Source organism: Cyprinus carpio, chromosome B20 (genome assembly GCF_018340385.1).
Source record: "Cyprinus carpio isolate SPL01 chromosome B20, ASM1834038v1, whole genome shotgun sequence".
Classification (NCBI taxonomy): domain Eukaryota; kingdom Metazoa; phylum Chordata; class Actinopteri; order Cypriniformes; family Cyprinidae; genus Cyprinus; species Cyprinus carpio.
Window position 1 is genome coordinate 20,377,971 of NC_056616.1, and position 72,089 is coordinate 20,450,059.

Consider the following 72,089-nt stretch of genomic DNA (forward strand, 5'->3'; position numbering starts at 1 on the left):
TATCAAAGTGTTAGTTTTGGTTTAAGGGTGCTGAATAAATACAGTTAAATAAATGTAAGATAAGTAATGAATGTTATTTGTATAATGTGTAATATTACAACAGGTGAGATACACAGGTGCAGATCGTGTGAAAATGAATAAGAAATTGTAGCTTAACCTTAAAATAAATTATTGAAAAACATTATCTGTTGAATCATTATTGTCAAATTTCTACAGCTATGAAAATGAATAAAATACGAAAGAATTTTAATTTTGAAGAGTTTTATTTAAAGTTTAAAAATACAGGTTATTGCAGCACAAAAAAAGAGATCAATTACTTTTTCTTTTAGCAGCACAACCTGAAATGCATCAAAAACAACACATAATCAAACACCACAAATTGGTCATTTCTAAAAGAATTTATAAGCACAGAGAATAAAAGAATGTTCCTGTCTTTTAGTTTTTCTTTTGGGCACAACATATTCCCTACTTTGACAAAGCGAATAAGTATATTCTGGAGCTGTAGACAAGAAGCTGTGTGATAAATTGTAAGGCGGCCTCATCACGCCTTTCGCTTAATGGAGAGAAGTTGGGATACCTATTATCTGACAACTTTTTTATACCCTTCCTAACTCATCAGAGAGACCTTTAGGCAGTCCACCTCACAATGGGCTTGTGTACTCAAGATCTGGCCGTATACAAGTAAAGTCAAGTATATTTGCATTAAAACACTGGATGGGAGATCCGCTCTCTGTAGTTGGATATGAGTACTACTATCAAATAAATGTAAAATAAAGAGGGCATTTAATTTTTGGTGAAGCTGTAAAACTATCATTGTTACTATTATTATTATTACTTTTTAAATAATCACCACAGAACAGTATGATAAAAGGCAAAGAAAAACATTTTTTCAGAAAACACATAATGCAATTTTTCCAGACCTATATTACTTACATAATTTTACTGTTGTAAATGAAAGTGTATGCAATCATGCCAACTGCGTCATTATATTAAAATGTATCCTTAATTAAATATTAGATCTGTAGATTGTAAGCCATTTTTATCAATATATCAGAACACAGAAACACTTTTTCCCAGAAATCAGTAACTGATAATGCAGTTTACATATACTAGCAATGTAGAAAACTTGTTTGGAAAAGGCTGTTTAACATTTAATAAAGTAGATTATAGTTAATGAAGTAGCTGATTATGCATTCACAAAAGTATCTGAGCCACTGGAGTTGTGTGAAGATGTAGCTGCTGAGAAAGCGCTGGCTTCAGATACGTTGTACACATCTGCAAATAGATATTCGTACATTATTTAAAATATTGTACTTTTATCAATAATGTTTATCTACTTAAGCTATTTTGACTAAATAGAAGTCTGTACACCAAAATATGTAAGCAATTCTATCCATTTTAATAGTAAGACTTACTTCTTCTCCGCATCCTTTGAAAGAAACCTGGTCCGCTTGAAGATGACGGTCCTGCACTAGTACTCTGTAATTTAAAATTTAAGATATCAGATGTAAACTGAGCACATCTATCATCTGGTAACATAACTGAAAGTGTAAAAGCCAAATGTAAGATCTCATGGATCATATGCATTGTTTTGCTCTCATTTACCCTGGTTCGGTTAGAGCTGGTAAGGTTCCTTAGTGACAGTCTTCCTGCCAGAGCCTCACGGATCTGCAACCATATATGACAAAATGAGTTAAAGCACTGAAGAAGTGCTGAATGACTCTAAATTCATTTTAATAAAATGATTCTGACAATGGTTTGTCAAAGAAATAAATCAGAGGACAAAAATTAATTCATACCTTGCTGTCTAAAAGCGTTCCAAACACCAAAATAAAGAATCCCTGCGCAAGTGATATACATACATGAGGAAATTGTTATGAGTAAAATACTAGTTGGTGTTCAATTTCATTTTAATAACAACAAAGGAAATAACTTATTGTGCATAATAATACGTTAAGAGGTTTTATAATGGATTGTTACAATGATATAATATAATAATTATTGCATTATTTACATTACAATTACTGCATTTAAATAAAGCACACAAAATATAAACTTCACATAAAGTCAAAATAAAAAGCGAAGTAGTAAGAAAAGAAAGTAGTACCTGCAGTGAATTGAGGAGTGCAAACACCACATGAATGCCCAATTCCTGTGACACCATGGTTCCAATTCCAAATCCCCATGTTAGACCAAAGATAGGAGTCAAAATGGCCACACATCTGGCAATGACCACCAGGGCATGTTTCTCATCTGGTTGAGTTGCGGCACCAACTCCTCTCCTCAACATCTTGTACAGAACCACGATCAAAACCACAAGGTTTATGGCTACAATAGTGAGAGCTGGAATCACAAATGCCAGCAGGGCCTTAGATTCTAACCAGTTCAGCCAGCATGCGTTTCTTTTAGAAATATAATTTTCAGGTCCAGCTGTTGATGCAACAGTGATGACCGCTATGAGCAAAGGTGCACCATAACCAACTATGAAGGCAATGGCCATCATTTTAGCCCTTGACATTTGAGACAAGACCATGACTGTACGGTAAAAGAGCAACAGTGCTGACATTAACATCCAGAAGAAAAGAGACAGGTAAAAGAAGTGCATGAAGAAAACTGCTGGACTGCAGCGACCCACTGAGGTTGGCTGCTCTTGTTCTGCGATTGCAGCTCCAATGATAAAACAGATGTTTGCTATCAGCAGAGACACAGCAATGTTGACTATGGAGACATGTCGCATGTAGGATGTGTCATTTCTTGTCGTTGACTTCCATACGATGGTCTCAATAATCAGGCATATAATCAAGCTGGCCATCGAAATAGCTACGCCAATGTAAGTTATATAGGCTAAGGCTATGTGATCAACGGAAAACGGTGACATTAGGATTGAAAAAGAGGTTGTGTGGTTGCATTCACATGTAATCTTGCCAGTTCCGTTCCCTTTACTTTTATAGGGCTTTGCTTTACATCCAGTGGAATCCCATGCGTCGAGATTAAAGCTCCAGAACACACACTGAGGATTTCCCAAAGACTGATTAGTAATGTCAAATGCAAAAGATATGTTGTTAATCGTTTTGTTGTCAACTTTTACTACAACCACATCTCCATTGATGCGCACATCTGATTTGATACTGCCGTTACTACTAGTATCTCGAGTAGGTAGGATACTGTCAAGAGTTGTGAAGACTATGACGGTTATAGGAGTGTTTACAGGAATCTCTGGTATCTGAATCTCAGTAGTTGAGTTTGGCAGGCTCGATATTCCACTATAAAAGGTGCTGTCTGTTACAGTTCTATTCAACTCAATAGATGTTGCATTAATCCTAAAATTGTCACTTGTGAGACGGCTACTTATATTCTCAATAGCACTCAGAAGTGCTGTGCTGGCGTTATCTGTCCTGCTGTCATTGTTCAAATTTATCCAGGTTTGAATGGTAGATGCTGAAACAAGGATATCCACTGTTTTAAGGAAATTCTGGAAATGACACAGAACATAATGTTTAGCAGAAACAATTTTTCATCAGATGTGAAAATGAAGATAATGTACAAATATTTTATCTTGATAAAGTTTTGATTAGCTACAATTTGACTGTGCATGTAGACACACACTGTAATGTACATACCTCCATCACCGGCTTATTGATGATAATGTTTTGTGAGACATCAGCAACTTTTACAAGAATTTCAATAATGGTTTGGACATTCGCAGAAGACTGTGTTATCGCTTGTGTATTATTCTCTGTAGCAGTACTAAGCTGAGCCACAAATACTGGTATGTCCTGCACCACCAAGACCTTAATTAAAAAGTAGAGAAGAAATGTGAAAATCAGAAATATTTTAAATGGATAGTTGATTATTTATTTTTATAAAAAGATAATGGTAATTACCGCAACATCCTTTTCAAGGTCTTTGATAACTTGAAGTACACAGTGTGACTCATCAGTCTCCCATTTACCTGAGATACATCTATATTTTATGGTGCCTTCCTTGCCTTTTTCACAGGGTCCTGTTAAAGTATCACCTTCTTTCCCATCTCCAAGTGTTCCATCTTTACAGCTAAACACTAGAGTAAATATTTGATTGAGTTTCAGAAAAATAGAAAAACTATTTCTTCTCTTTTAGACAGCCAAAAACAGAAAAAACACATGGCTACATCAAAGGATAAAAAAATGTAAAAAAGATTTACCTTCGTTGACTTTATTAACAATAACATTTTTACTGCTGTAGGTGAAACCTTGAAGCACCGGGTTCGTGAGCTGACATCTAAAGGTTTTACTCCCACAATCTCCACTTTTGATTTTATGTCTTAATGTGATGCATTTATCCTCTGATTGCATGAAACAAGTAAATACAAATAATTAAAAACATATTATAACATGGTGAACTGAACAAAGCAATTCACTGCAATTGAAAACTCCAGTCAGTAACTTTTGTAGGAATATATTGCCAGTCAGTATGTACAACCTGAAATCACTTCATCCTCAGAGGTTGTCTGGGTCCACACCACACCGTATGTTTCTTCGCAGCATTTCAGTGAAACAGTCTGGGCAACACACTGAAACGTTCTTACATTTTCACCCACTATGATATTGGGAAGTGATTCAATAACTATATCTTGCCATTGAATGTAAGGTATTGTCCTGTCTATGATACATGCGTATCGACCTGCAAATAAAAAAAAGCATACACAAGTTTATTTATGCATTTATTATTTTCTAAAGCAATAAAATAGACTGGTTTACATAACTGTATTTATTCAGTAAACTTCCTTAAATACGCTAGTTGAAAGCAATGTATACATACGCAGTCATGCTATGGCATAATACTAGCGGAACATACTAAAAGAAGAAATTGTACTGGCCAGGCCACACTTTTCCATAAAAACAAAGTGATTGTCATCCAAAATGTCACAAAAAAGACTATTAAAGTTTAATAAAAGTAGTCCCTATGACTTGTGTACTATATTCTAAAATATCCACCCTCTGCTGATCTCATTTTATTGAACACCTTTGGTCTGCAATTTTGGTCTGCTCAGCACACAGAGCTTAATTTATTTGATGGAACAAACTTTCCTGATACCTTTTGTCTTCTTATTTTAATCACATGACATGGCACATGCTAAATTCAAAAATAATACAATATATAAGAAAATATATAATTCTATATAATAAATTATACAAAATAAATATAAATACATATAATATTATTCTAAATTATATAAGAAAATAATATTTTAACACAATCTTTTAAAATATAAGCTTTTATAAAACATCACAAAAGCTAATTGTTCACATACTTTCTACTCAGTAGATATGACCAAATCAACTAAACCTTTATTTTTTCTGTAATTTGAGTTTTGGGTTCTATTCAGCGTATAAATCACTTGGATGAAAGTGCTGTCTTGCTTCTGACTCATATTTAATATAAAATATAATTTTGAATAATATTTTTATATAATTTAAAATTATATTTTAAATAATTTTATATTTTAATTATATTTTAATTTTATATTTTAATTTTAAAATGTATATATTATATTAGAATATATTAGAATAACATGTTAAATCGACAGCCCTAATAATATAATATAATATTATATATATATATAAAATATTATATTATTAGGGCTGTCGATTTAACATGTTATTCTAATTAATTAGTTATGGAAAAAATAACAATAAAAAATTTTACGCAATTAATGCATTGATTTAATACAACGATTCAATAAGTAAGAACTTAATATTGTGATATATTATAGACTCAATATTGTCTGTTTTTGCTAAGTTCTGCCTATGCAAATTTTACCTATCTATCTATCTATCTATCTATCTATCTATCTATCTATCTATCTATCTATCTATCTATCTATCTATCTATCTATCTATCTATCTATCTATCTATCTATCTATCTATCTATCTATCTATCTATCTATCCATCCACTTATCTATCTATCTATCTATCTATCTATCTATCTATCTATCTATCTAGTATTTTCTATATGAAGCTAGCATCAGGGCAGAATACATCAATGTGCAATACAAGACCTAAGCCATTTTTAACGGAGTACAAATCTAAGAAATTGCATGTGTATCAGTATATTAGGTCTGTGAAACAATGTCTCTTCATTTACAATTATGTGACTTGGACCACAAAACCAGTCTTAAGTTGCTGGGGTATATTTGTAGCACTGGCAAAAATACATTGTATGGATCAAAATTACTGATTTTTATTTTATGCCAAAAATCATTAGGATAATAAGTAAAGATCATGTTCCATGAAGATATTTTGTAACATTCCTACTGTAAATATATAAAAACTTCATTTTTGATTAGAATATGCATTGCTAAGAACTTCATTTGGACAACTTAGACAATTTTCTCAATATTTAGATTTTTTTGCATCCTCAGATTCCAGATTTTCAAATAGAATGGCGATTTTTCTCAATAATGTGATTTTTATTTTTTTTACCCTGATTCCAGACTTATTTATTTAACCTTATGACAGGTTTTGTGGACCAGGGTCACATATAAAAAAAAAAAAAAAAAAAAAAAAAAAAAAAAAAAAAAACATAAAAAAAGGAATAAAAAAAAGGAATAATAAACTAACCAACATTACTCATTGTAATCAAACAGATTTAATCAAATATGGATGAAGTAATGCTAATTATGCATACAATACACAGTGAATATGAATAGGGTAGACATTTTCATAAATTAAATTAAAATTTATGCATTTAGCAGTCACTTTTATCCAAAGCGACTTACAGTGCATTCAGGCTATCAATTTTTGCCCATCATGTGTTCCCGGGGAATCGAACCCCCAACCTTGCGCTTGTTATAGCTTTGCATATTTACCAAATAGCTTTAATCTTGACCTTACAAGGACAGTCAACATGTAAGATGTCACTGATAGGACAAAGATATTTTTGGCTCACCTTTGTCACGCTCATTGACGTTGTTCACAGTGAGAGTGCTACTGTCATCTGAAATGACGTATTTAACTTTGTTTAGTGTAGGATCTTGGTCATTCACTGTCCATCTCATTGTACCCACAACAGACTCTGGGCGTATGCATTTCAGCACCATATTTTGCTCTGGATACCAACTTTTTGCAGTGGACAAGGTCTTTGGTTCTGAAAGTAAAGTCCAAAAACCTTATTGTACCTTGTTTATATTTAGCATGGGTTTGCTGGTGCTGTCAACATTTTACAAGTAATACAAACCAGTATTTTGTAAGCAACAGACTGTAATCAATCAATCAAAAAAAAAAAAAAAAATATATATATATAAAAATATAAATAAAATTAAGAACAAATGTTTTTAAGATTAGATACTGACTACCCTTACCACTTTGAGCAAATGCATTCTGAGCTACAGTGATTCCTTGATCTTTGAGAGCGCTGATGACCTGTGTGTTTGCTTCTGCAAATCCAGGGCTGTTGGGGCTGCTGGCTGTTGACTCAAATCGATAGTCTGCTATAATGCTACCAGGCCTACAGAGCAACACACAAACAACAACAATGAGAGCACACTGTTTGAACACAAGTAGAAAACCAAAATGGACCTTTGGAGTAAATGTTTAGATTGTAGACCTTACCTGAACCCAGTGACTTTTACTGAACCTTTTTTGTAGGCAGGCACATTTTTGTAACTTTCTTCAATCTGTACCGAGTAACAAATGTACATTAGGAAGTTTACCTTACTTTACCAAAATGTCATTTTCAAGACTCTTTAGCAAGAACCAGAGATATATACAGTATATGACACTTGAGCATTCAGAAATTGATCTTTCTCTGGGATGCTTTACTGTCATTAAACAGACTTTTTCTATATTGACACTTAACTATTTATCTAATGGGATTTAGAGTAACAATAAGTCAGATATCCTCAGGAAAGGCTCTGTTCTGCTGGCCAACACTTGGTACACTTTTATTAACAAGAAACAGAAGAAATCTTCAGTAAAATAAACATATTTGCCAAAAAATAAAAATAATATATGAAACTACTTACTGCTGACTCAATTTTGCTGGCATAGAATTTGAACTTCTCATTATCTGGGTTGTTGAGGCTGGTGTCAAAAACGTCATCTATTTTCATTGACATTTGAAGAACTGTAAATATCCCCCCAAAAAAACAAACAAACAAAAAAAAAAAACATTTATTCATCGGCTTAATTTTTTCATTTTTCTGCCATATTTATGGGCAACAAGTGGTGCAAAGTAGATACGAAAAAAGTTTCTTTGCATCTATGTTTGTACTTTTGAATTTACTGCCATTATTTTGCCCTGCTTACATTCATAAATATGTTGGGTGTATGGAAAAGTCATAAGACTGTAACAGCTTTATAGAACAATTAATAATAATACAGTATAATAATAATAATAATTCAATATCAAATATTTAAGACTTGCTGTACATACTTGCTGCCACTGTTGCCAGTTTATAATATTACAGCAAAATAAAATAAATGAATAAATTATAAATCTTGTATTACTTCTTATTTATGACTTTTATAACAGATGAAATTATAAGTGTGTTAATAGAGCTGACTGAACAGAAACATTTTACAGTATATACTGGATGTAGTTTGCAGAAAATTACTTTAAAAAAACACTGTTTGAAGCTAAAGTCTTAAATTAGTACTTCATTACCGTAGATGGAACTGATATCAGAATTTATCATTCTAAGAACTGTATAAAGGTTATACTGTATATGTATCAAATGCATCAAATACATTTTCTGGTATATCAGGTTTTTTAACAGTACATACATTTTGGTGTAGGTGTTGTTACAACTGCCGCTGGTGGTACTGCAGAAATAAAGAACCAAATTAACCTTTATAATTGTAAAATGTAATATTTATAATTGTATAAACAAATAAATGCAATTTATTTATTCAAAAGATAACATGACCAAACAAATTATATAAATTACTTAATTTAAGCAGTGAAAGGTGGATTAGGTAATTAATTTTTTTTTTTTACTTAGAAGATATGTTACGGTTCTTTGGAGATATAATATTCCAGCAAGTCTGCTTGATCAGTTGCCAAATTATTCAGGAAAATACAATTTTCTTATCAAAGTGATAAAATGTTGTGTTGCAAAAATGAGTACACACTCCTTTAAGTTACTAAATAAAACTAAATAAAAATTTCTGGTGTAAGGTTAAGGCAAGTTTTGATCAACAGGTAAGCATGTTGAACCAAAACTGTTAAAGTAAAGTAATTTCTTTACAATTAAAAGTGTTTTATAGCCCACTGAATCATACTCAGACTTAATGCTGACAACAATAAACTTGAGAGAGAACTGTCAGGAGATTTATTTCTTAGCATAAAAGAGGAAAATGGAACAAGAGAAATACCAAATTATTATTTTAGGTGTGAAAATATAGCAAAAGTAACAAACACATTAATTAAAAAAAATGGACTTGTGAAAAGGCCCCTGAAATAATTAGGTCTTCACTTTAAAGGGATAGTTCACACAAAAATGAAAATTAGTCCATGTTTTACTTAACGTCAAGGCATCCTAGCTGTATATAACTTTCTTCTTCAGACTTATCCAATCAGAGTTATATTAAAAATGAACCTTGCTCTTCCAAGCTTTTTAATGGCATGGGCGGGTGTTTTTGTTCAATAATCCAAAAGAAGTCAAATAAAGCGCATCCATCCATATTAAAATGTTCCTCACACAGCTCCAGGGGGTTAATAAAGGCCTCCTGTTTTTTAATATAACTCAGATTGGATTCATCAGAAAGAAGAAAGTCATATACATCTAGGATGCCTTGACGGTGAGTAAAACATGGACTAATTTTCATTTTTGGGTGAACTAACTACTGAACTAGCTGAGCAACAGTCCCCATTAAAGACCAGGGCATTTAAGGAGGTCATCCTCCAGAAGTTAAACAGGACAGATGTGACAAATTGTCGAAGTTCTTGTACACTGAGTGCCAAGAAAGTTCAGAGCAGTGTACTTATAGTTATGGAGGACATATTAAGTACTAGAATATTACACTTTGTTTAATTAAATCTAGGGTGTACTCATTTCTGCAATCCTTCATTTAAACAAAATTGGCTAAAGTACTTGTTTTACAGATATTAATGGCATATATTTCTCTGTTTTTATTAAGAATATATTTAATAAATTTCAATTTTGCCATTTATTCTATGAATTACATTAGCAACCATTAAGAAAATACATCTTTGATATTTAATCCGAGGGGGTGTACTCATTTTTCTGTATTGTCCTCCTAAATAAATACATTTTGTGGTTTATCATTTTTTTAACAGTACATACCTGTTATGACTGTAACTGTTTTTGTTGTTGGTATAATCATAGTTGTATTGGTTGATGTAGCTATTGTAGTAGTAGTAGTGGTTGTTGTAGATGTTGTAGTAGGTGCTGCAGTTGTAGTGTTTGTTGTAGTTGTTGTATTAGGTGCTGCAGTTGTAGTGGTTGTAGATGTTGTATTAGGTGCTGCAGTTGTAGTGGTTGTTGTAGATGTTGTAGTAGGTGTTGCAGTTGTAGTGTTTGTTGTAGTTGTTGTATTAGGTGCTGCAGTTGTAGTGGTTGTTGTAGATGTTGTAGTAGGTGTTGGTGTTGCTGGTGGCAATGGAAACAAAACTGATCAAATCAATCAAAACAAAAAAGAAAAGAATATGGTTCCATATGAACACTTAACATTAGTGTCACAATGGCTTTTAAATGTAATCAAGACTTGAGTTTGTTGCAGTGCATTCATCCAAACATGAGCAATTGTAACTTCCAATTTCATTTGTGCAGGTAGAATTTGGACCACATACAGATGGACTGAACAGATATTCACCTAGCAGAAAACCCAAATGATTAAAAAAATCATTATTTTAAAAACCATTTTGATGTATGCAAACACCAAAAATTAAAAAGACTTCTGATATCTCTCAACATTATTCTATACAAGGAACAGGTAGAAAAGTCAGCAGTGTCTTGGTTGTATCTAGTATTTTATTTTTATTTTATTTATTTTTTTTCTGAACATGGGAACAATAAATCCAAATAATGTCTGCATTTATATAAATTCTTGAAATGTATGATGTTAACTATTAAATTTATCTTAAATAAATAAATGTTATTACATATTACATAATGTTACACAAGTTAATACTGAATTAAGTATTTCTCTGACTGGCATATGTGATTTGAAAAACGTACACAGCAGAGTAGGGAGCTCTATCATTTAAGTATGCTAAACACAATATGAAAAAAAAAAACCATCAGAAATGTTTGCATTTGTGTAATTTCTTCAATTGCAACCAGAAAATTTATTTTTAAAATAACACTGTTTGCAGCTAAATTCTGTGTTAAATTAGTAATTCACTTCATTACTGTACATGGGACTGATATTAAAATTTACAATTCTAATAATTGTAAAAAGGCTATATTATAAGTTTACTGTCATCAAATAAATTTTGTGGTATACAATATCAGTTGTTTTTTAACAGAACATACCTGTTGTTGTTGTTGTTGTTGTTGTTGTTGTAAGTGTAGATGTAGGAGTAGGTACAGTAGTTATTGGTGGTACTGCAGAAAAAAATAAAAAAGTAAACTTTTATAATTTTTAAAAATTATATTTAAATTTATATCTTTAAAAGATGACACTAACACTAAAAAAAAAAGATTTTTGCAGATGGTGGTATTGCAGAAAAAAATAAAGACAAAAGAATATAGAAATAACCAAATAAACCTGTATAATTTCAAAATGTAACAGTTATAACTATAAAACACAATTTATTTCTAAAAAGATGACACCAACAATCAAACTTTAAAAATTACTTAATATCAGCAGTTAAAGTAAACTGCTACCTATATTTTGTCCCTACAAGCTCTGAAGCAACCTTAGTGTTTATGTAATGTGACATGATGATTTATTTTATGTGATGCAAAACATAACAAGTTGATGTTTGGGCAAAGCCAGAGTTCCAGGTAAGTATGTCTGAAGCTTGTGTTATTAATTTGATTAAACTGCAAAATCAATGCAAATATGGTCAAAAAGGAGGATGTAACCAACCCTGTTTTTAATGGTTACTGGTCATTAGTAATTGTTTATTTGGCTCTACATAAAAAAAGCTTTTTTGTGATAAAATGCATACACTTAAATTTAAAACGATTAATGGAAAAATACAGAAATCTGAAAATAATGTGCATCTTTAAGAATCAAATCTTAATAGACTTAATACTAACATTTACATCTTTGAGCAACACTTCAGATTTTGTTTTGAAATACACATATATTGGTAATGTTACCGCTGACACTGAATTAACCAAAAGCAAAAACAAACCTCTCACGCTACCATTTTTTGTCATGACTTGGTCCTATAAGCATTAGCTGTAACTCATTCTTTGTCATTTTTACAATTGAGTGCTTCATTTACAAAAACGAAATCCACAATCACATGAATACACAGTAAACAAATCTGAATAAAGAATGTACCTGTGCATGTGTTATTTATGCTGATGGTGAGACTTGGGTTCGTTGCAGTGAATCCATCCAGACATGAGCAATTGTAACTTCCCTTTTCATTTGTGCAGTTGGCATTTGGACCACATACAGATGAACTAAACTGACATTCATTTATATCTGTAGGTAAAAATCACAACACTTTTACAATAAGCAATGGTTAAATTTAATGGAATTATAACAGTAGGGCTCTGTCCCGCAAACTGATGCAGAGTCAAAAAATGTATGAATATCTATTATAAAATAATTGAATGGTTACAGCTGACAGAAGATTAAGGCAATACAAACAATGGCGATAAAACAGTAAGAGCTTCAGAGCTTCAGCTGTCAATCATACCTGTGCATGTGTTATTGATGCTGATGGGGAGACTTGGGTTCGTTGCAGTGAATCCATCCAGACATGAGCAATTGTAACTTCCCTTTTCATTTGTGCAGTTGGCATTTGGACCACATACAGATGGACTGAACTGACATTCATTTATATCTGTAGGTAAAATCACAACACTTTTACAATAAGCAATGGTTAAATTTAATGGAATTATAACAGTAGGGCTCTGTCCCGCAAACTGATGGAGAGCAAAAAAATATATGAATATCTATTATAAAATAATTGAATGGTTACAGTTGACAGAAGATTAAGGCAATACAAACAATGGCGATAAAACAGTAAGAGCTTCAGCTGTCAATCATACCTGTGCATGTGTTATTGATGCTGATGGTGAGACTTGAGTTCGTCGCAGTGAATCCATTCAAACATGAGCAATTGTAACTTCCCTTTTCATTTGTGCAGTTGGCATTTGGACCACATACAGATGGACTGAACTGACATTCATTTATATCTGTAGGTAAAATCACAACACTTTTACAATAAGCAATGGTTAAATTTAATGGAATTATAACAGTAGGGCTCTGTCCCGCAAACTGATGGAGAGTCAAAAAATGTATGAATATCTATTATAAAATAACTGAATGGTTACAGCTGACAGAAGATTAAGGCAATACAAACAATGGCGATAAAACAGTCAGAGCTTCAGAGCTTCAGCTGTCAATCATACCTGTGCATGTGTTATTGATGCTGATGGGGAGACTTGGGTTCGTTGCAGTGAATCCATCCAGACATGAGCAATTGTAACTTCCCTTTTCATTTGTGCAGTTGGCATTTGGACCACATACAGATGAACTAAACTGACATTCATTTATATCTGTAGGTAAAATCACAACACTTTTACAATAAGCAATGGTTAAATTTAATGGAATTATAACAGTAGGGCTCTGTCCCGCAAACTGTAGAGAGCAAAAAAATATATGAATATCTATTATAAAATAATTGAATGGTTACAGTTGACAGAAGATTAAGGCAATACAAACAATGGCGATAAAACAGTAAGCGCTTCAGAGCTTCAGCTGTCAATCATACCTGTGCATGTGTTATTGATGCTGATGGGGAGACTTGGGTTCGTTGCAGTGAATCCATCCAGACATGAGCAATTGTAACTTCCCTTTTCATTTGTGCAATTGGCATTTGGACCACATACAGATGAACTAAACTGACATTCATTTATATCTGTAGGTAAAATCACAAAACTTTTACAATAAGCAATGGTTAAATTTAATGGAATTATAACAGTAGGGCTCTGTCCCGCAAACTGATGGAGAGCAAAAAAATATATGAATATCTATTATAAAATAATTGAATGGTTACAGTTGACAGAAGATTAAGGCAATACAAACAATGGCGATAAAACAGTAAGAGCTTCAGCTGTCAATCATACCTGTGCATGTGTTATTGATGCTGATGGTGAGACTTGAGTTCGTTGCAGTGAATCCATTCAAACATGAGCAATTGTAACTTCCCTTTTCATTTGTGCAGTTGGCATTTGGACCACATACAGATGGACTGAACTGACATTCATTTATATCTGTAGGTAAAATCACAACACTTTTACAATAAGCAATGGTTAAATTTAATGGAATTATAACAGTAGGGCTCTGTCCCGCAAACTGATGCAGAGTCAAAAAATTGTATGAATATCTATTATAAAATAATTGAATGGTTACAGCTGACAGAAGATTAAGGCAATACAAACAATGGCGATAAAACAGTAAGAGCTTCAGAGCTTCAGCTGTCAATCATACCTGTGCATGTGTTATTGATGCTGATGGTGAGACTTGAGTTCGTCGCAGTGAATCCATTCAAACATGAGCAATTGTAACTTCCCTTTTCATTTGTGCAGTTGGCATTTGGACCACATACAGATGAACTAAACTGACATTCATTTATATCTGTAGGTAAAATCACAAACACTTTTACAATAAGCAATGGTTAAATTTAATGGAATTATAACAGTAGGGCTCTGTCCCGCAAACTGATGGACAGCAAAAAAATATATGAATATCTATTATAAAATAATTGAATGGTTACAGTTGACAGAAGATTAAGGCAATACAAACAATGGCGATAAAACAGTAAGAGCTTCAGAGCTTCAGCTGTCAATCATACCTGTGCATGTGTTATTGCTGTTTATAGGGAGGTTTGGATCTGTTACGTTATATCCACTCTTGCACGAGCAATTGTGACTCCCAACAGTGTTGTTGCAGATTGAGTTTAAGCCACAGACATTTGATATCTCAAAACATTCATCCACGTCTATATTAAAAGTTACAGGAAAAATAACAGTTTGTGTCACTCATATGTGAAGGTCAACTGAATCTGACATCTTTCAACAGAATGCTTCATTTACAAAAATGAAATGCAAAAGAAAAATCACATCAATATGTGACGACTATATTAAAAGGAAGTTACAGGGAAATAACAGTTTGCGTCACTCATACATACAGTATTTAAAAAGGTCAAATAATTCTTTACATCTTTACAATAGAATGCTTAATTTATATATATATTATATATTTCTATATATATATAAACTATAGCTAATTATTTTAAGTAAACACATATCTAAATATGGAATGTACCTCTACATGTGTTATTGATGCCGATGATGAGACTTGAGTTTGATGCAGTGAATCCATCCAGACATGAGCAATTATAACTTCCCTTTTCATTTGAGCAGTTGGCATTTGGACCACATACAGATGGACTGAACATACATTCATTAATATCTATTGAAAAGGGATCAATTAAAAAAAAAATTTAATGCAATTAAAATTATAACAGCAAAGGATGCTTCCATTGTAACTGTAACATTGAGAATTTGGCCCACTCATTGATGGTGAATAAAGACACTCATGAACATTTTAAATAAAATAATTGATAAAATAACAGGTTACAGTTTAAGGAAGATTTAGGCAGTACAAATAATAACACTGTTTATTGCTTCAGCTGTCAATCCTACCTTTGCATGTGTTATTGCAGTTTATAGGGAGGAATTAATTTTATGCCTCTCATTTTCTTTGTCATGTATTTGTACTATGAGCATTAGCTGTCATTCTTACCTTTGCATGTGTTATTGCTGTTTATTGGGAGGTTTGGATCTGTTACATTATATCCACTCATGCACGAGCAATTGTGACTCCCAACAGTGTTGTTGCAGATTGAGTTTGGACCACAGACGTCTGGTATCTCAAAACATTCATCCACATCTATATTAAAAGTAAGTTACAGGAAAAATAACAGTTTGTGTCACTCATATATGAAGATCAACTCATTCTTTGACATATTTATAATAGAATGCTTTATTCACAAAATGAAATGCAAAGTAAAAATCACAACAATAAAGTCTAGCTAATTATTCATGGTTAAAGTACACACAAATCTAAATATAAAATGTACCTCTACATGTGTTTTTGATGCTGATGGGGAGACTTAAATTTGTTGGAGTGAATCCATCCAGACATGAGCAATTGTAACTTCCCTTTTCATTTGTGCAGTTAGCATTTGGACCACATACAGATGGACTGAACTGACATTCATTTATATCTGTAGGGAAGAACACAATATTTTTACAAAAGGCAATTTAAAAACAGTTTAATTTCATGGAATTATAACAATAGGACTCTGACCCACAGACTGATGGTGATTCAAAACATTTATGAATATCTATTATAAAAGAATTGATAGTGAACAGTTACAGTTGACAGAAGATTAAGGCAACACAAACAAAGACAGTAAAACAGTAAGAGCTTCAGCTGTCAGTCCTACCGTTGAATGTGTTGTTGCTGTTTCTAGGTAGGAATTAATTTTATGCCTCTCATTCCTCATTTTCTTTGTCATGTATTTGTACTATGAGCATTAGCTGTCAGTCTTACCTTTGCATGTGTTGTTGCTGTTTATAGGGAGGTTTGGGTCTGTTACATTATATCCACTCATGCACGAGCAATTGTGACTCCCAACAGTGTTGTTGCAGATTGAGTTTGGACCACAGATGCCTGATATCTCAACACATTCATTCACATCTATATTAAAAAGAAGTTACATGAAAATAACAGTTTGGGTCACTCATACATACAGTATTTAAAAAGGTCAAATAATTCTTTAACATCTTTACAATAGAATGCTTCATTTACAAAAATAAAATACAAAGTAAAAATCAATTAGATAAACTATAGCTAATTATTTTAAGTAAACACATATCTAAACATGGAATGTACCTCTACATGTGTTACTGATGCTGATGATGAGACTTGAGTTTGTTGCAGTGAATCCATCCAGACATGAGCAATTGTAACTTCCCTTTTCATTTGAGCAGTTGGCATTTGGACCACATACAGATGGACTGAACAGACATTCATTTATATCTATTGAAAAGGGATCAATTAAAAACAAATATTTAATGCAATTAAAATTATAACAGCACAGGATGCTTCCGTTGTAATTGTAACATTGAGAATTTGGCCCACTCACTGATGGTGAATCAAGACACTCATGAACATTTGAAATAAAATAATTGATAAAATGACAGGTTACAGTTGAAGGATGTTTTAGGCAGTACAAACAATAACAAACTGTTTTTGTTTCAGCTTTCAATCCTACCTGTGCATGTGTTATTTCTGTTTATTGGGAGGTTTGGATCTGTTACATTATATCCACTCATGCACGAGCAATTGTGACTCCCAACAGTGTTGTTGCAGATTGAGTTTGGACCACAGACGTCTGATATCTCAACACATTCATCCACATCTATATTAAAAGGAAGTTATAAGGAAAAGAACAGTTTGTGTCACTCATACATTTGTGAAGGTCAAGGCCTCTCATTTTCTTTGTCATGTATTTGTACTATGAGCATTAGCTGTCAGTCTTACCTTTGCATGTGTTATTGTTGTTTATAGGGAGGTTTGGGTCTGTTACATTATATCCACTCTTGCACAAGCAATTGTGACTCCCAACAGTGTTGTTGCAGATTGAGTTTGGACCACAGATGTTTGATATCTTAACACATTCATCCACATCTATATTAAAAGGAAGTTACAGGGAAATAACAGTTTGGGTCACTCATACATACAGTATTTAAAAAGGTCAAATCATTCTTTAACATCTTTACAATAGAATGCTTTATTTACAAAAATCAATTAGATAAACTATAGCTAATTATTTAAAGTAAACACATATCTAAATATGGAATGTACCTCTACATGTGTTACTGATGCTGATGGGGAGACTTGAATTTGTTGCAGTGAATCCATCCAGACATGAGCAATTGTAACTTCCCTTTTCATTTGTGCAGTTGGCATTTGGACCACATACAGATGGACTGAACAGACATTCATTTATATCTATTGGAAAGCAATCAATTAAAAAATAATTAAAATTATAACAGCACAGGATGCTTCCGTTGTAATTGTAACATTGAGAGTTTGGCCCACACACTGATGGTGAAACTGTTCATTGCTTTAGCTGTCAATCATACCTTTGCATGTGTTATTGCTGTTTATAGGGAGGTTTGGGTCTGTTACATTATATCCACTCTTGCACGAGCAATTGTGACTCCCAACAGTGTTGTTGCAGACTGAGTTTGGACCACAGACGTCTGGTATCTCAAAACATTCATCCACATCTACATAAAAAAAACAAAAAAAAAAACACATTTAGTCAATTGTGGCAGTATGATTGTCAACATATTCTTTCTGTGGCTATCCTTACAATCTAACACTTTAACTACAAATTTATAAACACGCACACACATGTCTTTTTCTGTGAATTGTAGGGACTTTTTTTCATAGTCTTCTATTACTTTTATACTGATGAAATTATATTTTTTATCCCCTAACCCAACCATAACCCTAAACCTACCCCTTACAGAAAACCAGTTTGCATTGTTACACACATCATTTAGTATTGTTAATAATTTTTCCCCTGGTGGGGACCACAGGCCGGTCCCCACAATGTCAAAAACTTCAGATTTGACTATCCTTGTGGGGACATTTGATCCACAATGTAGTAAACAAGTACACACACACACACACAGAGAGAGAGAGAGAGAAACTGTATGAATCTGTGTATCGTTACAATACCAATCTTCAAGACACAACAGAATGTTGCAATGCAACAAAAGTCACATCTGGGATAGATAGATTTCAGCATGACTGAACACTGTACTGACCAATAAGAAGCCAAGACAAGAACCACCCATGTAAAAAATAATATACACAGATCTGAAAACACAATGTACCTGTGCATGTGTTATTGATGCTGATGATGAGACTTGAGTTTGTTGCAGTGAATCCATCCAGACATGAGCAATTGTAACTTCCTTTTTCATTTGTGCAGTTGGCATTTGGACCACATACAGATGGACTGAACAGACATTCATTTATATCTACAAAAAATAAATATATAAAAAAAATGATTACTTACACTTATAAAAACAAGAAATCTCTCTATACAAGGAGTACACAAATTAGGTTAAAATGTCAGCATTTCCAATAAGAATAATAATAATCTGGATCCTAAAATGTTATATTCTGAATGAGAATCTTCAAAAATTAGCAAAATAATGATGAAAGAAATACATTTGTAAATTATGCAATAACCAAAAGTTGAAAATGACTTTCAAACTGTGATGTAGAACATCATATAAACAAAAACTGACCAGTGCATGGGTTGCCTTTACTAATAGCTGTATTTCCATCACTGACATTATATCCATCCCAACAAAAGCATGAGAAGCTTCCGTTGTAATTGTAACAGAGAGAGTTTGGCCCACATACTGATTCTGAGTCAAGACATTCATGAATATCTGAAATAAAATTCAATTTGATAAACTGAAAAGTAATAGTTGAAGGGAGATTCATGCAGAACAAACAGTAACAAACTGTTCATTGTTTCAGCTGTCACTCGTACCTTTGCATGGGTTATTGCTGTTTATAGGGAGGTTTGGGTCTGTTACATTATATCCATTCATGCACGAGCAATTGTGACTCCCAACAGTGTTGTTGCAGATTGAGTTTGGACCACAGACATCTGATAACTCAACACATTCATCCACGTCTATATTAAAAGACGTTACAGGGAAAAGAACAGGGTCACACATTCATATGAGAAGGTCAACACATACTTTGAGTATTCCTATAATCTAATTTTCCATTTACAATATTATGTCCAAAGTAGGAAAAGAAACACTGAAGCTTCATAATGTTGGCGTTAAAAACATATTTGCTATTTAGTTTATTAAAACTGATTGGACTAATGTTGTGTAAAAACATCGTTTTTTATTTATTTAGCTGATTATACCTCTACAAGAGTTATTGATGCTGATGATGAGACTTGAGTTTGTTGCAGTGAATCCATCCAGACATGAGCAATTGTAACTTCCTATTTCATTCGTGCAGTTGGCATTTGGACCACATACAGATGAACTGACCAGACATTCATTTATATCTATGAAAAAAATACTAAAGTGATCATTTAGTAATCAACAGTTTTCATTAACACAAACACCTAAATACATGAAAGACATTTGTTATCTCATGGCAGTCAGCTGTCTATAAAAAGGAATATAAATAGAATGTTTTTAAAACACAATTTCTCATCTTTTTGAGCAGTTTCCAATAAATAGTACCTGAAAATTATGACTGAGAACATTACGCAGAGCAAACTTACCAGTGCATGGATTACTTTTGGAAACATCTTTATTTACATTTGAGACGTTATATCCTTCCCAACAAAAGCATGAGAAGCTTCCATTGTAATTGTAACAGTAAGAGTTCAGTCCACACACTGATACTGAGTCAAGACATTCATAAATATCTGAAATAAAATAATTGATAAAGGGACAGGTTACAGTTGAGAGAAAATGAAGGCAGTATAAACAGTTACTGTTCAAAACCTTAGCTGTCACTCGTACCTTTGCATGTGTTGTTGTTGTTTATTGGGAGGTTTGGGTCTGTTACATTATATCCACTCATGCACGAGCAATTGTGACTCCCAACAGTGTTGTTGCAGATTGAGTTTGGACCACAGACGTCTGGTATCTCAACACATTCGTCCACATCTTATGAGGAAAAGAACAGTTTGGGTGATTCATACATATGTAAATAAATGCGAATAATTAAAATATTAATGCTTGATTTACAAAAATGACAACCCAAAAAAAAAATTACAGGATAAACTCTAGGTTATTATTCATGGTTAGAGTAAACACAAATCTAAATATAAAATGTACCTCTACATGTGTTATTGATACTGATGGACAGACTTGAGTTTGTTGCAGTGAATCCATCCAAGCATGAGCAATTGTAACTTCCCTTTTCATTTGAGCAGTTGGCATTTGGACCACATACAGACGGACTGAGAAGACATTCATCTATATCTAGAGGGGAAAAACAAATGTATTAATATAATACATATAAATGCCTGAAATCATGAAAGCCATCTGGTATCTCAAAACATTCATCTACATCTATACATTAAGAACTAGGAACATACAATATTAACATTTTTAAACACAAACAACCAGAAAACTGATATTATGAAACTTTTTTTTTTTTCAAAGAAAAAAAAAGTGTACAAAAATGTATTGTAGGTCTGCGTACACAAGTGCACTCAGTGACTCACTTCCAATGCCATCTGTTGGTTTTTGATGAAACAGGACTGAAATTGTAATTATAATACATGCACTGAGCCAAAACAAAACAAAATCACCAACCAAGTAATGGGGAAATGTGGGGAACTCTTGAGATCTCTAAGATCTTATCATATTTTTACTGTTGTTTTGGGGGGAAAAGAAACACACTAAAAAAAAGGAATAACAAAAATATGCATCTCATGACTTTTTTGTCATGATTTTGTACTATAAATATTAGCTGTCAATCATACCTTCACAAGTGTTACTGCTGTTTATTGGGAGGTTTGGGTCTGTTACATTATATCCACTCATGCACGAGCAATTGTGACTCCCAACAGTGTTGTTGCAGATTGAGTTTGGACCACAGACATCTGATATCTCAACACATTCATCCACATCTATATTACAGAAAAACAGAAACTTTGGGTGAAACATACAATACATATCTAAAAGTTCAACCTATTCTCTGAGCTGCTATGTTTATCTTACACCACATCTACAAAACTATATAAAAAAAACCTGAACTACTGAAACTTTATGATTTTGTATAACTGTACAATTAAATTTTCTGATTTTGAAATTTAGAGTTTAAATGCACACACTGTTTTATGGAACACAATTATTTGTACCTATGAAAACCTTACAAAGAAATGTCTCGGTTACGTATCCTTCGTTCTCTGAAGGAGGGAACAAAGCTGTCATGTCGGTGACTGACGAATTGGAATTTTGTGCAACTAAACGAGCCAATGCACATTGGCATGCGATGATTGCATCCAGCTGCTACTGATCACAGCGTGAGTTTAAAAAGGCAGCAGGTGCAACACATACCATGTTTTTGCTGTGGAGCTGAGCTGAATTAAGAGTTTAACTCACACAGACAGTGAATTAAGATACTCATGGGTATCTCAAATAATATAATTGATCAAGTGAAAAGTTACAGTAGAAAGAGAATTCTGACAGTACCAACCATAGATATATAGACCTAGATGCCTCTTTAATGACTGTTTCTATGGGCCACTGTACGTAAGCCATCTGCTATTTTTGAAACGGTCTGCGAACCTTTGAGTGCGCTGACTGTGTGTGTCTACAACAGCAAGTTATATGCTTGTATATCTTTGAATACTCATTGATTATTATGGTAAATGCAGTCAAGTTGACCGTTCCAAAATGGCGGATGCAGCAACGTATCTGGAGTGGTCTAATAGGAAATCTTTACATATCTATGGTACCAACAGTAACAAAATGTTCAGGGCATCAGCTGTCAATCATACCTTCACATGTGTTATTGCTGTTTATAGGGAGGTTTGGGTCTGTTACATTATATCCACTCATGCACGAGCAATTGTGACTCCCAACAGTGTTGTTGCAGATTGAGTTTGGACCACAGATGTCTGATATCTCAACACATTCATCCACGTCTATATTAAAAGGAAGTTAGAGGTAAAAGAGGAGTTTGGGTCACTCATACATATGTGAAGGTCAACTCAATCTTTGACATCTTTACAACAGAATGGTTCATTTACAATAATCAAATCCAAAGTATAAACTCTAGCTAAATTATTCAAGGTAAGAGTAATTGAATATAGAATGTACCTCTACATGTGTTAATGATGCTGATGGGGAGACTTAAATTTGTCTTAGTGAATCCATCCAGACATGAGCAACTGTAACTTCCAATTTCATTTGTGCAATTGGATTCTGGACCACATACTGATGAACTGAACAGACATTCATTTATATCTAGAGGGAAAAAAATATTTTAATGTATACATACAAATTGAATCACCTAAAACATTAAAAGACATCTGGTATCTTTTTTATTCATCTACATCTATAGAAAATGAATAAGAACTGAGAAAGTAAAATATCAACAATAAAACGTGTTAATCAACAAAATAGTTTTATATATGTCTAAAATCTTTTAAAAGAAAATAACCTAGCATTAAACAAGTATTTTAGAGGATATACATAAAACACTTGCATAGCTTCTCCATGATTTCTTCTACTGAGATGAAAAATAATTCATGATGAGCCTCTTATTAATCCTTTGTCAATCATACCTGTGCATGTGTTATTGCTGTTAATAGGGAGGTTTGGGTCTGTTACATTATATCCACTCTTGCACGAACAATTGTGACTCCCAACAGTGTTGTTGCAGATTGAGTTTGGACCACAGACATCTGATATCTCAACACATTCATCCACATCTGCATTAAAGAAAACAATCATATATCTAGATACATATCTGGAGGTCATATCATTCTTTGAGCAAAATTGTTGCCTTGATAATGACTAACTTCCTGTATGGTGTTTTCACCAGCAAATTTCTTACAATTATTCTGGAGAATGGTGCTAACACTGAAATCTAGTGAGCGAGTTTATAGAGTTTGTTTCAAGATGTTGAAAGCCAGTTTTTTTTTTAAGATTACACAAACTTTTAGATAGTGTAGTTTGAAAACTATTCAGATCCACTGAAACTGGCAGAAAGGACTAAGGTTAACCTTGGAAAATTTATGATCATAGTATTCTAAAAAAAAATTCACGAGTTACTACGATTCTTGTCAATTTATATAAAACATGAATAATCACTAAATGATTATTCAAGGTAAGAATAAACAAATATAAATATAAAATATTCATCTAAATGTGTTATTGATGCTGATGGTAATGTATACATACAAATATAAACCCATAAAAACCATAAAAGACATCTGGTACCTTTTTTTATTAATCTACATCTATAGATAGAGAATAATGACTGACAAAGTAATAACATTTTTAAACACTAAAGAAAAATAAGATTTTGAAACAATTTGATTGAAGAAAAACTTAAATATAAACATGAAAGACTTCTAGTATCTATTTTCATTTATCTATATAATCTACAAGGACAGTAAGAACTGAGAATGTACAATATCAACATTTTTAAAAACAGAGGAAAAACTAAGATTTAAAAGAAAATGTCCTAAAAAAAAAGCAGTGTATCATACCTTCACATGTGTTATTGGTGTTTATGGGGAGGTTTGGGTCTGTTACATTATATCCACTCATGCACGAGCAATTATGACTCCCAACAGTGTTGTTGCAGATTGAGTTTGGACCACAGATGTCTAATATCTCAACACATTCATTCACATCTATATTAAAAGGAAGTTAAAGGGAAAAGAGTTTTGGTCACTCAGGAAGGTCAACTCAATCTTTGACATCTTTACAATAGAATACTTCATTTTACAAATATCCAAAATCCAAAGTATAAACTCTAGAATGTACCTCTACATGTGTTATTGATGCTGATGGGGAGACTTGAGTTTGTTGCAGTGAATCCATCCAGACATGAGCAATTGTAACTTCCGTTTTCATTTGTGCAGTTGGAATCTGGACCACATACAGATGAACTGAACAGACACTCGTTTATATCTAGAAAATATATATATATTTTTTAATTATACATACAAATACAAACATGAAATACATCTGGTATCTCTTTTCATTCATCTTCATGATCTACAAGTACAGTAAGAAATGAGAATGTACAATATCAACATTTTTAAAAGATTTTAAAAGATTTCAAAAAACATTTCCTAGAGAAAAACAGTTTATCATACCTTCACATGTGTTGTTGCTGTTTATAGTGAGGTTTAGATCTGTTACATTATATCCACTCATGCACGAGCAATTGTGACTCCCAACAGTGTTGTTGCAGATTGAGTTTGGACCACAGACATCTGATAACTCAACACATTCATCCACGTCTATATTAAAAGGAAGTTATGGGGGAATAAGAGTTTGGGTCACTCATACTTTAGTGAAGATCAACTAATTTTTTGACATTTTAAAAATAGAAAAACAAAACACACGGAGTGAAAATTACATCAATAGGTTAGGATAAACACAAAACTAAACATAAAATGTACCTCTACATGTGTTATTGATGCTGATGGGCAGACTTGAGTTCGTTGCAGTGAATCCATCCAGACATGAGCAATTATAAATTCCCTTTTCATTTGTGCAGTTGGAATCTCGACCACATACAGATTGACTGAACAGACATTCATTTATATCTAGAGGGAAAAACATTTTTAGATGTTTTTATACATACAAATCTAAATACCTAAAAACATAAAAGACAAGTGGTATCTCATTCATTTTCATTCATCTGCATCTATATAAAGAGTATACAAAAAGTATTGCAAAAGTATGGCAACTTTTCTTCTTTTACACAAAAGACCAGAAAAATAAGATTTTTAAACCATTCTCCCAAAGAAAAACTTCAGGCTTAAATTTGCAAGTCCAAACTGCACCAGTACCTGCACATGTGTTATTGATGCTGATGGGGAGACTTGAGTTTGTTGCAGTAAATCCATCCAGACATGAGCAATTGTAACTTCCCTTTTCATTTGTGCAGTTGGCATTTGGACCACATACAGATGGACTGAACTGACATTCATCTATATCTATGGGGAAAATATTATTGAAATAAGAATTTATTTAAAAATAAGTTTAATTTCATGCAATTACAATTACAAACAGAGGACAAGAAGCTTTAGGTTTAATTATAACATGGGTTGGATTACACAATGACGGTGAGTCATAAATATCTGAAATAAAATAATTGGTAAAGTAAAAGGTTACAGTTGAAGGAAGATTCAGGCAGTACAAACACTAACAAACTGTTCACAGCTTCAGCTGTCAATCATACCTTCACATGTGTTATTAGTGTTTATGGGGAGGTTTGGATCTGTTACATTATATCCACTCATGCACGAGCAATTGTGACTCCCAACAGTGTTGTTGCAGACTGAGTTTGGACCACAGACGTCTGGTATCTCAACACATTCATCCATATCTATAATAAAAGGAAGTTACAAGAAAAAGAAGAGATTGGATCATATGTGAAGGTAAAAAGAATGTCTATAGGGAGAAAAACTGAAACTATGATGTTGTGTAACATTACAATTCAAGGAAAAATATTAAATTAAGAAATAAACAAAAAGTGCAGGCAAAGTTTGCAAAACCATTGCAAAGGTAACCATTCCTGCATGGTGCCATCACAAACAAATTTCATAGTTTTTCTAAAGTACTATGTTGAAGACTAGAAATGTAATAAGTGATTTTAGAGGGTTTCTTTGAAAATGATACCGGCTAGTTTTGGTAAAGATCATAGGTAAAGCAGTGAAAAAAAAAAACTTTAAAAAGTAACTGTTCGATATGGCAGAAATATCAAGTATGGTAAATCATGAAAAATGTATGATTTTAGTAGTCTACAGGTCAGAGATTAATTAAATTAGAATTGAAAAAACATTAAATGTGAAGAGTCTGACAACTAACTTTTCTTTAAAATGTATGGCAAAGTTAGAAAAAAAATTAAAACCTTCTAAAACTTTTAATTTCTAATTCAAGGTTAGAGAACATAAAGATCTGAATTAAGAATTTACCTCTACATGTGTTATTGATGCTGATAGTGAGATTTAAAACAGTTTCAGTGAATCCATCCAAACATGAGCAACTGTAACTTCCCATTTCATTTGAGCAGTTGGCATTTGGACCACATACAGATGGACTGAACAGACATTCATTTATATCTATGGAAGGAACACATGAAAAAATAGAAGCATATTTAGTTTTTACAGATTAAAAATTAGGCAAAGATCTGAAAAGAAATTCATCTGGTACCTAAACACATGCATACGCATTATAGAATACACAAGAAGGAGGAAAAGACAAAAATGAATTATTTGTGTGGGGAAGTTACACCTCTAACAGGAACAGCTTAAGCTCACAGTAGCAGTCACACTAACTGGAAAGACATTGAAGCACTGTACACTCAGTCTGAGACAAAATCAGAAAACAAAATCAGTTAATAACACTTACCCTGACATGAGTTGTTGCAGCTCACAGGAATGTCTTTATTGAAGGTATTAAATCCACTCCAGCATGAACACACGTGACTCCCAATGATGTTAATACAGTCTGAGTATTGACCACACACTGACACTGCGTCTTCACATTCGTTGATGTCTGGAAATTTTTTTTAAAAATATAGGTTTCCAAAGAACTAAACGTATCAAGTGTCGCTGAGTAAACTCATACTGGTTACAACAATTAAAATCAGTACATTCATGATCTAATGTGATTTCTTACCTCTCTGGCAGAGTGGACCCTCTGAAGGAAGAGCTTGAATACATCCACAAGTGCCTCCCACAATGCCATCACACACCTGATAGGCCCTGCAGGTGTCATTGGGCCAAACATGATTCTGCTCACACTTGCACTCATATTCTGTTCCATTTAACCCACACACTGTAAAACAATGGGATTCATTTATTTGTGTTCAAACTGTCAGTTTCTCCTAATACTGAACTGATCTTAGTGTGTGACTTGATGAAACATTCCAATCTCACCAGTAGTCATGTCGATATCTGTGATATTAATGCTGTGTCTCAGAGTCAATGGCAGGCTGATATTTCTGAAGATATTCCGTAAGTAGTCCACCAGGAACAAGTCAAAGAATCTCACATCAATGTCAATCACGTAGTTAGAAGGTAGTACTGCAAGAATAAACAGAAGCAGGTTGATCAGAATAATCAGTATTATTATATCCTCATGTACATTAAAAAAAAATTACAATTTCCATTTATTTCAAATATGAAATATTTTCTTTCTCAGATATAATATACCACAAATTATAAGGTTAATGTTGAAAGTATCTTACTGAGTTGTCAACATTTCAACAAAACTTCATATAATAAACCATTTGCCTTATAAAGAGTTATTTGCAAACAAAAAACAAGCAATCAGTCTCACAAACCTAGCAGTAAAATGCAGTAAAATCAACAGGAAAACAGAACAAAATAATTAAATGGAGAGAATTGATGTTGTCATAGAATGATGTCAGTGTCTCACCTTGGCAGAACTGTCCATCGATTGGAAGGGCATTGATACATGTACATGAGCCATCAGTGATGACATCACAGGCATCGTATGAGTGACACGTGTCATTCGGCCAAACAAACAGACCCTCACATTTACACTGATACTGAGTTTCATTCAAAGAACACACTGAAAAACATCGGAAGAGAAAAAAAAATCATAATTTCTGTCAGTATTTATAATCTTATTTGTTCAATTAGTTTAGCTATACAACATTACAAAGCAGAGCCAGAGATCATACCAGTAGTTATGTTGATTTCTGTAATGTTAGTGCTGTCACTGATTGTGTAGGGCAAACTGAAAAACATCAGAAGGTTCCTCAGCTGAGCAGTGATGCTACTGTCCATGCTATTGATCTGAATTTCAATCAGATACTCAGTCAAAGGTAGAGTCACTGTAGAAAAAGAGTGGAAAAAAAACATTGTGAAATAAAGACTGCCTTTTACCTACAAATACGATTATCAAAGATTGTAATAGATAATGATTTTTTTTGGCCAACAGGATGTAATGCAGCTGTTTTGTTTCACATTTTGTTTTAAACTTCAGCATGTATTTAAATGGCTTTAATCATAGCTGAAAGCAGAAGTAAATCAAACATGCAACAAGCAATAAAACAGATTGAACTGATATTTGTGTTACATTTACACAAAATATAAATTAAATATATCATGAAGAAATATATTTTCTACATGCTCACCATTGCATGGATTACTGGTGCTGACTGGTTCACTGCTATTTGTTACAGTAAATCCACTCAAGCAGGAACAGTTGTAACCCCCAGTTGAGTTTTTACAACGAGAGTTTGGACCACAGACCTCTGGAGTCTCAAGACATTCATCTACATCTTTATAACAGGAAGAGATGAAAAAAATACTTAGTGTTCCTTGTAGGACCATGAAAGTCATTTTAATTTGAATCTCATTTTTTTATGTTTTAGATACCAAACATGAAAACTAGGGGATGTAGATTTTTTTTGCAGGAGATGAAAACACTAATTGTTGTTTAATTGTTAATTTAATAATAAATGTGCTAATAATGATTTGACAGAAAAAAATGAAATACTTAATGTCTTTAGTTATTTTCCAAAATTAGGATATATATAAATTTGATTCAAGGATTTACCTCTACATGTGTTATTGATGCTGATGGGGAGACGTGAATTTGTTGCAGTGTATCCACCCAGACATGAGCAATTGTAACTTCCCAGCTGATTTGTGCAGATGGAATTTGGACCACATACAGATGGACTGAATAGACATTCATTTATATCTATGATAGAAACAAAAGAAACATAAAAATACAGTAAAGGCAAAGCAGCTCTCTACACTCAATTTAATAAGATAAAAACAGAAAACAAAATTAGTTAATAACACTTACCCTGACATGAGTTGTTGCGGCTCACAGGACTGTCTTTATTGAAGGTATTAAATCCACTCCAGCATGAACACACGTGACTCCCAATGATGTTAATACAGTCTGAGTATTGACCACACACTGACACTGCGTCTTCACATTCGTTGATGTCTGAAAAAAATGAGAAGGTATTGCACGTTATTGCACATTGCAAATGTTATAATTAAAGGTTTCCAAACTATGTGTCAAGTGTGATCAAATAAATTTATACTGGTCATGTTACTACAATTACAATCAGTATATTTATCTAATGTGATTTCTTACCTCTCTGGCAGAGTGGACCCTCTGAAGGAAGAGCTTGAATACATCCACAAGTGCCTCCTACAATGCCATCACACACCTGATAGGCCCTGCAGGTGTCATTGGGCCAAACATGATTCTGCTCACACTTGCACTCATATTCTGTTCCATTTACCCCACACACTGTAAAACATGGGATTCATTAATTTGTGTTCAAACTGTCAGTTTCTCCTAATACTGAACTGATCTTAGTGTGTGACTTGATGAAACATTCCAATCTCACCAGTAGTCATGTCGATATCTGTGATATTAATGCTGTTTCTCAGAGTCAAAGGCAGACTGACATTTCTGATGATATTCCGTAAGTAGTCCACCAGGAACAAGTCAAAGAATCTCACATCAATGTCAATCATGTATTTAGAAGGTAGTACTGCAAGAACAAACAGAAGCAGGTTGAAAAGAAACAATCAGTATGATTATATCCTCATAATGATAAAAATTTACTATTTACATTCATTTCAAATATGAAATAATTTCTTTCTCAGATGTAATATACAAACCCGATTCCAAAAAAGTTGGGACACTGTACAAATTGTGAATAAAAACAGAATGCAATGATGTGGAAGTTTCAAATTTCAATATTTGATTCAGAATACAACATAGATGACATATCAAATGTTTAAACTGAGAAAATGTATTATTTTAAGGGAAAAATAAGTTGATTTTAAATTTCATGGCATCAACACATCTCAAAAAAGTTGGGACAAGGCCATGTTTAACACTGTGTGGCATCCCCTTTTCTTTTTATAACAGTCTGCAAACGTCTGGGGACTGAGGAGACAAGTTGCTCAAGTTTAGGAATAGGAATGTTGTCCCATTCTTGTCTAATACAGGCTTCTAGTTGCTCAACTGTCTTAGGTCTTCTTTGTCGCATCTTCCTCTTTATGACTCTTTATGACAGGACTGCGGGCTGGCCATTTCAGTACCCAGATCCTTCTTCTACGCAGCCATGATGTTGTAATTGATGCAGTATGTGGTCTGGCATTGTCATGTTGAAAAATGCAAGGTCTTCCCTGAAAGAGACGATGTCTGGATGGGAGCATATGTTGTTCTAGAACTTGGATATACCTTTCAGCATTGATGGTGCCTTTCGAGATGTGTAAGCTGCCCATGCCACATGCACTCATGCAACCCCATACCATCAGAGATGCAGGCTTCTGAACTGAGCGCTGATAACAGCTTGGGTTGTCCTTGTCCTCTTCAGTCCGGATGACATGGTGTCCCAGTTTTCCAAAAAGAACTTCAAATTTTGATTCGTCTGACCACAGAACAATTTTCCACTTTGCCACAGTCCATTTTAAATAAGCCTTGGCCCAGAGAACACGCCTGCACTTCTGGATCATGTTTACAGTAGATATGGCTTCTTTTTTGACCTATAGAGATTTAGCCGGCAACAGCGAATTGCACGGTGGATTGTGTTCACTGAAAATGTTTTCTGGAAGTATTCCTGAGCCCATGTTGTGATTTCCATTACAGTAGCATTCCTGTATGTGATGCAGTGCCGTCCAAGGGCCCGAAGATCATGGGCATCCAGTATGGTTTTCCGACTTTGACCCTTACACACAGAGATTGTTCCAGATTCTCTGAATCTTTGGATGATATTATGCAGTGTAGATGATGATAACTTCAAACTCTTTGCAATTTTTCTCTGAGAAACTCCTTTCTGATATTGCTTCACTATTTTTCGCCGCAGCATTGGGGGAATTGGTGATCCTCTGCCCATCTTGACTTCTGAGAGACACTGCCACTCTGAGAGGCTCTTTTAATACCCAATCATGTTGCCAATTGACCAAATTAGTTGCAAATTGGTCCTCCAGCTGTTCCTTATATGTACATTAAACTTTTCTGGCCTCCTATTGCTACCTGTCCCAGCTTTTTTGGAATGTGTAGCTCTCATGAAATGATATGTTATGTATATTCTATTGTGAATAAAATATAAGTTTATGAGATTTGTAAATTATTCCATTCCTTTTTTACTCACAATTTGTACAGTGTCCCAACTTTTTGGGAATCGGGTTTGTACAAAAAAATCTAAAGTTAATGTTGAAAGTATCTTACTGAGTTGTTAACATTTCAACAAAACTTTATAGACCATGTGCTGTATATAGAGTTATTTGAAAAAAAAAACAAGCACATAATCAGTCTGTCAAACCTAGAAGTAAAATGCAGTAAATTTAACAGGAAAACAGAAAACAATTGAAGGGAGAGAATTGATGTTGTCATAGAATGATGTCAGTGTCTCACCTTGGCAGAACTGTCCGTCGATTGGAAGGGCATTGATACATGTACATGAACCATCAGTGATGACATCACAGGCATCGTATGAGTGACACGTGTCATTCGGCCAAACAAACAGACCCTCACATTTACACTGATACTGAGTTTCGTTCAAAGAACACACTGAAAAACATCGAAAGAGTTCAGATATCCAAATCACATAATTTATGGCAGTATTAATGACGTTTAAAGTTTAATCTTAGCTATACAATATTACAAAGCAGAGCCAGAGATCATACCAGTAGTTATGTTGATTTCTGTAATGTTAGTGCTGTCACTGATTGTGTAGGGCAAACTGAAAAACATCAGAAGGTTCCTAAGCTGAGCAGTGATGCTACTGTCCATGCTATTGATCTGAATTTCAATCAGATACTCAGTCAAAGGTAGAGTCACTGTAGAAAAAGAGTGGAAAGAATATCCAGAAATGATGACTATGCCTTTTACCAGCAAAACGAACATAATCCAGGTTCACGGAGGGAAATTATAAATGTATTGTGTTATTTCAGCCTGTAAGACTTAATAGAACAGTTATTTTAACCACTCCAGCATCAATTTAACCAGCTTCGGTCATAGATGAAAGATGAAAGATAGCGTACAGCAATTCATATAACAGATGATTATAGTATTTTAATATTTCTGTTTCATTTATTTATTTATTAAATGATAAAATATATCTTCTACATGCTCACCATTGCATGGGTTACTGGTGCTGACTGGTTCACTGCTCTTTGTTACAGTAAATCCACTCAAGCAGGAACAGTTGTAACCCCCAACTGAGTTTGTGCAACGAGAGTTTGGACCACAGACCTCCAATGTATTAAGACATTCATGCACATCTTTGTTAAGAAGATATAAAAATATACATATTGTTACTATTAGGAACACTCAAGTATGAAAGTCACCATAAGTTGAATCTAGTTTTTCTTACTCTTTGGCTGCTTAAAAATTTTAAATGGAGGATTAAAAAATATGCCAGCAGTCCCAAAGGGTGGGATAGATATGCAGATAGATGGGTGGATATGCAGCAGGTAGAAACTTTTTTTTGTTTCTTATTAACAGTTGGATTTGCAATAAATTGTGTTAAATATTAGTAAAGTGCATATAAAAATAAGCTGGGTTATTTAAGAAAATTATTGTATTTACAATATAATATGATTGTAGGATTTACCTGTACATGTGTTATTGATGCTGATGGGGAAACTTGAAACTGTTGCAGTGAATCCATCCAGACATGAGCAATTGTAACTTCCCAACTGATTTGTGCAGATGGAATTTGGACCACATACAGATGGACTGACCAGACATTCATTTATATCTATAAAATATATATATATATATATATATTTTACAGTTTTAAATTAGGCAGACACATAAAGACATCAAAGACCTCTGGTATCTAAAGACATTCAACCAAAATCATTATTACAGGAAGCCAAAAAGATAAAAAAATAAATAATTTGTTGGGTGATATTACACCTCAAGCAGGAAAAGCTATAGCTAACAGTAGTATTAAAATTGTAAAGACACAGCAGCTCTTTACACTCAGATTCATAAAAAAAAAAAAAAAAAAAAAAAGATAATAACACTTACCCTGACATGAGTTGTTGCGGCTCACAGGACTGTCTTTATTGAAGGTATTAAATCCACTCCAGCATGAACACACGTGACTCCCAATGATGTTAATACAGTCTGAGTATTGACCACACACTGACACTGCGTCTTCACATTCATTGATGTCTGAAAAAAAATGAGAAGGTATTACACGAATGTTATAATTAAAGGTTTTCAAACTATGTGTCAAGTGTGATCAAATAAATTCATACTGGTAATGTTATTACAATTACAATCAGTATATTTATCTAATGTGATTTCTTACCTCTCTGGCAAAGTGGCCCTTCTGAAGGAAGAGCTTGAATACATCCACAAGTGCCTCCCACAATGCCATCACACACCTGATAGGCCCTGCAGGTGTCATTGGGCCAAACATGATTCTGCTCACACTTGCACTCATATTCTGTTCCATTTAACCCACACACTGTAAAACAATGGGATTCATTTATTTGTGTTCAAACTGTCAGTTTCTCCTAATACTGAACTGATCTTAGTGTGTGACTTGATGAAACATTCCAATCTCACCAGTATTCATGTCGATATCTGTGATATTAATGCTGTGTCTCAGAGTCAATGGCAGGCTGATATTTCTGACAATATTCCGTAAGTAGTCCACCAGGAACAAGTCAAAGAATCTCACATCAATGTCAATCATGTATTTAGAAGGTAGTACTGCAAGAACAAACAGAAGCAGGTTGAGCTTCTAGAACATTCAATATGATTTGCATAATGACAAAAAAGTCAGTATATTGTAGAATTATCTTCTTCAAAGCCTGAGCATTAAAAGAACATTGTTGTCAATATTTAAATGATAAAACTCCTTATACTGTAATAAACCATGGGCCAGATTTACTAAACAGGGCAAATTGGGATTAGAGCATAATTCCATAAAAGCGCCTATGGGGAAAATTATGCATGTGATTTACTGACAATGCGCACATTAAAGAATACAGACGCAACCAGATCATTTCCATAATAACCAGCGCAATCTACCAAGAGCACCGCAAATTAGCACCTGCTTTAAGACATGCTATTTTTTGGCGTTAAATAATGGCTGAAATACTAGTAATTTGACGAACACAAACATTAGTAAATTGCATTGCGTAATTCATTGCAATACTCTCCTCTCATAAATTTTGCATTTGGAAGGGAAACTCCACAACAAATGCATATTCAGTGTCAGCCGTAAAATTAAATGTCCATGACTTTTCAGCACTAATTCTTCACTGCGCATCTTTAGGAAAGCCTGACAGTACTATTTTAATGCCAAAAGACGGTTTGTGCTGGCACAATCTGTTAGTAAATCTGGCCACATGTGTCTTATACAGAGTTATTTGCAAACAAAAACCCTGTACATAATCAGTCTGTCAAACCCATTTGTAAAATCAAAGGAAAACAGATTAAAACAATTAAATGGAGAAAATTGATGTTGTCATAGAATGATGTCAGTGTCTCACCTTGGCAGAACTGTCCGTCGATTGGAAGGGCATTGATACATGTACATGAGCCATCAGTGATGACATCACAGGCATCGTATGAGTGACACGTGTCATTCGGCCAAACAAACAGACCCTCACATTTACACTGATACTGAGTTTCATTCAAAGAACACACTGAAAAACATTGGAAGGGTAAAAAAATCCAAAACTTATCATTTATGGCAGCACTAATGATGTATAAAGTTTAATTTTAGCTATACAACATTATAAAGCAGAGCCAGAGATCATACCAGTAGTTATGTTGATTTCTGTAATGTTAGTGCTGTCACTGATTGTGTAGGGCAAACTGAAAAACATCAGAAGGTTCCTCAGCTGAGCAGTGATGCTACTGTCCATGCTATTGATCTGAATTTCAATCAGATACTCAGTCAAAGGTAGAGTCACTGTAGAAAAAAAAATGGAAAGAATATCCAGAAATAATGACTATCTCTTTTACCAGCAAAAATAACATAATCCAGGTTCACGGAGGGAAATTATGAATGAATTGTGATGTTTCAGTCTGTAAGACTTAATAGAACAGTTATTTTAACCACTCCAGCATCAATTTAACCAGCTTCAGGTCATAGATGAAAAAGTCAGTATCTGAAGCATACAGCAATCCATATAACAGATGATTACACTATTTTAATATTTCCGTTACAGTTATTTTAAAATATATGATGAAATATATTTTCTACATGCTCACCATTGCATGGATTACTGGTGCTGACTGGTTCACTGCTCTTTGTTACAGTAAATCCACTCAAGCAGGAACAGTTGTAACCCCCAACTGAGTTTGTGCAACGAGAGTTTGGACCACAGACCTCCAATGTATCAAGACATTCATGCACATCTTTATTAAGAAGATATAAAAATATACATATTGTTACTATTAGGAACACTCAAGTATGAAAGTCACCATAAGTTGAATCTAGTTTTTCTTACTCTTTGGCTGCTAAAATTTTAAATGGAGGATTAAAAAAATATGTAGGCAGCAGCAAAAAAAAAAATGTTTCTTATTAATAGCTGGCTTTGCAATAAATTGTGTTAAATATGATATGATGGCAAAAAATGCAAAAGCAAAATGCATATTAAAATAAGCTGGGTTATTTAAGAAAATTATTGTATTTACAATATAATATGATTGTAGGATTTACCTGTGCATGTGTTATTGATGCTGATGGGGAAACTTGAAACTGTTGCAGTGAATCCATCCAGACATGAGCAATTGTAACTTCCCAACTGATTTGTGCAGATGGAATTTGGACCACATACAGATGGACTGAACAGACATTCATTTATATCTATAAAAAAAGTGAAAAAATTAAAAAATAAAAATTAGATTTTACAGTTTTAAATTAGACATACCTCTAAAGACATCAAAGACCTCTGGTATCTAAAGATATTCAACAACAATCATTATTCCAGAAAGGCGAAAAGAAGAAAATAAATCATTTGTTGGGTGAAGCTACACCTCAAGCAAGAACAGCTAAAGCTCACAGTAGTATTCAAACTGTACAGACACAGCAGCTCTGTACCCTCAGGTTCATAAGATAAAAATCCCACCAAAAAAGTTAATAACACTTACCCTGACATGAGTTGTTACGGCTCACAGGACTCTCTTTACTGAAGGTATTAAATCCACTCCAGCATGAACACACGTGACTCCCAATGATGTTAATACAGTCTGAGTATTGACCACACACTGACACTGCGTCTTTACATTCGTTAATGTCTGAATAAAATGGGAAGGTATTGCACAAATGTTATAATTAAAGGTTTCCAAACTATGTGTCAAATGTGATCAAATAAATGTATACTGGTCATGTTACTACAATTACAATCAACACATTTGTCTAATGTGATTTCTTACCTCTCTGGCAGAGTGGACCCTCTGAAGGAAGAGCTTGAATACATCCACAAGTGCCTCCCACAATGCCATCACACACCTGATAGGCCCTGCAGGTGTCATTGGGCCAAACATGATTCTGCTCACACTTGCACTCATATTCTGTTCCATTTAACCCCACACACTAAAACAATGGGATTCATTTATTTGTGTTCAAACTGTCAGTTTCTCCTAATACTGAACTGATCTTAGTGTGTGACTTGATGAAACATTCCAATCTCACCAGTAGTCATGTCGATATCTGTGATATTAATGCTGTTTCTCAGAGTCAAAGGCAGGCTGATATTTCTGACGATATACCGTAAGTAGTCCACCAGGAACAAGTCAAAGAATCTCACATCAATGTCAATCATGTATTTAGAAGGTAGTACTGCAAGAATAAACAGAAGCAGGTTGAGCAGAACAATTAGTATGTTTCTATTAATGACAAAAATCTAGGAATATTGTAGAATTGTCTTCTTCAAAGACTGAGCTTTATATTAAAAGAACATTACTTTGTTGTACATATTTAAATGACAAAACTCCATATATTGTAATAGACCATGTAACAAAAAAAACTGCATATAATCAGTCGGTCAATCCTAGCAGAAATAAATGCAGTAAAATCAACAGGAAAACATATTAAAATAATTAAATGGAGAGAATTGATGTTGTCATTGAATGATGTCAGTGTCTCACCTTGGCAGAACTGTCCGTCGATTGGAAGGGCATTGATACATGTACATGAGCCATCAGTGATGACATCACAGGCATCGTATGAGTGACACGTGTCATTCGGCCAAACAAACAGACCCTCACATTTACACTGATACTTTTTCTGAGTTTCATTCAAAGAACACACTGAAAAACATTGGAAGGGTAAAAAAATCCAAAACTTATCATTTATGGCAGCACTAATGATGTATAAAGTTTAATCTATACAACATTACGAAGCAGAGCCAGAGATCATACCAGTAGTTATGTTGATTTCTGTAATGTTAGTGCTGTCACTGATTGTGTAGGGCAAACTGAAAAACATCAGAAGGTTCCTCAGCTGAGCAGTGATGCTACTGTCCATGCTATTGATCTGAATTTCAATCAGATACTCAGTCAAAGGTAGAGTCACTGTAGAAAAAAATAACATAATCCAGGTTCACAGAGGGAAATTATGAATGGATTGTGATGTTTCAGCCTGTAAGACTTAATAGAACAGTTATTTTAACCACTCCAGCATCAATTTAACCAGCTTCGGTCATTGATGAAAGAGTCATTATCTGAAGCATACACCAATTCATATAACAGATGATTATAGTTTTTTAATAGTTCTGTTTCAATAATTTTTTTTAAAAATATGATTAAATATATTTTCTACATGCTCACCATTGCATGGGTTACTGGTGCTGACTGGTTCACTGCTCTTTGTTACAATAAATCCACTCAAGCAGGAACAGTTGTAACCCCCAAATGAGTTTGTGCAACGAGAGTTTGGACCACAGACCTCCAATGTATCAAGACATTCATGCACATCTTTATTAAGAAGATATAAAAATATACATATTGTTACTATTAGGAACACTCAAGTATGAAAGTCACCATAAGTTGAATCTGGTTTTTCTTACTGTTTGGCTGCTAAAATTTTAAATGGAGGATTAAAAAATTATGTAGGCAGCAGCAAAAAAATTTTTTGTTTCTTATTAATAGTTGGCTTTGCAATAAATTGTGTTAAATATGATATGATGGCAAAAAATGCAAAAGCAAAATGCATATTAAAATAAGCTGGGTTATTTAAGAAAATGATTGTATTTACAATATAATATGATTGTAGGATTTACCTGTACATGTGTTATTGATGCTGATGGGGAAACTTGAAACTGTTGCAGTGAATCCATCCAGACATGAGCAATTGTAACTTCCCAACTGATTTGTGCAGATGGAATTTGGACCACATACAGATGGACTGACCAGACATTCATTTATATCTATGAAAAAAAAAATAGATTTTACAGTTTTAAATTAGGCAGACACCTAAAGACATCAAAGACCTCTGGTATCTAAAGACATTTAACCACAATCATTATTCCAGGAAGCCAAAAAGATAAAAAAATAAATAATTTGTTGTGTGATATTACACCTCAAGCAGGAAAAGCTATAGCTAACAGTAGTATTGAAATTGTAAAGACACAGCAGCTCTGTACCCTCAGGTTCATAAGATAAAAATCCCACCAAAAAAGTTAATAACACTTACCCTGACATGAGTTGTTGCGGCTCACAGGACTGTCTTTATTGAAGGTATTAAATCCACTCCAGCATGAACACATGTGACTCCCAATGATGTTAATACAATCTGAGTATTGACCACACACTGACACTGCGTCTTCACATTCGTTAATGTCTGAAAAAAAATGAGAAGGTATTACACAAATGTTATAATTAAAGGTTTTCAAACTATGTGTCAAATGTGATCAAATAAATTCATACTGGTAATGTTATTACAATTACAATCAGTACATTCATGATCTAATGTGATTTCTTACCTCTCTGGCAAAGTGGCCCTTCTGAAGGAAGAGCTTGAATACATCCACAAGTGCCTCCCACAATGCCATCACACACCTGATAGGCCCTGCAGGTGTCATTGGGCCAAACATGATTCTGCTCACACTTGCACTCATATTCTGTTCCATTTAACCCACACACTGTAAAACAATGGGATTCATTTATTTGTGTTCAAACTGTCAGTTTCTCCTAATACTGAACTGATCTTAGTGTGTGACTTGATGAAACATTCCAATCTCACCAGTAGTCATGTCGATATCTGTGATATTAATGCTGTGTCTCAGAGTCAAAGGCAGGCTGACATTTCTGACGATATACCGTAAGTAGTACCAGGAACAAGTCAAAGAATCTCACATCAATGTCAATCATGTATTTAGAAGGTAGTACTGCAAGAACAAACAGAAGCAGGTTGAGCTTCTAGAACATTCAGTATGATTTGCATAATGACAAAAAAGTCAGTATATTGTAGAATTATCTTCTTCAAAGCCTGAGCATTAAAAGAACATTGTTGTCAATATTTAAATGATAAAACTCCTTATACTGTAATAAACCATGGGCCAGATTTACTAAGCAGGGCAAATTGGGATTAGAGCATAATTCCATAAAAGTGCCTATGGGGAAAATTATGCATGTGATTTACTGACAATGCGCACATTAAAGAACACAGACGCAACCAGATCATTTCCATAATAACCAGCGCAATCTACCAAGAGCACCGCAAATTAGCACCTGCTTTAAGACATGCTTTTTTTTGGCGTTAAATACTGGCTGAAATACTAGTAATTTGACGAACACAAACATTAGTAAATTGCATTGCGTAATTCATTGTAATACTCTCCTCTCATAAATTTTGCATTTGGAAGGGAAACTCCTACAAATGCATATTCAGTGTCAGGCGTAAAATTAAATGTCCATGACTTTTCAGCACTAATTCTTCACTGCGCATCTTTAGGAAAGCCTGACAGTACTATTTTAATGCCAAAAGACGGTTTGTGCTGGCACAATCTGTTAGTAAATCTGGCCACATGTGTCTTATACAGAGTTATTTGCAAACAACAACCCTGTACATAATCAGTCTGTCAAACCCATTTGTAAAATGCAGTAAAATCAAAGGAAAACAGATTAAAATAATTAAATGGAGAGAACTGATGTTGTCATAGAATGATGTCAGTGTCTCACCTTGGCAGAACTGTCCGTCGATTGGAAGGGCATTGATACATGTACATGAACCATCAGTGATGACATCACAGGCATCGTATGAGTGACACGTGTCATTCGGCCAAACAAACAGACCCTCACATTTACACTGATACTGAGTTTCGTTCAGAGAACACACTGAAAAACATTGGAAGAGTTCAGATATCCAAATAACATCATTTATGGCAGTATTAATGATGTATAAAGTTTAATCTTAGCTAAACAACATTACAAAGCAGAGCCAGAGATCATACCAGTAGTTATGTTGATTTCTGTAATGTTAGTGCTATCACTGATTGTGTAGGGCAAACTGAAAAACATCAGAAGGTTCCTCAGCTGAGCAGTGATGCTACTGTCCATGCTATTGATCTGAATTTCAATCAGATACTCAGTCAAAAGTAGAGTCACTGTAGAAAAAGAGTGGAAAGAATATCCAGAAATGATGACTATGCCTTTTACCAGCAAAAATAACATAATCCAGGTTCACAGAGGGAAATTATGAATGTATTGTGTTATTTCAGCCTGTAAGACTTAATAGAACAGTTATTTTAACCACTCCAGCATCAATTTAACCAGCTTCGGTCATAGATGAAAGATGAAAGATTGCGTACAGCAATTCATATAACAGATGATTATAGTATTTTAATATTTCTGTTTCATTTATTTATTTATTAAATGATAAAATATATCTTATACATGCTCACCATTGCATGGGTTACTGGTGCTGACTGGTTCACTGCTCTTTGTTACAGTAAATCCACTCAAGCAGGAACAGTTGTAACCCCCAACTGAGTTTGTGCAACGAGAGTATGGACCACAGACCTCCAATGTATTAAGACATTCATGCACATCTTTGTTAAGAAGATATAAAAATATACATATTGTTACTATTAGGAACACTCAAGTATGAAAGTCACCATAAGTTGAATCTAGTTTTTCTTATGCTTTGGCTGCTAACATTTAAAACAGAGGATGAAAAATTTATGTAGGCAGCAGGTAGAAACATTTTTTGTTGCTGTTTAATAGTTGATTTTGCTATATACTGTGTTAAATATGATGTGATGACAAAAAAAGCAAAAATCTAAATAAATATTAAAATAAGCTGGGTTATTTAAGAAAATTATTGTATTTACAATATAATATGATTGTAGGATTTACCTGTACATGTGTTATTGATGCTGATGGGGAAACTTGAAACTGTTGCAGTGAATCCATCCAGACATGAGCAATTGTAACTTCCCAACTGATTTGTGCAGATGGAATTTGGACCACATACAGATGGACTGAATAGACATTCATTTATATCTATAAAAAAAGAGAAAAAATAAAAAAATAAAAATTAGATTTTACAGTTTTAAATTAGACATACCTCTAAAGACATCAAAGATCTCTGGTATCTAAAGATATTCAACAACAATCATTATTCCAGAAAGGTGAAAAGAAAAAAATAAATTATTTGTTGGGTGAAGCTACACCTCAAGCAGAAACAGCTAAAGCTCACAGTAGTATTCAAACTTTACAGACACAGCAGCTCTGTACCCTCAGGTTCATAAGATAAAAATCCCACCAAAAAAGTTAATAACACTTACCCTGACATGAGTTGTTGCGGCTCACAGGACTGTCTTTATTGAAGGTATTAAATCCACTCCAGCATGAACACATGTGACTCCCAATGATGTTAATACAGTCTGAGTATTGACCACACACTGACACTGCGTCTTCACATTCGTTGATGTCTGAATAAAATGGGAAGGTATTGCACAAATGTTATAATTAAAGGTTTCCAAACTATGTGTCAAGTGTGATCAAATAAATTTATACTGGTAATGTTACTACAGTTACAATCAGCACATTTGTCTAATGTGATTTCTTACCTCTCTGGCAGAGTGGACCCTCTGAAGGAAGAGCTTGAATACATCCACAAGTGCCTCCCACAATGCCATCACACACCTGATAGGCCCTGCAGGTGTCATTGGGCCAAACATGGTTCTGCTCACACTTGCACTCATATTCTGTTCCATTTAACCCACACACTGTAAAACAATGGGATTCATTTTTTTTGTGTTCAAACTGTCAGTTTCTCCTAATACTGAACTGATCTTAGTGTGTGACTTGATGAAACATTCCAATCTCACCAGTAGTCATGTCGATATCTGTGATATTAATGCTGTGTCTCAGAGTCAAAGGCAGGCTGACATTTCTGACGATATTCCGTAAGTAGTCCACCAGGAACAAGTCAAAGAATCTCACATCAATGTCAATCATGTATTTAGAAGGTAGCACTGCAAGAACAAACAGAAGCAGGTTGAGCAGAACAATCAGTATGATTCTGTTAATGACAAAAATTTAGGAATATTGTAGAATTGTCTTCTTCAAAGACTGAGCTTTATATTAAAAGAACATTACTTTGTTGTACATATTTAAATGACAAAACTCCATTTACTGTAATAGACCATGTAACAAAAAAACTGCATATAATCAGTCTGTCAATCCTAGCAGAAATAAATGCAGTAAAATCAACAGGAAAACATATTAAAACAATTAAATGGAGAGAACTGATGTTGTCATAGAATGATGTCAGTGTCTCACCTTGGCAGAACTGTCCGTCGATTGGAAGGGCATTGATACATGTACATGAACCATCAGTGATGACATCACAGGCATCGTATGAGTGACACGTGTCATTCGGCCAAACAAACAGACCCTCACATTTACACTGATACTGAGTTTCATTCAAAGAACACACTGAAAAACATTGGAAGAGTTCAGATATCCAAATAACATCATTTATGGCAGTATTAATGATGTATAAAGTTTAATTTTAGCTATACAACATTACGAAGCAGAGCCAGAGATCATACCAGTAGTTATGTTGATTTCTGTAATGTTAGTGCTGTCACTGATTGTGTAGGGCAAACTGAAAAACATCAGAAGGTCCTCAGCTGAGCAGTGATGCTACTGTCCATGCTATTGATCTGAATTTCAATCAGATACTCAGTCAAAGGTAGAGTCACTGTAGAAAAAAATAACATAATCCAGGTTCACGGAGGGAAATTATGAATGGATTGTGATGTTTCAGTCTGTAAGACTTAATAGAACAGTTATTTTAACCACTCCAGCATCAATTTAACCAGCTTCGGTCATAGATGAAAGATGAAAGATTGCGTACAGCAATTCATATAACAGATGATTATAGTATTTTAATATTTCTGTTTCATTTATTTATTTATATAAATGATGATAAAATATATCTTCTACATGCTCACCATTGCATGGGTTACTGGTGCTGACTGGTTCACTGCTCTTTGTTACAGTAAATCCACTCAAGCAGGAACAGTTGTAACCCCCAAATGAGTTTGTGCAACGAGAGTTTGGACCACAGACCTCCAATGTATTAAGACATTCATGCACATCTTTATTAAGAAGATATAAAAACATACATATTGTTACTATTAGGAACACTCAAGTATGAAAGTCAACATAAGTTGAATCTAGTTTTTCTAATGCTTTGGCTGCTAACATTTAAAACAGAGGATGAAAAATTTATGTAGGCAGCAGGTAGAAAATTTTTTTTTGCTGTTTAATAGTTGCTTTTGCAATAAACTGTGTTAAATATGATATGATGGCAAAAAAATAAAAAATACAAAATAAATATTAAAATAAGCTGGGTTATTTAAGAAAATTATTGTATTTACAATATAATATGATTGTAGGATTTACCTGTACATGTGTTATTGATGCTGATGGGGAAACTTGAAACTGTTGCAGTGAATCCATCCAGACATGAGCAATTGTAACTTCCCAACTGATTTGTGCAGATGGAATTTGGACCACATACAGATGGACTGAATAGACATTCATTTATATCTATTAAAAAAGAGAAAAAATAAAACAATAAAAATTCGATTTTACAGTTTTAAATTAGACATACCTCTAAAGACATCAAAGACCTCTGGTATCTAAAGATATTCAACAACAATCATTATTCCAGAAAGGCGAAAAGAAAAAAATAAATCATTTGTTGGGTGATATTACACCTCAAGCAGGAACAGCTCAAGCTCACAGTAGTATTCAAACTTTACAGACACAGCAGCTCTGTACCCTCAGGTTCATAAGATAAAAATCCCACCAAAAAAGTTAATAACACTTACCCTGACATGAGTTGTTGCGGCTCACAGGACTGTCTTTATTGAAGGTATTAAATCCACTCCAGCATGAACACATGTGACTCCCAATGATGTTAATACAGTCTGAGTATTGACCACACACTGACACTGCGTCTTCACATTCGTTGATGTCTGAAATTTTTTTTCAAAATATAGGTTTCCAAACAACTAAACGTATCAAGTGTCGCTGAGTAAACTCATACTGGTTACAACAATTAAAATCAGTACATTCATGATCTAATGTGATTTCTTACCTCTCTGGCAAAGTGGCCCTTCTGAAGGAAGAGCTTGAATACATCCACAAGTGCCTCCCACAATGCCATCACACACCTGATAGGCCCTGCAGGTGTCATTGGGCCAAACATGATTCTGCTCACACTTGCACTCATATTCTGTTCCATTTAACCCACACACTGTAAAACAATGGGATTCATTTATTTGTGTTCAAACTGTCAGTTTCTCCTAATACTGAACTGATCTTAGTGTGTGACTTGATGAAACATTCCAATCTCACCAGTAGTCATGTCGATATCTGTGATATTAATGCTGTTTCTCAGAGTCAATGGCAGGCTGACATTTCTGACGATATACCGTAAATAGTCCACCAGGAACAAGTCAAAGAATCTCACATCAATGTCAATCATGTATTTAGAAGGTAGTACTGCAAGAACAAACAGAAGCAGGTTGAGCAGAACAATCAGTATGATTCTATTAATGACAAAAATTTAGGAATATTGTAGAATTGTCTTCTTCAAAGACTGAGCTTTATATTAAAATAACATTACTTTGTTGTACATATTTAAATGACAAAACTCCATATACTGTAATAGACCATGTAACAAAAAACTGCATATAATCAGTCGGTCAATCCTAGCAGAAATAAATGCAGTAAAATCAACAGGAAAACATATTAAAACAATTAAATGGAGAAAATTGATGTTGTCATAGAATGATGTCAGTGTCTCACCTTGGCAGAACTGTCCGTCGATTGGAAGGGCATTGATACATGTACATGAACCATCAGTGATGACATCACAGGCATCGTATGAGTGACACGTGTCATTCGGCCAAACAAACAGACCCTCACATTTACACTGATACTGAGTTTCGTTCAGAGAACACACTGAAAAACATCGGAAGAGTTCAGATATCCAAATCTCATAATTTATGGCAGTATTAATGATGTATAAAGTTTAATTTTAGCTATACAACATTACGAAGCAGAGCCAGAGATCATACCAGTAGTTATGTTGATTTCTGTAATGGTTAGTGCTGTCACTGATTGTGTAGGGCAAACTGAAAAACATCAGAAGGTTCCTCAGCTGAGCAGTGATGCTACTGTCCATGCTATTGATCTGAATTTCAATCAGATACTCAGTCAAAGGTAGAGTCACTGTAGAAAAAGAGTGGAAAGAATATCCAGAAATGATGACTATGCCTTTTACCAGCAAAAATAACATAATCCAGGTTCACAGAGGGAAATTATGAATGAATTGTGATGTTTCAGTCTGTAAGACTTAAAAAAACAGTTATTTTAACCACTCCAGCATCAATTTAACTAGCTTCGGTCATAGATGAAAGATGAAAGATAGCGTACAGCAATTCATATAACAGATTACAATATTTTAATATTTCTGTTACAATTATTAAAAAAATATGATGAAATATATCTTTTCTTCATGCTCACCATTGCATGGGTTACTGGTGCTGACTGGTTCACTGCTCTTTGTTACAGTAAATCCACTCAAGCAGGAACAGTTGTAACCCCCAACTGAGTTTGTGCAACGAGAGTTTGGACCACAGACCTCCAATGTATTAAGACATTCATGCACATCTTTATTAAGATAAAAATAAAAAAAATGCATATTTTTGCTATTAGGAACACTCAAGTATGAAAGTCACCATAATTTGCATCTAGTTTTTCTTTTGCTTTGGCTGCTAAAATTTAAAACAGAGGATGAAAAAAGTATTTAGGCAGCAGGAAGAAAAATATTTTGTTGCGGTTTATTAGTTGATTTTGCAATAAATTGTGTTAAATATGATATGATGGCAAAAAATGCAAAAGCAAAATGCATATTAAAATAAGCTGGGTTATTTAAGAAAATGATTGTATTTACAATATAATATGATTGTAGGATTTACCTGTGCATGTGTTATTGATGCTGATGGGGAAACTTGAAACTGTTGCAGTGAATCCATCCAGACATGAGCAATTGTAACTTCCCAACTGATTTGTGCAGATGGAATTTGGACCACATACAGATGGACTGAACAGACATTCATTTATATCTATGAAAAAAGAGAAATAAAAACAACAGATATGAGATTTTACAGTTTTAAATTAGGCATATGTCTAAAGACATCAAAGACCTCTGGTATCTAAAAACATTCAACAACAATCATTATTCCAGAAAGGTGAAAAGACAAAAATAAATCATTTGTTGGGTGATGCTACACCTCAAGCAGGAACAGCTAAAGCTCACAGTAGTATTCAAACTGTACAGACACAGCAGCTCTGTACCCTCAGGTTCATAAGATAAAAATCCCACCCAAAAAAGTTAATAACACTTACCCTGACATGAGTTGTTGCGGCTCACAGGACTGTCTTTATTGAAGGTATTAAATCCACTCCAGCATGAACACACGTGACTCCCAATGATGTTAATACAGTCTGAGTATTGACCACACACTGACACTGCGTCTTCACATTCGTTGATGTCTGGAAAAAAAGAGTGAGATGGTATTATTTAAATGCTAAATTCAAAGGTTTTCAAACCATAAGTAGTATGTTTATTCATAAGTGCTTTGGTCAAAGTGCCTGAGTCAAATTTCTAGACAGTTCTGGTTTTGTCCACCAGGGGACATTTCTAATCAGTTCTTGTTATCCCTCATGTTGCTTTGTTTAGCTTTTGCTTTTTGCCCTCAAGCAACACAGTGGAAGCTTTGAAGGACACTTAGCCAGTAAGAAATAAGTCAAAGCTGCTTACAGCTATATTTTGTATAAAATTATTTTAGGCCAATATAATCAGAAGATAACGTAGTTCTGTCTCACAAGCAATCAGTCCAACGCAGCATTTTCAAAATGATTAGCTAATGACGTCATGAATTCCTCATACTCATGTTTGATTGACAGCTTCTCATTCTATTGTTATGCAAATTCAATAAAATACAGAACTACACAGAGTATTATAAATGATAACATAAAAATTGGAAAATAAAGTGAACAATCCATTAATTGACAGCTAATCAAGTATGTGAACACGAATTAAAATTCAATACTTTATTTTTTGCTTGCTGTGTTTCAACAATGTGATTTCTTACCTCTCTGGCAGAGTGGACCCTCTGAAGGAAGAGCTTGAATACATCCACAAGTGCCTCCCACAATGCCATCACACACCTGATAGGCCCTGCAGGTGTCATTGGGCCAAACATGATTCTGCTCACACTTGCACTCATATTCTGTTCCATTTAACCCACACACTGTAACAAAACAAAAAGCAGACTTTTAAAGTATATTCAAAGAATCAATAGAAGTCACTTAAATTACTCATAGTATGTGGAAAATTAAGAAAGCATTTCTGAAACATTACATCTGGGTGAAAAAATATATTATGGCAGTTCCTTTGTGTTTATGTGCATGTTAATACCCAAAGGCAAACTACACTTGTTGTGTGGCTCACAAAGACCCCAAATTTTATGATTTATTGGAATCTTAGAACTTACAAGATAAGCAATATGAAGATAATCTTATTATTTTTTTTACTCATAGCCAAACACAGACACTTTCTGAGCTCACCAGTAGTCATGTCGATATTTGTGATATTTATGCTGTTGCTCAAAGTGAGAGGAAGGCTGATGTTTGTGAAGAGATTCCGTAAGTATGTTATAAGGAACAAGTCATAGAATCTCACATCGAGGTCAAGCACGTAGTCAGAAGGTGGTACTGCAAGAACAAACAGAAGCAGAACAAAAGTGAAACTATGTACCCTCATAGTCAAAAACAGGTTTTTCTTGGTGCCAATGCCTTCTTGTCTTTTTCTGGAATGTTGATATGTTGCTGTATTTTTATGAAAGCTCTTACTCTGCAACAGAGATCAACTGATACTAATTCAGATTATTTTTAAATTCAGTTGTCCAATTACTGATATGCTGAACCAGTTTTAATTATATGTTTTTTGACACAATAACTGTATGATCATCAGACTACAACAGTAAAATCATAAACTCCATTATGACTATTTAATTAATAATAAAAAATAACTAATTGTAGATTTTATTTAAAGTTCTGCAAGAAGAAAAGTAAGCTAAGAACTGCATGTTTTTTATTTGCATAGGGCATTGGAGTGCTACATATCAAATATTTATGAGTTGTAGAATTTAATGTTGTTATTATTTTTTATATTACTGAATGTAATCGCTTACCTTCTTTTAACTGGCAGAACTGTCCGTCAATTGGAAGGGCATTGATACATGTACATGAACCATCAGTGATGTCATCACAGGCCTCGTATGAGTGACACGTGTCATTTGGCCAAACAAACAGACCCTCACATTTACACTGATACTGAGTTTCATTCAGAGAACACACTGAAAAACAGAATCAACAAAATCATCAATCGTTTATGGTAGTATTTATCATGTATAAAGTACAACATTACAAAGCAGAGCCAGAGATCATACCAGTAGTTATGTTGATTTCTGTAATGTTAGTGCTGTCACTGACTGTGTAGGGCAAACTGAAAAACATCAGAAGGTTCCTCAGATGATCAATGATGGCAGGATTATCTACATCTATCTGAATTTCAGTTAGATATTCAGCAGGAACTGGAATCACTGTGGAAAGATAAAAAGAGTTAGGAATATTCACTGCTTTTTTTAAATGCAGGAAATAATGTAGTGATCTTGACACTGAGATTGAAGTCAGATGTTGTTATGTACCTGATGGTGGTTGCCCACATGCTGTGTTATCTTCCAGGAAAAGGATGAGAATGTATTAGAACATTTACAGTTCATGTTGCAGTAACTGACTGAGAGATCTTCTGTATGATTACAAACAGGAAATATGTATAAAAAATGTTTTACTTGTTATCTCGCTGACTGTTTGACAGAACTGTCTGTCACTTGGAATATCATTGATGCAGCTACATGTGTTGTTAGTGATGCCGTCACAGCTCCCATATTCTTTGCATTTATCACACGGCCAGAAATACTGGTCCTCACATACACACTTGTATCCGCTGTCATTGAAATTGCACACTAAGAAAGAATACAACGCAAATGTAAACTCATATTTAACAGATTAGCACTACTATATTTGTGTTCAGAAGGTCATTCTTCACCTGTCGTGATGTCCACATCTAATACTTCAACCACCTCATCTAATTGAAGTGGAAAAGTGATGTTCTGCAGATATCTCCTCATCTCATCAATCACAGAGATGCTTGATGATTCCACCTCAATTTCAAACAAGAAGTCCGTGAAGGGCAGTTCTGGAAAAGGAACAACATGCACATCATCAGCTTGGTATTTTCATTGCATTTGATATTAGAGTGTACATATACAACACTGCATTTTTCATCACAATAAATATGTTTATATTTAATTATACTAACAATATTGTGTAAATAAATAAGAACTAAGTTAAGCATGCGTATCAAAAACACTGCTCATTAGTATGTCAATCAGATTTTAAAATATAGGCTAATCACTGGTGACTGTGATTGCTAGAATTTAACTGCCAACATTTGTAGACATAATGAGAGGCATTTTGATGCCTGTATATTTCAGTATTCACCTTTTTCCGTAAGAGCAGCTGCGGTCATTTGTACATTTAATGAAACTGGCTTCCGGTGCCATGATCTGCTTCCAGCTATTTTTAGCCATTCAAAACAGCTCGTTTTGCTGCTTGATATTGCAAACTGGTGTCTTACCATATTATTTTAATATATTATCTTAATGAACAGTGAACACACTGGTTTGCAGTGCAAACAGTTTTAACGTTTACTGCACTTAGTTATTCTTCTAGTTATTTCCCTACAGTGGCTGAAGCTGAAGTCTCGAACATTCATTGAAAATCGCCATTAATTGTGTGCATTTTTGTATTAAGCCCTGTGCGGTTCTGTTTTCTTAATCCCGCTCCTGCTGAATTTCTGACCATTAACACCTGCTCACGCAAACATTCTAAATATTGCATAGAATTTTCGCACATAAATGTGTATTTAAAGGTGCTGTATGTAAGGTTTTAGTCTCAGCCTCAGACGTCACGCCCACGGACCGCTTGCTAAACTTCTGATGCATATGGCACACAAAAGTGGAAACACTTCAGGAGTTACGAAGTCATTGTCTGATTGGTTGAATTATACAGGTTTTCCGGTAAACATGCGTGTCACGTTCTTTAACGTTCCACCTGGAAACAAAGATGCCGTGACGCCAAACCCTATCGTGTTTACAACTGTGACAACGAGCGCTTATCAGGATCAACTAAACACTCAAATTCCAAAAGTTTGTAAAATATTTAAAGTTTGCAGCATAGAATTTTTACATTTTCAATTTTTAAACCTAAATTTTTGTTTTCTTCGCTTACAAAAAGTGTTCCCGTCACTTCATATACCCCAGATTGCACGTCTGATGGCAGATGGAGTATTCTGACAACGACTTTCATACCTTTTATGGACCTTAACACTGTTATTTACTTGGCACTCAATGGGACAGTCACAGGCCTCCCGGTTTTCATCCAAAATATCTTAAATTGTGTTCCGAAGAAGAACAAAGCTTTTTACAGGTTTGGAACGACATGGGGGTAAGTGATTAATGACAAAATGTTCATTTTGGGGTTGAGTAATTTAATTTAGGCTATTTATTTATTTATTTATTGGCCCTAATGCAGCTTTTTAAACTTTTTTTTAATCATTACAAAATTTTTACAGATTTTTGATACAGTGCATTTGGTGTTGGCTTGTTTGGTCATCATTCTTACCACTCTCCAGCACACACATATCTCCATCACTGGGAATACCATTGATACATCCACAAGAGCCAAAACTGATGTCGCCACAGGCCTCATATGTCTTGCAGTTGTTGTATGACCATGCATAACCATCTTCACAAACGCACTGGTATTCGGTCACATTTGGTTGGCACACTAATGTAAACATAACACAATGTTGACAACATTTAAGAAAATTAAAAAGTAAGAATGACATAAATGACTTCCGTTTACCAGTTTAACAGGCTCACCTGTTGTAATGTTTGCAGCAGTAACTTCAGTGCTGTTGTCCAGTTGAAGAGGAAACGTGATGGAGGCCAATGACGCTCTGATCTGTTCAATCACCACAGCTTGTGATGCATTCACCTCAATAACCACAATGAACTCCAACAGCTCCAAACCTTTGGGGAAAAGGATGAGATTTTAAGCAGGCTTGTACTCTTCAAATAAATGTCAAGACTGAACTTTTGACAGACAAAATAAAAAAAATAAAAAAAAAAATGACAAACCATATTATATTAATGTATCTTTATTTTTATATCCATAACATTAAACTATTATTAGGACAGTGTGTAACTGTGAACCAGACCTGCGCTTCTTGGTATTCTGTGATGCAGTCGCCCATCTATGTAGCTAAACTGAAATAAAATAACACACACACACACACACGCAAAACATTTATTTACATATAAACATTTATCATGTGGGTTGATCATCTATTCATGGTTCCATACCATAAATTTGTTATATTTCTATAAATTAAATGTTGAATATTTTAAATGTGCATTTAATGGATACAAAATATTTCATTCTTACTGAAAATAATATTTTAGTGAAAAGACAGGAATCTTGTTTTTCATAGTTTGTATTTATGTTCCTGCAGTATACATGTAAATAAACCTTCACCCACCTCTAAATCTACACTTGTTTCTGGAAAATCGAGTGTTTCCACAACACATTCATGCGTCACCAGGACAGCTATAATGATTCCTACGCAGTACTTTAATATTTTTCCTGTATTTGAGAAAATGAGAGATTAAACATACATGATATGAACAGATAAAATTAAACATTTATTAGCACTTAATCTGGAAATTATAGGTCTCAAAAAAAAGAAAGAAAATTAATTCTGTCTTATTCAATGCAAAAAAAAAAAAAAAAAAAAAAAAAAACCTAAAAAAAAAAAAAACTAAACTAACAGTGACCATTTTTGAAGGACAAGAGTACCAAAGTGATCCATTTCAGTGAGATGTCGTAAATCAAGCCACAAAATATTTGTCATTATATCAGAAATAAAACCATTTCAAGATTCAAGTGTTTTGAGATTAATGAGTACAGTGTCTTGCCTTATAGCATTTTTGGAACAAAAGTAGTTATAGTGAATCAAAAATAATTTGTAGTTTATTATACCTTGACCGGCCATGTTTCTCACTGATGTATGTCAGTCAGAATCACTTCAACATATTTCCTCAGAATAAAAGGCAATTATATGGCTCATCCAGACACTTTACATCTGTAAAATTGGAAATTCTGTCATATACATATCAGAGTACACAGATACAATTGAACAATAAGATTACATTTTGATTAAAGATGTTTAAAGTATTTTGTAATGACCTCTGCTCAAAATAATCATACTTTCATGGTGTTTGTCATAAATGACCAGAAATACATGAAAATCTACCTTCTACTGACTCACAAAATATAATACCTTAAAAAATCTGAAGCACTATATGTTTTAACATTGTATCCATTATTTTTACAGCAGATATTTACATTAGGGCTGAATCTTTCATGGAAGTCTCTTTTTAATCAATCAGACAGTTTACTGCGGATTATTTCATAATAAATGGCAATGACAGAAACTGCAAGTACAAACAAGCACTGGTTGCATTCCAGTCAAAACCTGAAATAAGGTCAAATTCTTGTTGTTTTCAAGCGTAGACAACTTTCAAAAATATAAATAAGGTAAGCATTTCCTTCAATAAACTTAATTCAGATAGGCAGTTTACAACAGTTTAAGAATAAACAGGCTGATTTGTTTCTCTTACCTTGCCTCTGGAAACAACCATGAAGAGATGCCGAACTCGTTTCACAGGGTCTGATTTTTTTGTCTGTCAAATGATCCACCTACAAAATCTTCCTGGAATTAACATGCCTTTGTGCAGGTCACCACAATAATGTGACTGCGTGGGTCACTTGCTAGACAAGTTTGATTTGCTCTATTATTTCCTTGTTCTATTGTGTGAACAGAACAGAGCAGCTTTCTCTGGCAGCATTTCAAAAGAAAAAGTACAAGGCATTGTGGGCTACATTATCAAGAGTAAATTAAATACTGTATGTAAGGTCCGCGCACTTGGTCCAATGGAGGTATCCAGTGCTTGCGTGTTCGGTCTTTTCAGCGCGCAAAGTTATTCAATTTAAATTCAGTTCTAATCTGACTCCATTTTATTATGATCTCGCATTTGGGTTGAAAGCAATGCTCCCTCTAAACTGCGCGCGGCCGCGCAGAAGAAATAATGTGCCGCGCACACGCAAAAAAATGAGTTGGGAAAGCCATTTGATTGAGTTCTAGTAAAAGCGAAAGAATCGCAATGCTCGGGCAAATGCACCGCACCGCAACCATTTAAGTATTCGGTATCTACAGCGACTCATTTGGCGCGCATCATTCTCTTTCTATGAAACCTGTAAACCGGATTCACCAGTTCTATCTCTATAGCGAAATCAACTCTATAGTGGTTTGCCCGAGCATTGCGATTCTTTCGCTTTTACTAGAACTTAATCAAATGGCTTTCCTTTCCTAACTTTTTTTTTTTTTTTTGTGTGTGTGTGTTTGCGCGACACATAATTTCTTCTGCGCGGCAGTATAAAAAAATTACATTATTAATAGTAGAATTAAAAATAATAATAATTATCAGTAGTCGTAGTATTAAAATCAAACAACTTTCTGTTATGCATTTGTATATAAATGTAAGAAAATGTATTTTCATGGGAGGAGTATAAAATATATCGATTAGATTAGATCCAACTTTATTGTAAATAGTATTAGCTGGGCTGAGTATTCAGTGTTCAGAGTTTAAATTTAGAGTTTAGTATAGGCTGAAGGCTGAGGGAAAGAAACTGTTTCTGACTCTGCTGGTGCGACAACAGATGGGAGAAGAGTAAACAGTCCGTGTCTGGGGCGGGCCTTCTGGTCTAAGACATTTCACACTGTAATGCAGTTTGTTAAGTTAGTGTCATTAGCGTCATTGCATAATTGTATGTACACTCCTAACAATCTCTGTGAAAGGGAGCATTTAGAATCAGAATCAGAAAGAGCTTTATTGCCAAGTAGCCTATGCTTGCGCATGCAAAGAATTTGTTTTAGCGACATAAGAGATACACAGAGATAACAACACACAGACAAAAAAAATACACATATGTAAATATAATTAGACAAATATTGAAAAATAAGGTATACGCATGAGGTATACACAGTCCCCGTGATTTTGCCAAGTAAGCCATGTTCCTGGATCAACATTATTGTCCAAAAATATAGATTTAACCCAGTCCCTACCCCTAACCCTACCCATAATTTATTCCTTAAATCAGTGGGAAATGATAGCTGTTTAAAAAGGGTGCAGAAGTACCTAATCCTGATTGTAAGCCTAAAACAGATATTTCCTGAAAAGATATATCTCAATTCTGATTGGTTGATTGGAATGTTGTTCCAGGATCGACAAGGATGTTGATCCAGGAACAAGTTGTATTTGGTGAAATCAGAAATCACGTTCATAAGATCGGTCTACACATCAAAAAGTATAGTAATCCTGTAGACTTTTATTACATTTTTATGGTGTGCTTGATCAGGGGTGAAGGCCTGGAGAGATGCTATCTGTAAGCGGTAACAATGACAAATCTCCTGACTGACAGCATTCTTATATCAAAACTATTTTACTTAGATAAAAAAGACCACAAGTTTTTGTTTTGTCTTTTTGTCTGTTGGTTTTGGTTTAAACTGGTATGAATTTTGTGTTACCTATGGTTAGGATGCATTATTTTTATATTATAAATTATTTCACAGAAGATGGTAAATAACAACAAATCATCTGGTCAGATAACAGTGCAAAATTTGGATTACACCCAATGACATGGCAACTCACAAGCAAACACTTTACAAAGCAAAACAAAACGGAACACAATTCGTAAGCTAAACTTTGAATTGAAGATAAATAAAAACATATCAGTAAACAACTAAAGTAAATATTGTGAATGGTGTCTCCATATGGCAGAGAATGCACTGGTATTGATGTTTTACCCCTTTCTATTTAATATATTGTTGGCAGTCCTAAACCAGGAAAATGGAGACAAAATTTACATACAAGCAGTATGTAAGCTCTAATAGTGAGTATTCACATTGATAGTGATTTGCAGTGAATTGGAAAGCAGTCGGAAGTAATATATCTTCAGTGAGGCAACATGAGCTGAGGACATCGTGACAATTCAGATCAGAATACAAAGAACAGTACACGCGTTGCCAAGTTGAAAACCAAATGACTTAAAGGTGCATATATAGTAGCAGTGGAAATTGGTACTACAGTCGAAATTTAAAATATTGGAAAGTGTTGTTTCTCCTGCCCCTTTCTCGAGTCACTCAACACTAACACGGGTTGCCAGATTGAGGACATGCAGCATTGCAACTGTAAATTGACGAGTTGATTTTCCAGTGTTTTAATATGACTCTGGTCATAGAGGTTTTGCTCTATGAATCTGCGATCTCTGCAATATGCTGTTTTCTGCCAACTGGCAAACCTTGGTGTCAAAATAGTAAGTAAATTGGCAGTGGGCGGAATCACACACACCAAAACAGAAACAGATATTCCGACAAGGAACTCACATTTCAAAGAAGAGTAACTGGTTGTAGCATTGTTTTTTAGAGAAACGAGTATGTGAACTTAGCATATTTCCTAAATATCTGCAAACGTGTAATGGTATTTTTATGCTTTACATTCAGCAAAATTACAACACCTTTAAAGCACTTTGACGTGCAACTGCTGCTGCGACTACTGGCTAACGAACTTTGAATGGGTTTAAACAACTTTATGCAAATAAGCTGCTACTCAATGCAGTGATGTAAAGAATGTAGGCCTAGGTCACATGACCCATGAACAGCATAAGAAAACCTGCAAGAAACATTTATATATTATATTAAAGACAGTTTCCAGTCAACAATACAGAAAATGTATTTCCAAGTGCTATCACAGTGCCAACTTTTGACATAAAAGATAACACTGGAAAGAAAACATGATCTGATTTATCTCTAGCATCAACCCTGTGAAACCCTGTCTGCTGTGAACTCAAGCCTAGTCTGCTTTGTTCAGCATTTCAACTGTTCTCCCATGCAGACAAAAGCCGATTATAAAAGAAGACTGACAGGCAGAAATTACTACTCTGCAGAAATTACTTGCATGTGACCTGTGTGTTCCACAGTTTTTTCTTCTTAATCAACAACACATTAAAGCCCAAACTAGCTCTAAAGGAAAACTCATCAAAATGGCATGACTTGAGGGTGTAGCTGCCCCCTGCTGTCCAAGCAGAGCTATGTAACAGTGAATGTATGATATGATATCCTGATCCAGACTAGAAACTAAATACTCATTCACAACACCTGTAATTTTACATTCTGTACTTTTTTCCCCCAGTTACTCGGTTGAACATTTGATAAATATTATAATTCTGTACAGTACTTAATTTTTGAATGAGGTTGTTTTACATTTTAGCTTCAAATACAGAGTTCTGGTCTGATAGGTCTAACTCAATCTGACCTAATGACATCATTATCATATGGCACAGCTGACTGGTTCTCTCCTGTATCGGTAGCCAATGAGCTCACTGCTCAGCATTCAAATATATGACTCGTGCTTGCCGTAGCAGTGCCGCTTGCTTCAGAAAACCCCACCTTCCCCAGCACCACCTGTATTGATCTGCTACGAGGTGATTCATGTATGCTATATGGGGGTTATTTCATGTATGCTATATTTGCAGCAGCAATATTTCTTACATGCTCACAGCAGCATGTTGTGGATGTATTGGCAGTGGCAAGTCTCTGTACTTGCTCTGCCGCAGCAGCAGCAGAGTAGCAGATCTAGTCTACCAAGGCCAAATACATTAACATTGTCATGTACATTACCATGCCAATCCCTGTTGTCATGACAGAACTCAGTTTATTTTATATTCAGGAAATGTTTGACTATTTTATGTTTAAAACAGCATATTCAGGAATTGAATAAAAAACAAAAAAACAATGCATTAAAGGCTTAAGAAAACTACTTGAGTAAATTTAATATGAAGATACATTTAATTATTGGTGATGCAGTTACATTTAGAAATTTTGGAAACATTTTGAATTAAGACAAGGAAAAAAAAAACGAATGTAAATGTCTGATATAAAAAAAAATAACTTTGCAAAACAGAGAACACTTCTTGAGTTATATTACTGGAAAATGACCCCAATTTGTTAAGTAGGCATACAAATAAAAAGTCCATACCCTGCATTCACAATATATATACACAATAAAACAAAGTCATATTGCAGCCTTAGTTTTAGACTAATCCTATCAGTAAAACTAAAAAAAAAATAATATATACAAAGCTGTCACTGGAGTGGTACACTAAGGTACAAAAGCAAAGAGAGACATCTTTTGTCCCTTCTTATTTACCCACATGGTACATTACTACTTTAAAAATACATTTTAGTACATTTTGAAAGTTTACTGCCCCATTGACAGTTTTGTACCTTAATGTCTGAGAGAGTAGAAACATTTCCTCATCAAAAAAAAAAAAAAAAAAAAAATTACCCAGAAACACTAATTGCATTAGAGAAAACACTTTGTGAGTGTCTTTTAGTTGTTCAAAGCAGCATAAGAGCCAATGGAGCTGTCTGAAGATGGAAGTGCTGAGGAAGGGTTGGCTTCTGACACATTGTACACATCTGCAAATAGTTAAATGTATGTTACTGACAGAACTGTCTACTGTCTTTATTTAACAAATTTTTAACCAAATTATAGATATAGCTTATGAAAAATAACTATATTCATATTGATATTAATAATACATATTAAAAGTGTTAGTTTTTATTACTGATTATTGATGTTATTTACTTACTCCTCCACCGCCGCAAGAAAGGCAGTCCAGATGTGGATAATGTTCCTGCACTGGTATTCTGCAAGGAGATATCAGTCAAAATAAATCACAAAGAGTCTAAGTAAAGTAAAAATCAGTTTTTAGCACTCATTAGGAGCTGCATGTTAGTAATGGAGCTCATATAAGTGTGTGCTGTTATAGAATGCCATTTACATTGGTACGGCTGGAAGTGAGTTTCTGTAGCAACAGCTTTCCTGGTAGTGACTCACGAACCTGCAATTAAAAATCTCTAGTTAACTTATAGAAATGTGTTTAAAGTCTCTTAAATCTCTGCCTATTTTACAGTGTATTTCAGTGTAAATAGCTGCTGAAATATTTGCAGAGAAAATGTTTCTTTGGTCAGTCTAAGCCAGGGATGGCCAGCTTTCGTCATTTTACTTTTGGAGTTTTGCTTCAACCCTACTCCAACAGACCTGAACATGCCAATTAAGTTCTAAGGTTACTTAAAAGCTACAGGCCAAGTGAGTTTTTATCAAGGTTGGAGCAAAACTCAAAAATGACATTTTATTCTTTGCCAAAGCTTAAACTCCACTCAGTATTTAATTTCACTGGTGGGCAGCTATGTATTAAGCAAAATAAAAACAGTTTAAATAAACGTGAAATGTCAAAATGTATGGTTTAAGGAATATACATTAATACAGTACATCTATAAAGCTGGATTTTTAGGTTAAATACAACATTAAATGTAAAATTGCATTGCTTAAGCTCTTTAAAAAGCAACTGAATTAAACTCATACCTTGCTGTCTAAAAGTGTTCCAAACACCAAAATAAAGAATCCCTAATAAAGGAAGTGTTACAAAAACATGAAATTCATAAGACCATGGACATTTATAATAAATCAATGTACAGAATTAAAGTGTTAATGTAATAGATAGAAAATTCCAATAATTTTTTTTATCTTACTATAAAATTGACATCATTAGTACCTGCAGTGAATTGAGGAGTGCAAACACCACATGAATGCCCTGTTTCTGTGACACCATGGTTCCAATTCCAAATCCCCATGTTAGACCAAAGATAGGAGTCAAAATGGCCACACATCTGGCAATGACCACCAGGGCATGTTTCTCATCTGGTTGAGTTGCGGCACCAACTCCTCTCCTCAAAATCTTGTACAGAACCACGGCCAAAACCACAAGGTTTATGGCTACAATAGTGAGAGCTGGAATCACAAATGCCAGCAGGGCCTTTGATTCATACCAGTTCAGCCAGCATGCGTCTCTTTTAGAAATATAATTTTGAGGTCCAGCTGTTGATGCAACAGTGATGGCCGCTATGAGCAAAGGTGCACCATAACCAACTATGAAGGCAATGGCCATCATTTTAGCCCTTGACATTTGAGACAAGACCATGACTGTACGGTAAAAGAGCAACAGTGCTGACATTAACATCCAGAAGAAAAGAGCCAGGTAAAAGAAGTGCATGAAGAAAACTGCTGGACTGCAGCGACCCACTAAGGTTGGCTGCTCTTGTTCTGCGATTGCAGCTCCAATGATAAAACAGATGTTTGCTATCAGCAGAGACACAGCAATGTTGACTATGGAGACATGTCGCATGTAGGATGTGTCATTTCTTGTCATTGACTTCCATACGATAATCTCGATAATCAGGCATATAATCAAGCTGGCTATGGAAATAGCTACACCAATGTAAGTTATATAGGCTAAGGCCGTTCGATGACTGGGATCAATGTGAAATGGTGACATTAGGATTGAAAAAGAGGTTGTGTGGTTGCATTCACACGTAGTGTTGCCAATGTTGTTTCGCTTTACTTCACATCCAGTGGAATCCCAATTGTCGAGAATGAAGTTCCAAAAGACACACTGAGGATTTCCCAAAGACTGATTAGTAATGTCAAATGTAAAAGATATGTTGTTAATCATTTTGTTGTCAACTTTTACTACGACCACATCTCCATTGATGCGCACATCTGATTTCCTGCTGTCATTACTACCATGAGTAGGTAGGACATTGTCAAGAGTCGTGAATATTATGATGGTTATGTTAGTCGCCCGAGGAACCTGTGGTATCACAATCTCCGTAGTTGAGTTCGGCAGGCTTGATGTTAAATTGAATGAGTTTGTAACTGTAGCTCTTATCAGCTGAATGGATGTTTTATATATCTCACCATTTTCTGTGAGACGGTCACTTATATCTTCAATAGCCCTCAGAAGTTTAATGCTGGTCTTGTTTTCGAGTATGCTCCATGTATTACTGACATTATCTGATATAATAATATCCACTGTTTTTAGGAAATCCTGAAAATTGAATATAAATTTTATGATGAAATTTGTCCCATAAAATGTGGAATATACTACACTATACTATACAATACTATACTATGCTACAATCAACAGATGTAAATAATGAAAATAAAGAGAATGGCTGTTGTGTAAAAGTACAGATACCTTACAGCAAAAATTACTCCATTACAAAGTAACCAATTCCAATACAACTTGAGTAAAAGATAACACCTTGTTAAATTCCATTTAAAGTGCAAAAAAATTAATATACATACCTCCATTACTGGTTTATTGATAAAAACTGATTTTGACAAATTAGCAATTGTAGAGAGTATATCCACAATTGCTTGGACAGTAGCAGGAGACTGGGTTATATTAATATTATGCTGTTCTGTGGCATTACTGAGGTTAGCCATAAACACTGGAATCTCCTCCACAAGCAAGGACTAAATTGCAAAGTACAAAAAAGTTAGATGGTATAAGAAACATTTGAAATGCACAGGTGATTGTTCAATATATACATGATCAATAGATTACCTCAACTGTACTTGTAAGTTTGTCGATAACTTCAAGCACACAGTTGTTCTCTATTGATTTCCAATTACGTGATTCACATTTGTAAATGATGTTGCCTTTCAAGCCATTTCCACAGACTCCTGTCCTCACGTCATTTGTTTTGCCAGCTCCAAGTTCTTGAGTGTGACAGACATCATCTGACAAAGCATCTGATTAAAAGAAGGAAATCAGATTTCTCTCAAAATATCACATTTTGAAAATTTTGGGAATAAATGTTAACATAAAACAAATCCATATCCATTCAATATAATACTGTTCAATAACAGTCACAATTCATATACCTTTTCAAAATGTCTCATTCAAAACCAACATATTTTTTACTGTTTACTATAATTACCAAAACAAATTAGATATCATTATATATTATGAAATCATCCAATCTAACTGCACAAGAGTTTGATAAAAAGCACTTTGATGCTGAAAAGAATAAGAAACTGAAGGCTTACTTGCTGTGCTTATCTTAACTGTAACTCTGCTCTGGCTATATCCATAGTCCTGTAGTTGTGGCAGATCCCTGAGACGACATGTAAAGATTTCCTCTGTACAATTTACATTTTTAATTTTATGGTTGTATGTGATACTGTCAGTTCCTGATTGGGTAAAACAAATGAAATGTATGAATAACATTATATATATACAATATATATATATATATATATATATATATATATATATATATATATATATATATATATACAATAGAAGAATTTCATTTAAGGTTTAAATGACAACAGTAATTGTTTTATAAAAAAAAAAATTATAATTGTATAGCAACATTTTTTATGTCCAACCTGACATTAATACTTCTTCACCAAGGATCCACTCAATATTGTAGCCAACATCAACAGAACATTTCAGTTGTAAACTGCTGCCATCACAGAAAATATAGTGGTCCTTTTCACCCACATTAATACTGGGGCGTTTTTTAATAGCAATGTTTTGCCATTGAACGTACGTAACATTGCCTTGTATGATGCATGAGTATCGACCTGCATGTAGAGGGAAAAAAGAAAAATACTTTTTTTTTGTCTTTTTTTTAACAAACCCACTACTTTCAATTTAAAGAAAATTTATATTTATAATCATACTTACTATTTATGTATATATTTATTTGCTCTCAAAATAATACTTTGTAAATGTGACATTCACACACTGTCAGTGTAGCTTAATTTTCATTGGTTGATTGGTTTATCATTTATGTCATATATGGTATACACTTTAAAAAACATGGTTCTTTAAAGTTTTTTTTTATTTTATTTTTATGCCTAGTAACAGTTCTATTTAGCATAATATCAGCCTCAACCATCCAACCACACAGAAATTTGACTAGTGTGAAAAAGTGTTAATGCGAATAAGGGGAGATGGAAATGCATTTTGCAAATAAATTCGTCCATGTTCATCAAAAAAGTCATGTGACTTTGCGCTATGGGACAGCATTACTTGACAAACCAGCAGACCAATTATTAAAAAGTCTTTTTTATAATTGCCTCCCAGAACTATCTTAAACGACCGTGTTTATTAATTATGGATCTGAAGGCATCATAGAGGATTGTGAAGATACTTCACTGGAAATAGGTCTAAACAAAAGTATCTAAATGGCACAATATGTTGTTGTTGTTGTTTAGTCTAAAGCCATAATAGAGGTGACAACATATGACAAGACCAGTATTTTTACAAACCAGAGAACCCTAATATGATACTGTTTAGAATAATTTTTCTTAAGAGTGCAGTATTATCTTAAGCTATATTAGTACTGATACACTAAAATAAACACTTAAATATCATAGACAATACAAAAATAAATCTCATGTCACTCACCACTGTCTTGTTCAGTAGCATTAATTACAGTGAGAGTTCTGTTGTCAGGTGAAATTAAGTATCTTGTTTTGTTTAGTGCAGGATCTTTGTCATCCACTGTCCATTTTATTTGTCCATTTGCAAATTCTGTCTGTGTACAGTTCAGGACCACCTTTTGCAGAGGATATAACGGTTCTGTTGTTAGGTCCTTTTGAGCTGTAAAAAAAACCCATACAACTGAAATAACCCAACAGTGAACAAAAAACAATAAATTTGATAAAATGTAAATAGTTTTAGATTAGACACTGACTACCCTTACCACTTAGAATTAAATCATCTTTAGTTACATTTAATCCTTGTGTACTTAGAGAGTCTGAAACCTCTATGTTTGCTGCTACAAAATCAAGGCTGTTGGATGTTGCAATTATTGTGTAGTCTGCTATAACACTACCAGACCTAGAGTGAAACAGAAAACACATCAGTGTGAAGGCTCTGTATCAACATTGCATTTGTTTGAAAAAGTATTGGAAAAGTTTTGCTAAAAAAGTTTCAGTTGTAAATCATACCTGAAGCCAGTGACTTTAGCAGAACCAACCTCGTAGCCAGTTATCTTTTTAGAATAACTTGTGTTAATCTGTAAAAAGCAAAAGGTGTGTTTGAAAAATGTATAGAATATAAATTTTGATTGTATTTATAGTATTTAAACAATATAATCAAAAATCAACAAATTACACAATTAATATATTTCTTTAAAATATGAAACATGTAATACTCACTGCTGACTCAATTCGTTTAGATAATTCGTTGTAGGGTGTGCTACTCTGGTTAGTGAGACTGATGTCATATGTCTGAGATATTTTCATTGACATTCCAATAACTGTAAAATAAATGTACATTTATGTGTACTGTAACAACAGGTTTAAGCAACAATCCTCAATACTAATACTACCTAGTTGCTGGGGGTAGATGAAATGAACCCACCCCCAACCCTCCAGAAATTATTACCTCAGTTGACATTGACATGCCTTGTATACCCCTATTTGTGACTGTGCTACTAAGTGTAATACTAAGGTCATTATGCAGTAATTTAGACACAAAATATTTTTGTGCAATATTTTAAATTTTATTTACCTGATGTTTTCACTGAGGCTATTGAATATTACAGTACAAAAAAATTAGTAAAATTAGAAATATGAATTTCATTTTTTATTGAATGAAACCAAACTACTACAAAAGTAAAAAAAAAAAAAAAAAAAAAAAAAAAAAAAAAAGGGTTTATGGATTTATATTTCTTTCCCTAAACATGCAAAGCAATAAATTCATTTTCTTTTTAGAAGCCAAAAATCTAAAATAAACTAACTCACTCTGTATCAAAATACAGGTTGGTACTGACTGTAAACACCACCAACAATAACACAATAATTAGGCAAGAGTTCTCTATACTAAAACTAATCTTCACCATCATCACATGATTCATCTCAGATTTTTTTATATATTTTTTTACTGGGCATACCTGTTGTTTTCACAATTGTTCTTGTTGTTGATGGTTCTATTGATGGTGTTGGTGTTGATGGTGTAGGTGTTGATGGGTTTGATGTCGATCGTGTTGATTTTGATGGTGTTGATGGGTTTGATGTCGATTGTGTTGATTTTGATGGTGTTGATGGGTTTGATGTCGATTGTGTTGATTTTGATGGTGTTGATGGGTTTGATGTCGATTGTGTTGATTTTGATGGTGTTGAGGCATAGATGTTGATGGTGATTCTGTTGATTTTGTTGCTGCTGAAGAAGTTGATGATTCTGTTGATGGTGTTTGCGTTGGGTGATGGCATTGCTGTTGATTCTGTTGAAGGTGATAGTGTAAATGTTGATTGTGTTGCTGTTGATGATGATGATTCTGTTGGTGTTGATAATGATTCTGTTGATACTGATTGTGTTGGAGATTCTGTTAATGGTGCTGTTGGTGGTGGTACTGTTGGAAAAATTGACATGACTGGGTTTGAAATGCAGCATGTCTTTCTGTGCCTGTAAATCCTGTAAAATCTTTTACAAAGATGCTACCAAAACACTTCATATGTGTCAAATCAAGTAATTCTTCCATAACACTAGCAAACATAAAATAATTTACTTATGCTAATGTCATTCCAAACCTGTATAACTTTTTATGTATCTTAAGACATATTTAGAGAAATTGTTTGTTTATTTTTCTATTTATATATATTTTTTTTTTTGGTCCCGGCAATGGAAGTCAGTGATAACCAAGATGGTTTGGTTACCAACATTCTTCAAAATATCTTCCTTTATGTTCCACAGAAGACAGAAAGTCATACAGGTTTGGAATGATGTGAGGATGAGTAAATGATGACTCATAATGTATTTTTGGCCGAACTATTCATTTAAGTTAGATGTGTTTATGTACCTGTTGCTGGTTGCGCACATGTTATGTTATCACCTGGAAAAAAAGATGAGCGTAGATTAAAAATTATTTGTACACAGTTCAAAAGTATCTGCCCCACAGGTCTTTTATGTGATTACAAAGAGAAAATGTATAAAATTATTTTACTTGTTATCTCGTTGACTCTTTGGCAGAACTGTCTGTCACTTGGAATATCATTGATGCAGCTACATGTGTTGTTAGTGATGCCGTCACAGCTCCCATATTCTTTGCATTTATTACATGGCCAGAAATACTGGTCCTCACATACACACTTGTATCCACTGTCAGTGAAATTGCAAACTAAGAAAGGATACAGTGCAAATGTAACCTCATATTTAACAGATTAGCACTACTATTTTTGTGTTCAGAAGGTAATGTGATATTCTTTACCTGTTGAGATGTCCACATCTAATACTTCAACCACCTTATCTAACTGAAGTGGAAAGGTGATGTTCTGCAGATATCGCTTCATCTCATCGATCACAGAGATGCTTGTGGCTTCCACCTCAATTTCAGACAAGATGTCTGTGAAGGGCAGTTCTGTGACAGAATCAACAAGCTTACAATCATTGTAAACGCAATGTTTTCCTTGTATTTTTTTCATTACAATGTATTTCTACCACAATATATGCGTTTATATAATTAATTATTATATTATCAACAGTAATGAGAAAATATATCAAGAAATAGCAGCCTACATTGTTCACTATATTTGTCAGTTTCTAGGTTAATACAAAAAATGGTGAATTGTTATATTAAATAATGTTCAAATTATGGTTCATAATTTTTATTTTACAATTGTTGCTTATTTTTATGTTTAAAAGTAAGTATAAGGCTGTTAAATATAATATAGATTTTCATTGTAAATATGCAAAATCATACTTTTTATATAAAAAAGTGATTATAAAATTACCTTTTAAATTTATTATATTTTCACTGTATACGTTATGGTTACTTACAATTAACCAATTAACAGTTTTTAACTGTAGTATTTTAACATCATTTTTCTTTTAACACTACAAACACTTTTACGTGTTTTTGAGTGCATTTGCTTTTGGCTTGTTTGGTCAACATTCTTACCATTCTCCAGCACACACCCCTCTCCATCACTGGGAATATGACTAATACATCCACATGAGCCAAAACCAATGTCGCCACAGGCCTCATATGTCTTGCAGTTGTTGTATGACCATGCATAACCATCTTCACATACGCACTGGTATTCAGACTCATTTGGTTGACACACTGACATAAATATAACACACTGGTTAACAATAGAATGTTTACACAAAATTAAAGACGAAACCTAAGCAGAAAGAATGTCGTAAATGGCTTTTTAATACCAGTTTAACAGGTTCACCTGTTGTTATGTTTGCAGAAGTAATTTCAGTATTGTTGTCCATTTGAAAAGGCAACATGACAAAGGCCAATGATGTTTTGGTCTGTTCAATCATCACAGCTTGGGATACATTGATTTCCACAACCACAAAGTATTCCAATAGATCTATACATACAGGAAAATGAATGTGACTTTATTAATTATGCAGGCAGATAGTAAAGTACAAGACAAAACCCTTGACAGACAAAATCCCTCCCCCAAAAATGTAAAAGTATATTATGTTAATGTATCTTTTTTATATATATGAATAACAACACACTTTCATTAGAATAGTGTGTATGAGTAGAGGACAAACTGTGACACATACAGTACCTGTGTTTCTTGGTCTTCTGTGATGCAGTTGCCCATCTATGTAGCTAAACTGGAATAAATTAACACAAATACACATTTATTTTGAATATAAAATTTGATCACATTAGTTAACTATGTGACCATAGCTTCATACTATTAATTTAATGTTTTATTGTTATAATCATAATGTTAAATATTTTAAATGTGCTTTTTAATTTTAATTTAATTCATAATGTAAATGAATATCTGGTTGACAGTTCTGAAAATGAGAAAAATCTTTTGTTTTTCATATTGTATGAATTGCATTCATTCCTTCCTGTATTTGTTCCTATGGTAGTTCCCCTACCTTTAACTCGTTACTTGTTTCTGGGAAATCAGAATAAGCATTTGCATATGCATTCCAGATTCCACAATCACAGGTTAGCAGGACAGCCATGATGATTCTCATGAAGTACTTTAATATTTGTCCTGTATCTTTGGAATTGAGAAATTAAACATCAGGAAAAAATTCTAGTAGTAGGAAAACAAATCATTCACTAAATGTCCAGAAATTAAAGGTTGCAGAAAAGAAAATACATATGTGAAGTGCTGCATGACTTCTTCTACAATGCAAAAATCTAAACTTGTATCTACAGCCAGCAACTGGGAAAACTTTTATGCGTGTGACTAATGGTGCAAAAAATTAGGACTGTCTGTCTTTGTCCATTGCATAAAATGCTTCAATGTGGACATCTCCACGTTTGCATGTTACTGGCAGGTTACTTTAGGTAAAAGCTATATTTAACATTAAAATAACATTCTTCTAAGTGTTCCTGTGGCTCAGTGGTAGAGCATTGCATTAGCAACGCAAAACGTTGTGGGTTTGATTCCTGGGGAACACATGTTAGGTAAAAAATGTTAGCCTGAATGCACTGTAAGTTGCTTTGGATAAAAGTGTCTGCTAAATGTGGAAGAAAATTAAAACGTCAACACATTCTGTGAAATATTTACACACATTTTGTTTTAGTCATTTATACCATATTTTGCTATATATTGTAGATTTTGTTATTTTCACTTGTTTGCACATCTGAATGGTTGTAACTTTAAATCATATTTTAGTATATTTAAGTTTAATGTTTTATAGTTAAGAGAAGTTATGGTATTATATTAAACGTTTGCTTATTTGTGTATTTACTTGTCAGCATTTACTCACCCTCAAACTGAGCCAAACCTGTTTGTGTTTTGTGTTCAGCAGAAGCAATAAATTCATAAAGGTTTGGAACAGTTTGAGGGTAAGTAAATAATGATCCATCATCCATGTAGATGTTTTGACATATAACGTAAAAGACAAGGGTACGGTAACAGGTGTAAAGAAAGACAGATAGAAGATACAGTAAACCAAAAATAAGTTTATTTGTAGTTTATTATACCTTGACCGGCCATGTTTCTCACTGATGTCTGTCAGTCAAAATCACTTCGATCTATTTCTTCAGAACAAAAGTCAATTATATGACGCATCCAGACACCTTTCATTTGTAAAATAGGAAATTCATATAGAATCAGAGAACAATGATATGACTAAATTTATAAATATAAATAAATATAAATATATATATATATATATATATATATATAAATATATATATATATATATATATATATATATATATATATATATATATATTATATATATATATATATATATATATATATATATAAACTGAATTGCACATTTCAAAGTCAAGGTAAGAATGTATTTTTATGAACACACTTCAAAAGGCAGTTTTACAGCAGTTACACATTTAAAATGAATAAACACTTCTTACCTTGCCTCTGGAAACAACCATGAAGAGATGCTGAGCTTTAGGGTCTGAGATTTAGTTTCTTTGTCAAATGATCCACCTCTAACATCTTACTGGAATGAATGTGTCTTTATGTAGGTCGCCAGTTGTGTTTGGATCACCTGCTAGACAAGTCTGATTTCCTCTATTATGTTCTCTTGTGTGAATAGACAAAAGGGCTGCTTTTTAATAGAAACACTGTGGCTTACATGATCAAATCATATATTATTATATTTTACATAGATTTTAATGTCTAAAGTCATCTTGCGATAATGCATTTGTATATATAAAAAATGCACTACTTTCATTGGCAGAGTATAATAATAACATATAATTATTTTTGTCATTGCATAACCGTATGAACACACCTAACGGCTTTTAATCATAATCGGAATGGGAGTGTTTAAGATTTTTACCCATGATTCATCAATTTACTGTAAGCTCACTGAGCACTATTTATATCTAACACACACACACACACACACACACACACACACACATACACACACACACACACACACACACACGCACACACACACACATTATACAATTTTATATATTGAATTAAGGGGTTGTCTACTGTAAATATTATGTTAATGTATCTTTTTTTTATATGAATAACAACACACTTTCATTAGAATAGTGTGTATGAGTAGAGGACAAACTGTGACACATACAGTACCTGTGCTTCTTGATCTTCTGTGATGCAGTTGCCCATCTATGTAGCTAAACTGGAATAAATTAACACAAATACACATTTATTTTACATATAAAATTTGATCACATTAGTTAACTATGCGACCATAGCTTCATACTATTAATTTAATGTTTTATTGCTATAATCATAATGTTAAATATTTTAAATGTGCTTTTAATGAGAATTCATAATTTAAATGAATATCTGGTTGACAGTTCTGAAAATTACAGAAATCTTTTGTTTTTCATATTGTATGAATTGCATTCATTCCTTCCTGTATTTGTTACTATAGTAGTTCCCCTACCTGTAACTCGATACTTGTTTCTGGGAAATCAGAATAAGCATTTGCATATGCATTCCAGATTCCACAATCACAGGTTAGCAGGACAGCCAAGATGATTCTCATGAAGTACTTTAATATTTGTCCTGTATCTTTGGAATTGAGAAATTAAACAACTGGAAAAAGTGCTAGTAGTAGGAAAACAAACCATTCACTAAATGTCCAGAAATTAAAGGTTGCAGAAAAGAAAATAAATATGTGTAGTGCTGCATGACTTCTTCTACAATGCAAAAATCTAAACTTGTATCTACAGCCAACAACTGGGAAAACTTTTATGCGTGTGACTAATTGTGCAAAAAATTAGGACTGTCTGTCTTTGTCCATTGCATAAAATGCTTCAATGAATAATTGAACAGACCATGAATAATCATGAATAACAATAAAATTTGTATGAGCAGCAATATTACTAATAGATGTAACTAATGTACATCTATATTATATAATAAAGTTATGTCCCATCATTAACTGGACCATTGATAGAAATTTCAGTGCTCTCTGTTACTTTAACAGATGAAGAGCAGACCACAATAGCATAGCATATATTGTCTTTCATACAGTGAAATATCAAGAAAATGGAAAGTCATTGGGAGGAACTGAACACAGCGGACTGAAAAGAGCTTGACACAGATATTCTTGTGATGCCACATTATAATACCAGACACTAACAATAAAGCATTGACGGAAAATGTACAGCTCATTCAGTCAAACTGACAGGTCAGGATTATTTGTAGCACAACATTATTATTTGAAATGAATTGTTTCATTTCTTTTGAGTAGCATTTCTCTATACCAGAATTGTCACCTATATTTTAAAACGCAGCAGGCTTGTCTGGAAAAAGGTGATTATATCATCAAATATAATTAGCATTACTTTAAGTGGTGTGGTGTTTAAATAAAGACTATACAGTCTGTACACAGGGGAAATGGTATAACAAGGTGTCTTTGAATATTGAAGATCCTAAATTCAAATACCAAAATTATAAGAAATGGATTTCCCA

General features: G+C 33.9%; 3 protein-coding genes across 52 annotated transcripts in view; all 3 read right to left on the reverse strand.

Annotated features, from left to right (window-relative positions):
- Positions 1–244: 244 nt before the first annotated feature.
- On the reverse strand, positions 245–44,564 carry adgrf6 (adhesion G protein-coupled receptor F6). 50 transcript variants are annotated; one of them, XM_042747194.1, is made up of 78 exons: positions 44,424–44,564; positions 44,019–44,170; positions 43,747–43,902; positions 43,293–43,439; positions 43,032–43,190; positions 39,653–39,799; positions 36,677–36,823; positions 36,226–36,372; positions 35,771–35,923; positions 35,499–35,654; positions 34,567–34,713; positions 34,307–34,465; positions 34,021–34,167; positions 33,599–33,745; positions 33,120–33,266; positions 32,670–32,822; positions 32,398–32,553; positions 30,377–30,523; positions 30,118–30,276; positions 29,818–29,964; positions 29,563–29,709; positions 29,138–29,284; positions 28,682–28,834; positions 28,414–28,569; positions 27,912–28,058; positions 27,652–27,810; positions 27,382–27,528; positions 26,946–27,092; positions 26,210–26,356; positions 25,818–25,964; positions 25,425–25,571; positions 25,116–25,262; positions 24,781–24,927; positions 24,501–24,647; positions 23,571–23,717; positions 23,104–23,250; positions 22,782–22,928; positions 21,762–21,908; positions 21,109–21,255; positions 20,791–20,937; positions 20,547–20,693; positions 20,178–20,324; positions 19,788–19,934; positions 19,537–19,683; positions 19,117–19,263; positions 18,355–18,501; positions 18,074–18,220; positions 17,750–17,896; positions 17,481–17,627; positions 17,099–17,245; positions 16,757–16,903; positions 16,281–16,427; positions 15,944–16,090; positions 15,464–15,610; positions 14,991–15,137; positions 14,627–14,773; positions 14,263–14,409; positions 13,908–14,054; positions 13,546–13,692; positions 13,183–13,329; positions 12,828–12,974; positions 12,464–12,610; positions 11,488–11,553; positions 10,291–10,599; positions 8,768–8,806; positions 8,008–8,108; positions 7,595–7,659; positions 7,345–7,490; positions 6,933–7,130; positions 4,462–4,662; positions 4,184–4,324; positions 3,885–4,060; positions 3,621–3,791; positions 2,108–3,472; positions 1,800–1,841; positions 1,606–1,668; positions 1,416–1,479; positions 245–1,275 (listed from the first exon to the last, which is right to left on the reverse strand). In XM_042747194.1, exons 2-78 carry the CDS (start codon positions 44,083–44,085, stop codon positions 1,187–1,189), a joined length of 12,225 nt encoding a protein of 4,074 aa, XP_042603128.1. In that variant the 5' UTR covers positions 44,086–44,170; positions 44,424–44,564; the 3' UTR covers positions 245–1,186. The 50 variants fall into 50 exon arrangements, with proteins under 50 accessions (XP_042603128.1, XP_042603129.1, XP_042603127.1 ...); XM_042747195.1 differs by lacking the exons at positions 35,771–35,923; positions 36,226–36,372; positions 36,677–36,823 and adding exons at positions 38,380–38,532; positions 38,788–38,934; positions 39,240–39,386 and having other exon boundaries at positions 11,491–11,553; XM_042747193.1 differs by lacking the exons at positions 35,771–35,923; positions 36,226–36,372; positions 36,677–36,823 and adding exons at positions 38,380–38,532; positions 38,788–38,934; positions 39,240–39,386.
- Positions 44,085–54,952, reverse strand: LOC109112734 (fibrillin-2). The gene is made up of 21 exons (XM_042746534.1): positions 54,360–54,952; positions 53,719–53,821; positions 53,219–53,322; positions 52,898–52,946; positions 52,560–52,709; positions 52,300–52,464; positions 50,663–50,812; positions 50,406–50,579; positions 50,262–50,291; positions 50,004–50,156; positions 49,746–49,910; positions 49,120–49,266; positions 48,645–48,803; positions 47,896–48,042; positions 47,466–47,612; positions 47,011–47,157; positions 46,541–46,716; positions 46,291–46,423; positions 45,838–45,984; positions 45,578–45,736; positions 44,085–44,170 (listed from the first exon to the last, which is right to left on the reverse strand). Exons 2-21 carry the CDS (start codon positions 53,729–53,731, stop codon positions 44,085–44,087), a joined length of 2,601 nt encoding a protein of 866 aa, XP_042602468.1. The 5' UTR covers positions 53,732–53,821; positions 54,360–54,952.
- Positions 54,953–58,610: 3,658 nt separating this feature from the next.
- Positions 58,611–72,089, reverse strand: part of LOC109112997 (adhesion G protein-coupled receptor F5-like) — an 18,284-nt gene continuing 4,805 nt past the window's right edge. The window contains exons 2-25 of the mRNA XM_042747249.1: positions 70,737–70,785; positions 70,040–70,176; positions 69,644–69,739; positions 68,581–68,708; positions 68,256–68,304; positions 67,905–68,048; positions 67,625–67,789; positions 66,935–67,084; positions 66,671–66,844; positions 66,527–66,559; positions 65,621–66,079; positions 64,884–64,984; positions 64,674–64,741; positions 64,427–64,563; positions 64,129–64,323; positions 63,102–63,299; positions 62,757–62,900; positions 62,272–62,459; positions 62,010–62,180; positions 60,418–61,749; positions 60,228–60,269; positions 59,644–59,703; positions 59,452–59,509; positions 58,611–59,278 (exon numbers count right to left, since the gene is read on the reverse strand). Of these exons, the coding sequence (XP_042603183.1) occupies positions 59,190–59,278; positions 59,452–59,509; positions 59,644–59,703; positions 60,228–60,269; positions 60,418–61,749; positions 62,010–62,180; positions 62,272–62,459; positions 62,757–62,900; positions 63,102–63,299; positions 64,129–64,323; positions 64,427–64,563; positions 64,674–64,741; positions 64,884–64,984; positions 65,621–66,079; positions 66,527–66,559; positions 66,671–66,844; positions 66,935–67,084; positions 67,625–67,789; positions 67,905–68,048; positions 68,256–68,304; positions 68,581–68,708; positions 69,644–69,656 (4,098 nt within the window). The 5' untranslated portion in view covers positions 69,657–69,739; positions 70,040–70,176; positions 70,737–70,785 and the 3' untranslated portion in view covers positions 58,611–59,189. The remainder of the gene's footprint in view (positions 59,279–59,451; positions 59,510–59,643; positions 59,704–60,227; positions 60,270–60,417; positions 61,750–62,009; positions 62,181–62,271; positions 62,460–62,756; positions 62,901–63,101; positions 63,300–64,128; positions 64,324–64,426; positions 64,564–64,673; positions 64,742–64,883; positions 64,985–65,620; positions 66,080–66,526; positions 66,560–66,670; positions 66,845–66,934; positions 67,085–67,624; positions 67,790–67,904; positions 68,049–68,255; positions 68,305–68,580; positions 68,709–69,643; positions 69,740–70,039; positions 70,177–70,736; positions 70,786–72,089) is intronic.

Excerpts from the sequence above, each read along its gene's own strand:
- adgrf6 (XM_042747194.1), bottom strand. The coding sequence starts at position 44,085 with ATGTTTTTCAGTTTGCCCTACACAATCAGTGACAGCACTAACATTACA. Across the intron at positions 32,823-33,119 it reads CACCAGTAACCCATGCAATG|TGACTCTACCTTTGACTGAG; the intron begins GTGAGCATGTAG and ends CTTTTTCTACAG. Across the intron at positions 13,693-13,907 it reads CATCAATAACACATGCACAG|ATATAAATGAATGTCAGTTT; the intron begins GTATGATTGACA and ends TTTTACCTACAG.
- LOC109112734 (XM_042746534.1), bottom strand. Across the intron at positions 46,717-47,010 it reads CACCAGTAACCCATGCAATG|TGACTCTACCTTTGACTGAG; the intron begins GTGAGCATGAAG and ends CTTTTTCTACAG. Across the intron at positions 45,737-45,837 it reads AGATATCGACATGACTACTG|TGTGTGGGTTAAATGGAACA; the intron begins GTGAGATTGGAA and ends ATTGTTTTACAG.